Raw genomic sequence first — 72089 nt, forward strand, 5'->3', positions numbered from 1 at the left:
GCCTATAAGTTGACTCAGTTTCTTCATTGCATGGTATGTGTTTCCAGTGGCTGGTACTGGTTGTTCCATGTTTAGTGCTTCCTTTAGGAACCCTTGTAAGGCAGGTCAGGTGGCGACAAAATCTCTCAGCAATTGCTTGTCTGTAAAGGATTTTATTTCTCTTTCACTTATGAAGCTTAGTTTGGCTGGATATGAAATTCTGGATTCAAAGTTCTTTTCTTTAAGTATGTTGAATATTGCCCCCCATTCTCTTCTGGCTTGCACAGTTGCTGCTGAGAGATCTGCTGTGAGTCTGATGGGCTTCCCTTTTTGGTATCCTGACCTTTCTCTCTGCCTGCCCTTAGCATTTTTTCCTTCATTTCCACCCTGCTGAATCTCATGATTATGTGCCTTGGGGTTGCTCTTATTGAGGAGTATCTTTGTGGTGTTCTCTGTATTTCCTGGATTTGAATGTTGGTCTGCCTTGCTAAGTTGGGAATGTTCTCCTGGATAATACCATGAAGAGTGTTTTCCAGCTTCAATTCATTCTCCTCATCGTCTTCAGGTACACCTATCAAACATAGATTAGGTCTTTTCACATAATCCCATATTTCTTGGAGGCTTTGTTCATTTCTTTTCACTCTTTTTTTCTCTAATCTTGCCTTCTCATTTTATTTCATTGAGTTGATCTTCAATCTCTGATATCCTTTCTTCTGCTTGATTGATTTGGCTATTGAAACTTGTGTATGCTTTGCGATATTCTCGTGCTGTGTTTTTCAGCTCCATGAAGTTGTTTATGTTCTACTCTAGGCTGGTTATTCTAGTTAGCGTTTCATCTAACCTTTTTTCAAGGTGTTTAGTTTCTTTGCATTCGGTTAGAACATGTTCCTTTAGCTCAGTGAAGTTTCTTATTACCCATCTTCTAAAGCCTGCTTCTGTCAATTTGTCAAACTCATACTCCATCCAGTTTTGTTCCCTTGCTGGTGAGGAGTTGCATTCCTTTGGAGGAGGAGAGGCGTTCTGGTTTTTGATGATTTCATCCTTTCTGTGTTGGTTTCTTCCCATCTTTGTGGGTTTATCTACCATTGATCTTTGATGTTGGTGATTTTGGATGGGGTCTCTGAGTGGCCATCCATTCTGTTGATGTTGATGTTATTCCTTTTTTGATTTTCAGTTTCCCTTCTAACAGTCAGGCCCCTCTGCTGTAGAACTGCTGGAGGTCCACTCCAGACCTTGCTTGCCTGGGACTCACCTGCTGGAGGTCGGAGCAGTGAGGATTGCTGCCCTGATTGTTTCTCTGGTAGTTTCATCCCAGAAATGTACCTGCCAGGTATCAGCTTGAGCTCTCCTGTATGAGGCATTCTTTTGGTTATTCAAGGGTCAGGGAGCTGCTTGAGGATGCAGTCTGTCCTTGTCTTCCTGCAGAGGTGCTGCTGGACTGCCTCAGACTCAGCTCGGTTGATGTGTAGGCTTCCTCTGGCTTTTGTTTACACAGGTGAGACTAGACTCACCTTCACAATGGTGGATGCCCTTCCCTCCTCTGAGCTCCATTGTCCTGGGTTGAGCTCGGACTGATGTGCTGGCTGCGAAACTCTCAAGTGAGGGAGCTTCAGTTTGCTGGTCTTTGTGGGGGTGGGACTTGCCAACCTGTATCACCTGTCTCTCTGCTTTCCACTCTCCCTCTTCCTGGGGGGTGGATTGATCTGTCCCACAGGCACTCTTGGCGCTAGTCAAAACTTTCACCCAGATCTGTGCCAGCAACTTGTGGTACTTGGCTAGCCGGATCTGTTGCTAATATCAGTATTGGTAACTGATGGTGCTTTTCAGTCTGGTGGTGTTCTCCTGGACTACAGATTGCAATGGCCATGGGAGAAGTGCAGTATCTGAACCAGAGTGCCAAGGTGGTAAAGTCCCTGATTCTCTATCCAGTTGCACTTCCTGGGTGAGGCATCATCCTGCCCTGCCTCAGTTCACCCTCCTTGGGCTATAGTCACTGTCCAACCAGTCCCATTGAAATGAACCTGGTACCTTGGTTGGAAATGCAGAGATCACTTACGTTCTGCATCTCTCACTGGGAACTGCACTCTGGAGCTGTTTCTATTTGGCCATCTTGGCAGAAGTCAGGGTGCTTTATCTTTGATGGCCCTCTTTTTGCATTCTGCTTCTCTAGGCTGAGTAAAAGAGAATGCACACAATGTCATGTGGTGCATATTTAAACATAAAACCAGGCTGTGGAGAATATGCCATATGTTCCTGCTAATGTGGGAAATTAGGTTCATCAGGAAAAAGTCAAGCTGCCCACTGGACATTCAGCACACTAACCAGGTTGTAACCTTTTGTTCCAGTTGATCCAGACAGCTGTGCTGGGAACCAAACAGGAACCTTGGACAAAGTACAGTTAAGCTGCATTATATCGCTAATGATACAGGGCAGAGCTTTGCTAACCTAATGCAATTTTAGTTTGAGCAGGCTTTAGTACTCTAAGCACGAGGGGACAAAGAAAAACTGAATCACTACTTATTAATAAATTACTATAATACAGAGAAAATGTACTATGCTCCTATCAAAACTTAGTCCTATGCCCCAGAACTTAAGGTATATCTATATAAATCCAGCCCCTCCAAATGTGTTCAAGATCCATTTTCTTCACTTCTCAAAGATTTTGCTTTTTAATGATCCCTTCTCTCTCTGTGGCATTAGCAACCTCTCAGTTACTACTGGCTCATTCACATACGTGCACTGATATGCTCTACAAACTTAACAAAATAAGTACATTTGTCTTGGCCCCACTTCCCTCTTCAGCTGCCATTCTATTTATCTGCTTTTTTAATGACAAATTTAACAACAAAATGGTATGTGTGGTCTCCATTTTCTAAGAATCAGTTTGCCTTGTTTTTTGTAATGAAATAATTTAGGTACTCAGAACCTTATAGGGAGTGATATAGCATATATAACTACACATCTGCCCTGCAGCTTATCAAAGCTTAATATTGTACATTTGCTCTAGATCAAACTTTGTCTCATTTTTTAAAGAGACAAAACCTAAGAGGTGGATTTAAAGTCTGCGTATTACTCTCTGATTCTATTCCACCCTTCATTTTAAATAATCAAACAAAAATCAATGATGATTATGGTTTAGTATGCCCATGATTTCTCCCTTATTTTTAATACACATATATGTAGCCATAATGTGTGTGTGGGTATAGGTATATGTACACACACACACACACACACACACATATACATATACACAGGTATATATAGTATATATAGAAATGTGTATATGTAGATATATGTGTATATACATATATGCATTTATTGTGTATGTGTGTGTATATATACACACATACATATATATACACACATACACAATAAATCACCATTTCTTGCATGGTAGGAAAACCTCCATACCTCATTTCCCTGTTTAAAATCATTTTGACATTCTTTTATTATTATCATTACTAATATTGTTTTTCTTTAGTCTTTCAGATAGATTTTAGGATGAGCTTGCAAAGTTTCATCAAAAGTAGGTTGAGATTTAGATTGAAAATACATTGCAATTACTGATTTACTTGGCAATAATTAGCATCATTAGCAACCGGAGTGTTTCTATTCATGACCATGATGAATTACTATACATATTTGCATACCAATTTATGTCTTTTACTGAAGTTTTATAATTTATACTGCAAATAACTTGAATCTTTTAAAGGTATTTGTTCCTAAGTATGTTATTGTTTTTGTTTCAATAGTCAATTGCTCCTTGTAAAAAACTATATTTTATGATAATATTGGCACTCAGAACATAATACTCTAAAGTATAGCACCATGGTATTCTTAAGACTTTGAATTGAAGGAGATTGGAAGGGCCTCAGAAGTAAGGTCTCTCTAACCATCTCCTCTCGGATCTTCTGCCCTCCTGTCTCCTGATCCTTGTTTTTCTTCAAAGCTAGTCATAGGATCCAAAATTTCTCAGCTCATGGAAGGTCTTAGAAACTAGAACTACTCCTCCCTAATGCAAGCCATAAAACCTACAAAGTTGCTCTCTTCTTTAAAGACTCTAGTTGAAGAGAGAGCGTTCTTGCCCCATACTTAGGAGGAACAAATTCTACACAGAGAGGCCAAGAAGAATATAAATAGAAAAGCCTTGCTGGACCTCTCACTCTTCTGTCTGTTACCATTAGATCGTACCCTTTGTCCAATCACATTTCTTCATGGCTGTGTATTCTTCATTTAGCCTAAGGATAAAAATAGACAGTATTCCCTGGGTTTGGGGGTCTTCAATTCTGAAGGCTCCTGTGTCACATAAAACTTTGTTAAATAAATTTGTGATACCTTTCTCTTCTTATCTTGTCTTTTGTTACAGAAATGTCATCAGTGACCATTGTGATGCCTGATAGAAGAGGCATTATGACGGATCCAAGATGGCCGATTAGGAGCAGCTCAGGATTGCAGCTCCCAGTGAAAGTGCAGAGGGTAAGTGGAAGCCGCAATTCTAGACAGATTTTTATTGCCCACAGACTAGGAGATTCCCATGCAGAGGAGCCCCACAGGTTACTAGTGCGGCTGTTTTGGCCAGAAACCCGGTGTGGCGGTTCTCTGTACAATATACACAGGTCCAGGCACTGTTTTAGCTGGTGATTGGAGCTCCGGGAAGACAGAGTCACCCATTCAACTGATAGAAAAGGGGACTGAAACAGGGAGCCAGGCCAGGAGATTTCTAGGCAAAAAAGCACTATGAATAGCAGCGCGGCTGTTTCAGCTGGCACAGTGGGTCGCCACATAGGAAATCACACAGATCCTGGCACCTTTTCAAAAGGGGCCTGACTGGTAGAAGGAAAATTAAGAAACAGAAAGAAATAACTTCATCATCAACAAATTGGATGTCCACTCAGAGACCCAATCTGAAAGCCAACAACTACAAAGACGACAGGTGGATAAATACACAAAGATGGCAAGAAACCAGTGCAAAAAGGATGAAAAAACCCCAAAGCAGAACACCTTTCCTCCTACAAGGGATCACAACTCCTCACCAGCAATGGAACAAGACTGGATGGAGAATGAGTGTGATGAAGTGACAGAATCAGGCTTCAGAAGGTGGGTAATAAGAAACTTCTGTGAACTAAATGAACATGTTCTAACCCAATGCAAAGAAACTAAAAACCTTGAAAAAGAATTTGATGAAATGCTAACGAGAATGGACAACTTAGAGAGGAATATAAGCGCATTGATGGAGCTGAAAAGCAACACGAGAACTTCACGGAGCATACACAAGTTTCAACAGCTGAATTTACCAAGTAGAAGGAAGGATATCAGAGATCGAAGATCAACTCAATGAAATAAAATGAGAAGGCAAGATCAGAGAAAAAAGGGTGAAAAGAAATGAACAAAGTCTACAAGAAATATGGGACTATGTGAAAAGACCTAATCTATGTTTGGTAGGTGTACCTGAATATGACGGAGAGAATGAATCCAAGCTAGAAAATACTCTTCAGGATATAATCCAGGAAAAATTCCCCAACCTAGCAAGGCAGGCCAATATTCAAGTCCAGGAAATACAGAGAACACCACAAAGATATACCTCAAGAAGAGCAGCCCCAAGGCACATACTCATCAGATTCACCAGGGTTGAAATGAAGGAGAAAATGCTAAGGGCAGCCAGAGAGAAAGGTCGGGTTACCCACAAAGGGAAGCCCATCAGACTCACAGCAGCTCTCTCAACAGAAACCCTACAAGCCAGAAGAGAGTGGGGGCCAATATTCAACAACCTTAAAGAAAAGAATTTTCAACCCAGAATTTCATATCCAGCCAAACTAAGCTTCATAAGTGAAGGAAAAATAAAATCCTTTGCAAACAAGCAAGTACCCAGAGATTTCATCACCATGAGGCCTGCTTTACAAGAGCTCCTGAAAGAGGCATAAAAAGGAACATAAACATAAACATAAAAAGGAACAAACAGTACTAGCTACTTCAAAAACATACCAAATAGTAAAGAGCATCAACACATTGAAGAAACTGCATCAACTAACGGGCAAAACAGCCAGCTAGCATCAAAATGGCAGGATCAAATTCACACATAATATTAACCCTAAATGTAAATGGGCTAAATGCTCCAATCAAAAGACACAGATTGGCAAATTGGATAAAAAACAAAAACTCATTGGTGTGCTGTATCCAGGAAACCTATCTCACATACAAGAATACACAAAGACTCAAAATAAAGGGATGGAGGAAAATTGACCCACCAAATAGCAAAAAAAAAAAAAAAAAAAAAAGCAGGAGTTGCAATTCTCATCTCAGATAAAATAGACTTTGAACCAACAAAGATCAAAAGAGACAAAGAAGGACATTACATAATGGTAAAAGGATCAATGCAACAAGAAGAGCTAACGATCCTAAATATATACGCACCCAATACAGGAGCACTCAGATACATAAAGCAAGTTCTTGATGACTTACAAAGAGACTTAGACTCCCACACTATAATAGTGGGAGACTTTAACACCCCATTGTCAATATTAGACAGATCAATGAGACAGACAGAAAATTAACAAGGATATTCAGGACTTGAACTCAGACCTGGACCAAGCAAACCTAATAGACATTTACAGAACTCTCCCCCCCAAATCCACAGAATATACACTTCTCAGCACCATATCACACCTACTCTAAAATTGACCAGATAATTGTAAGTAAATCACTCCTAAGCAAATGCAAAATAATGGAAATCATAACAAACAGTCTCTCAGACCATAGTGCAATCAAGTTAGAACTCAGAATTCAGAAACTAACTCAGAACCACACAGCTTCATGGAAACTGAACAAACTGCTTTTTGAATGTTGACTGGATAAACAATGAAATGAAGGCAGAAATAAAGATGTTCTTCGAAACCAATGAGAATGAAGACACAACATGCCAGAATCTCTGGGATACATTTAAAGCAGTCTCCAGAGGAAAATATATAGCAATAAGTGCCCACATGAGAAGCAAGGAGAGATCTAAAATTGACACCCTATCATCAAAACTGAAAGATCTAGAGGAGCAAGACCAAAAATCTCAAAACCTACAGAAGACAAGAAATAACTAAGATCAGAGCAGAACTGAAGGAGATATAGAAACAAAAAAACCTTCAAAAAATCAATAAATCCAGGAGCTTGTTTTTTGAAAAGATTAACAAAATTGACCACTAGCCAGATTAATAAAAAGAAAAGAGAGAATAACCAAATAGATGCAATAAAAAATGATAAAGGGGATATCACTACAGATTCCACAGAAATACAAACCATCATCAGTATTATTACAAACAACTCTATGCACATAAACTAGTAAACCTGGAAGAAATGGATAAATTCCTGGACACTTGCCTCCTCCCCAGCCTAAACCAGGAAGCCAAAAACCTGAATAGACCAATAACAAGGTCTGGAGTTGAGGCAGCAATTAAGAGCCTACCACACACAAAAAAGCCCAGGTCCAGTTGGATTCACAGCTGAATTCTACCAGACATACAAAGAGCAGCTGGTACCATTCCTTCTGAAACTATTCCAAACAATCCAAAAAGAGGGAATCCTTCCCAAATCATTTTATGAGACCAGCATAATCTTGATACCAAAACCCGGCATAGACTCATCAAGAAAAGAAAACTTCAGGCCAATATCCAGGATGAACATAGATGCAAAAATCTTCAATAAAATACTGGCAAGCTGATTGCAACATCACATCAAAAAGCTTATCCACCATGATCAAGTAGGCTTCATCCTGGGGATGCAAGGCTGGTTCAACATACACAAGTCTATAAACATAATTCACCCCATAAACAGAACCAAAGACGAAATCCACATGATTATCTCAATTGATGCAGAGAAGGCCTTTGACAAAATTCAGCAGCCCTTTATGCTAAAAGCCGTCAATAAACTCGGTATTGATGGAAGGTATCTCAAAATAATAAAAGCTATTTACGACAAACCAACAGCCAGTATCATACTGAATGGGCAAAAACTGGAAGCATTCCCTCGGAAATCTGGCATTAGACAAGGATGCCCTCTCTCACCACTCCTAGTCAATATGGTATTGGAAGTTCTAGCCAGAGCAATCAGGCAAGAAAAAGAAATAAAGGGTATTCAAATAGGAAAGGAGGAAGTCAAATTGTCTCTATTTGCAGATGACATGATTATATATCTAGAAGAACCCATCGTCTCTGCCCCAAATCTCCTGAAACTGATAAGGAACTTCAGCAAAGTCTCAGGATACAAAATCTATGTGAAAAAATCACAAGCATTCCTATACACCAATAACAGACTTAAAGAGACCCACATCAAGAACGAACTGCCATTCACAATTCCTACAAAGAGAATAAAATACCTGGGAATACAAGTGACAAAGTATGTGACGACCTCTTCAAGGAGAACTACAAACCACTGCTCAAGGAAATAAGAGAGGACACAAACAGATGGAGAAACAGTCCATGTTCATGGTTAGGAAGAATCAATATAGTGAAAATGGCTATACTACCCAAAGTAATTACAGATTAAATGCTATCCCCATCAAACTACCAATGACCTTCTTCACAGAACTGGAAAAAAAAACACCTTAAATTTCATATGGAACCAAAAGAAAGCCCGCATAGCCAAGTGAATTCGAAGCAAAACAAAAAAAACACAACAGGAAGCATCACAGTACCGGACTTCAAACTATACTATAGGTCTACAGTAATCAAAACAGCATGGTATTGGTACCAAAACAGAGATATTGACCAATGGAACAGAACAGAGGCCTTGGAGGCAACACCACACATGTACAACCATCCGATCTTTGACAAACCTGACAAAAACAAGAAATGAGGAAAGGAGTCCCTGTTTAATAAATGGTGTTGGGAAAACTGGCTAGCCGTGTGCAGAAAGCAGAAACTGGACCCCTTCCTGACACCTTACACTAAAATATACTCCAGAGGGATTAAAGACTTAAACATAAGACCTAACCCCATAAAAACCCTAGAAGAAAACCTAGGCCAAACCATTCAGGACATAGGTGTAGGCAAGGACTTCATGAACAAAACACCTAAAGCATTGGCAACAAAAGCCAAAATAGACATATGTGACCTAATCAAACTCCATAGCTTCTGCGCAGCAAAAGAAACAGTCATTAGAGTGAATCAGCAACCAACAAAATGGGAAAAAATGTTTGCAATCTACCCAGCTGACAAAGGGCTGATATCCAGAATCTACAAAGAACTCAAACAGATTTACAAGAAAAAAAAAAAAAAAAAAAAACAAGCCCATTCAAAAGTGGGTGAAGGACGTGAACAGACACTTTACAAAAGAAGACATACATGAGGCCAACAAACATATGAAAAAATGCTTACCATCACTGGTCATTAGAGAAATGCAAATCAAAACTACATTGAGATATCACCTCACAACAGTTAGAATGGTGATCATTAAAAAATCTGGAGACAACAGATGCTGGAGAGGATGTGGAGAAAAAGGAACACTTTTACACTGGTGGTGGGAGTGTAAATTACTTCAACCATTGTGGAAGACAGTGTGGCGATTCCTCAAGGCGTTAGAAATAGAAATTCCATTTGACCCAGCAATCCCATTACTGGGTATATATCCAAAGGACTATAAATCATTCTACTATAAGGACACATGCACACGAATGTTCATTGCAGCACTGTTTTCAATAGCAAAGACCTGGAACCAACCCAAATGCCCATCGATGATAGACTGGACACGGAAAATGTGGCATATATACACCATGGAATACTATGCAGCCATCAAAAACGATGAGTTTGTGTCCTTTGTAGGGACATGGATGAAACTGGAGAACATAATTCTCAGCAAACTGACACAAGAACAGAAAATCAAACACTGCATGTTCTCACTCATAGGTGGGTGTTGAACAATGAGAACACATGGACACAGGGAGGGGAGCCTCACACACTGGGGTCTGTCTGGGGGAAATAGGGGAGGGACAGTAGGGGTGGGGAGTTGGAGAGAGATAGCACAGGGAGAAATGCCAGATATAGGTGAAGGGGAGGAAGGCAGCAAATCACACTGCAATGTGTGTACCTATGCAACAATCTTGCATGTTCTTCACATTTGCCCCAAAACTTAAAATGCAATAATAAAGGCATTATGCCCCTTTCACTCCTAAAATTGTTTATTAATGTTATATGGGAATTCATCGACTATTATTTTAAAATAAACTTTATGTTTCGAAAAGTTTTAGTTTTATAGAAAAATCATGACGATAATATGGAGTTCCCATATATCCCACACAGTTTCCCCACTGTTGATATCTTACATTAGAATGGAACATTTGTTATAACTTATAAAACTATATTGATACATTATTCACTAAAGTTCATACTTTATTTAAATCTCATTTATTATTACCTAATATTTTTTTTCCATTTGAGGATCCAATTCAAGATAGCACATTACATTTAGTCACCATATCTCCTTGACCTCCACTTATTTATGACAGCTTCTTATACTTACCTTGTTTTTGATGGCCTCAGTAGCTTTGAGAATTATTGGTCAGGTATTTTGTAGAATGTCTCTGAATTAGGAGATATTAGGTAAAGTTTTTCTTCTGATTAGAGTAGTGTTATGTGTTCTAGAAAGGAAGACCATAAAGGTAAAATGCCATTTGCATCAAATAATATCAAGGGTATTTACTATCAACCTAATTTATCACTGATAATGAGGATGATAATGAACACCTGGCCAAGGCAGTGTTAGGTTTCTGTACTCTAATATTATGTCACCCCTCCCCCCACTTTCCATATTTTACTCTTTGAAAGGAAGTTTCTAAATGCAGATTCTCACTTAAGAAAAGTTATAGCCTATTTTTTTTTAAAGTGGAATAGAACATAAATTATTTGGAATTTTACATATTGTTTCCTCTCCTCATTTATTTCATTTATTTATATCAGTATGAACTCATAGATACTGATTTTATTCCTTGCTATATAATGAACACTACTGTATTTTACTATTTAAAGTTTTCCAGTTTTAACCATTGGAAGCTTTTTCAGCTGGTTCTTGCATTCACTTGAGATACCCCAATCATTTTGGAATATTTTTTATCACTTTGTTACTTCCTTATACTACAACGTGCTTTCAGTTCATGTATTTCTTGACCCAGTCCTAGAATCATCCATTTTTCTAAGGACTCCTGTTTACTTTAATTAAGGAATGGTTTTAGAAAGCAAGATCTGGGCCGGGCATGGTGGCTCACACCTGTAATGCTAGCACTTTGGGAGGCCAAGACAGGCAGACTACCTGAGGTCAGGAGTTCAAGACCAGCCTGGCCAACATAATGAAACCCTGTCTCTACTAAAACAAACAAACAAACAAACAAAACTTAGCCAGGTATGGTGGTGCATGCCTGTAATCCCAGCTACTTGGGAGGTTGAGACAGGAGAATCACTTGAACCTGGGAGGTGGAGGTTGCAGTGAGCTGAGATTATGTCACTACTCTAGCCTCAAGATTCCATCCCAAGATTCCATCTCAAAAGCATAATAAATAGAAAAAAAAGAAATCAAGATCTGGACACTAGGTATGTTTATCACTTCTTGGTTGTTGTTTTTAGGTCCACCTAGCTGGCAGAGCAAGAAAAATATGAATGTATACTAACCCATGTATATACATATATCAATACAGATTTTTAGGTATCACCATCTGTGATATATATATTAAGCTAAACATGAGTTCATACTGATATCTCCAACTCTACTTTATTACCATATGGACCATTCTAGCCTTTTTTAATCTGTGAACTCTCACTCCAATAGTAAATAATTTGGTTCTCAGCATATGCCATTCATTTATTTAGTTATTTCCAGTATACTTGCACAGAGGTATTAAAATTGTTAACCAGCTTTTCCATGGAAAACAACTTCCACTCATTTTCAAAGTTACTTAGGGCATTAGTTGTTGTGAGGCTAATACATTTGAAATACAATAAGATTGTTTTGTCACATCCTGCATTCTTTCTTGGTATCTCCTAGACCTCATAAATAATTTCCAACATTTGTGTACATAAAGGTTGACTCTGTTCTATAAAGCTTAATAAGTTTTGATAAATGTGTAGTGTCATGTGTTGATCATTACAGTATCATGCAGAATAATTTCACTACCTTGAAAAATTACCCAAGCTTTACCTATACAACACTTTTCCACGCCTTCCCTGAACTAGCAACCGCTGTTCTTTTTACTGTCTCTATAATTTTGCCTTTCCCAGTATGTCATACAATTGGAATCATCCAGTTAATATCCCTTTTCAGCTGGTTTCTTTCATGTAGCAATATTCATTTAAGATTCATATATGTCTATTTATGGCTTGATGGCTCATCTCTTTTTATTATTGTGTAACATTACATTATATGTTATATATATTTCCCTGTTCTCTCTTGTATTATTTATGTTCTTCCTCTTTCCATGTGTTTCCTACTAATTTGGAAGTTATACATTCTGTTTCTGATAGTGTTATCAAGGACATCAACTACCTCTAAGTTTCCTCCCAAAAATAAAATATACAACAATAATCTTTCTCTCTTCTTATATGTTATTCTTTAGTACTTTTATCTCTACCTTATTTAATATCTACATATTCGTATCTATTATTTTTCAGATTATTATTTTATATAGGGAATACTTATTTAGATATGTTTATGTATGAAGTTTCTTCTTATATGTCTTCCTTATAAAAAGCTTACACACAGCAAAAGGAATAATCAGCAGAGTAAACGGGCAACACACAGAGTGAGAGAAAGTATTCACAAACTATGCATCCAACAAAGAAATAGTATCCAGAATCTACAAGGAACTCAAATCAACAAGAAAAAATTAAAATAAATCACATTAAAAAGTGGGCAAAGGACACTTTCTGCCTTTCTAAAGTATACATTTTAACAATTTTATTTTTAGCAAGAAATTATTGGTGATAAACCCTTGCAGTCTTATACTGGGATTCTATGTAATTCTTCCACTTGGCTGATAATTTAAATGAGTCTAGAATGATATATTAATATTCATTTATCATTGTCAGCCCCATTACCTTAGTTTTTTTGAAGTCTGTTCAAATTTCACCTTATCAGTGAGACCTTCCCTAACTACTTTATTTAAACAGCATGTTTCCACCACATCCCACAGTGTTTTCCATCTCCTAAACTAGCACTTATTACCATCAGCATCTTTTGGATTTCTTGATTATTTATTGTCTATCTTTTCCCACCAGCGTGTAATATTCATGTAGAACTGTACATTGTTTTGTTCACTCCTACATTCCTAAAAACCAAGAACAATGCTGGGCACATAGTAGGAAATCTATACACAGTTACTGAATGAACAACTGAGTTCTGTTTGTGCTATTGAGAAGTCTACTGTCAGGCCAGCTTTCATTCTTCTTCTTTCTGGTTGCTTTTTAAATCTCTGTCTTTGGTGTTTTGCATTTTAATATATAGCTTTCCTACAGCTCTTTACTTTCCTATAACTTTCCTTTATTTCTTTCTCTTTTTTCAGGACTTTTTGTGACTCCTGAATATGAACATACCTATCTTATTGAATTCTGGAAATATCTCATTAATATTTCTTCTAAATATCATTTTTCTCCATTCTCTTTTTCATTTCTTCTTAAACTCCTATATGATGTATACTGTGTCTAATAATTCAGTTCTTGGTGTCTCTTAATGCCTTTTATTTTTGAGATGGAGTTTCGCTCTTGTTGCCCAGGCTGGAGTGCAATGATGCCTTCTTGGGTTCAAGCGATTCTCCTGCCTCAGCCTCCCAAGTAGCTGGGATTATAGGCATGCACTACCATGCCCAGCTAATTTTGTATTTTTAGTAGAGATGGTGTTTATCCATGTTGGCCAGGCTGGTCTTGAATTCCTGACCTCAGGTGATCCACCTGCCTCAGCTTCCTGAAGTGCTGGGATTACAGGCATGAGCCACCATACTTAGTCACTTAATGCCTTTTTTATACGTTCTATTAATTTATCACTGTAATGAATTTTGGCAATTGAATATAATGTTTTTCATTCCCTAAATTCTCTAATCTGTTGCTCACACAATCTATCTTTATTTGTACTCTGATCATTGTACTTTTTTATTTAAGAAATTTAATTTATTTAGTTTTAAAATGTCCCTCTTTTACATAGTGATATCTTTTTAATTACATTTTTATTTATATTTTCTTAATTCTTTAAAACATAATTTTTTGGAGTTTCTATAATATTGTTCTTGAGAGTCTGATTCTGCTGTTTGTTATATCACATTACTCTTCACCACGATGGATGATTATCTTATTTGTTATATAATTTTTCATTCTAACCTCATATCTAGTAGGTGGTAGTTTTTGTGTGTGATAACCCTTTGTTAAAAGAATTGAGAGTGTGTATCCAGAGTGGTTTTGTTTGTGTGTCTTGCAAGTGTCCTACAGGTATCATGGGGCACAGGTTGTACTAATATTCCAACTTAGGAATTCTTGTGTCATGTATATGGTATATATTTTGACCTCCAAACCACGTGTGTAGACTCATGTTCTCAAACTCAAAGACCAACAAGCTTCCTTGTTCTCTTCTTTTGATATTGAGGGATTTTCCCTATTTCACACTTTTACCAAGGCTATGACCTTTGATATTTACAATCTGAGCCTCCTAAACTTTTTACATCATGTTGTACTTAGAAAATTATAACATTTCTAAGGCATACTAAGATAAGTCCCACTACATTCTGGTTAAGAAGCTCTGTTCTCAGTTCATACAGAGGTCTCTGTTCTAACTGATTACTTTACAAATAAACAAACCCTGGTTTGATGTCACGTGATGCCATTAAAGCCTTCAAACTCTATTGATATTGTAATGAGCATTCCTTCTCCCCACCCTCACCATCCCAAGGTGGCTGCAGTGTTACTTATATGCTTAGAATTCTTATTATCAATTCATTTTGTTGTTGGCATTGTTATTGTTGTTCCTTGGTCCTTTCTGTTTTCTTTAAACTCAACCATGTATGTAAAAGAAGAATTTATTTGGCATTTCCATGTATTTGCAATGGGAAAGTTTGGGGCTAATCTTATTTAAAATTGATGCTATAATAAAGTATTCCTTCTTCTTCAACCTGTTCTAATCTTGTCCTATCAATATCACTCCATTATAACTGCTTTTACAAAGTGTAACAATTGGGTAGATAGGTTATGCTTCAGTAGCAAACAATTCTGAAATTTTAGGGCTTGCCTACAAAAAACATGTATATATATTTTTTTGCACATTATATGTTGGTTACATTATAGCTGAGATTCTGCATCGTGTCCTCTTCATGCCAAGAATTAAGCTAAGGGAAACACCTCTCTGGAATACTGTTATTCTTATGGTAGAAGAAAAGGAGGCAGTATATGCTTTTGCTCACATCCATAATGTGAGAATATTTAATTCCCCATGCCATAGGGAGGAGACATAGAAAGTACTGTAATGAAAAACAGCTAGTATTTTGACCAACTTAATATCCCACTGTCTAAAACACTGGATTATAAATGACCCTATTGTTAGTTCCCATAGATATATGTTAGACCTCCTTTTTCTCAATTTATCACCACTATTTGATACAGAGCATGGCTCCCTATGTCTTAAAGCAGTCTTAAAGCATGACTTTGCTCAGGACCTACTTTTCTGATTTTACTCTAGTAAGCAAAGTATATATGATACATGATATAACTTGTAGGCTCTAACACTTTAAAGATGACCACACTTGAAAATTCTTTCATATTAAATAAAACATAGACTTATCTTCATCATTCTAAAAATAAACATACTCAAGTGTCTCTTTTAATGTTTGATCAATGAATTGAAAATAAGCATGCTGTCATGTTAATATCATTCTCACTAATGCCTAACTTTTTAAAGATGCATTTATTTTAGAGACTAACTTTTACGATGGGAACTCAAACTTTTCAAAGTGCTTAGCCCTAGGTTAAAAGTGGTAGGAATCATCTCAATCCATCTGATTTATCCTTTTAATCTAATAACAGGCCTTATATTAACAGCATATTTGGAACCATCACTTAAAATGCTTGTTTGCTTCTGCTTTTCCAGTAAGCATAAGCTCAAGGTGAGATAAACCATTTTGTAACTGTAGATTAGATATGGTATTTGTCCCCAGCAAATTTCATCTTGAAGTTTGACCCCCAGTGTGGTGCTTTGAAAAAGTCAAATAGATACAGCTTTGAAAAAGTCAAAAGCGCCAGGTGCCAAGTCTGTTCCACAGACTCTGGCCAAGTGATGGATGAATGGAGTTTTCAGACATAGTTATTTTTGCTTGTGAGTGTGGCTAAGGGACCACATGGCTTAGCCTGCCTACAAGAAAATGAAGCCCCAATAAGCTGGAGACACTGGCATTTATTTAGTACAGATTTAATGACAAAGGCCTAGAGCAAACATTTGTGGGAAATTAACATTGTTGACTCCTGGGTAGAAAGCAGTCCTACATGCAGATGATCAAAGTTTGGTTTCCAGAGAAATAGGTAAACAAACCTATCCAGATAAACTCTTTTCGCACTCCCTTGTTGTCTGCCCTCTGTCATTAGCTCAAGGTAAGAGGATTAGGCTGCCTTCAGCCATAACGCTTTCCCGAAGCTTTTACAAAACCTCCCGGCCTTCCATGAGGGTTTGTGTCTTTCCTATAATTTTTCTCTCCACCCTGACCAATCTCCTAAAACTAGGTATACAACATAGTTCTTTCAAAATGCATTTGTGTAAAATCATGCATTCAGGGTTTACAAGATTTATAGAATAGTATAATTTGGTATAATTTAATCACATTATTACACATTGTCTTGGTCCATTTTATGTTGTTATAAAGGAATACTTGGGGCTGGGTAACAAATAAAGAGGTTTATTTAGCTCTCAGTTCTATAGGTTGTACAAAAAGCATGGTGCCCACATCTGCTTGGCTTCTGGTAAGAGCCTTTATGCTGTATAAAACATGGCAGAAAAGGTCAAAGGAGAAGCAGGCACATGTGAAGAGGACCCAAACCCAAAAGTGTCCTGGCTTTATAACGACTCACTCTCAAGGGAACTAGTCCTTTCCCATAAGAACCAATCTTGTCTTGTGAGAGCAAAAACTCGGTTACTACCAAGAGAATGGCACCAAACCATTTACATGGGATTCACCTACACTACCCTAATACCTCCCACTTATCACTGCTTTTTAACAGCACCACACTGGGGGTCAAACTTCAAGATGAAATTTGCTGGGGACAAATACCATAGCATAACATTAATTTTTTAAATGATGTTTTGTTAAATGAATATTGATTGCTGAAGATTCTGACATCTCAGAGAACTTCTCTGGAATATCAACAACCATATACTGGTTGATATTTTAAGGCTAAAAACATTACTTCTCAGAAATATATGGGATAGATAGCCTTGAAATCAGATTATCACCATTACCAATTAGAACAAGTTTTATTCTCTTTCTTCTCTGTGTTCCATGTCCCCAGAATAAAGGAGTTGAATTAGATGATCTCCAAAGCCTTTTCTAGAAGCTTCTGCTTTTACTTGCTATAAATGTCCAATGACACTTATCATTACTTTGGGAAGCTAAGTCATAGTTGCTTATGAATGGAGTCATTGTCTTTCCCAAATGATTTGTCTAAGATTTCCTTTCTTTCAGTCACTCCCTGGTGGTCAAACTCCATGGTAACAGTATGATCATTGTAGTCTGAAAATTCTTTTCAATTGCCTAATTTACAACCAGTAACTTGGCTGCAGACAAGAAAGCACTCTTATCCAAAAGATGCTAGTTTTATACATTTTAAAAACTTAAGACATAATACATATAAAAGATAGAATAGTATCATCAGTTGGGTACTAAACTGAATGTCAGGGAACCTAGTTCTAGTTCTGCCACTGAACTATGTAACTCAGTCAAGGCTATAACTGCTATTAAATTGGTGGGTTACATTATTTGAGAAGTCCTTATTTAGTTCTAAAATTTTACAAAAAATATGTCACAATCTGCTTTCATCTTTATGCAGGCAAAGTCAAGAAAAAAAGAAAGATTAAATTTAATGAAAGCTTTGGACACTTTTAGACTTCTATGGCACTCACATTTCCAGCCTTTGGGATTTTTGAGACCCTATGTTTCACACGTTTATCTCACTGAACCCCTCTGGCACTTTCAAACATTTTATATATTCACTAGGAAAGACTTTTCATTTCATTTTAGAGTTTATGGTTGATTCACATTCACTTAGATCTTCTTTTATTTTTGTTTAGATTCTATGATAAACTGTTTAGATTGCTTTTGATTGCTATAATCCATAAATTTTATCTGAATCTGGTAAGCAAGTTTAGACCAGCTGCAAACTGATTAGCTTTTAACATTTTTAACATTCTGCTTCTCTCACAGCTGCCTGTGATAGGGGCACAGCAGTAATTATGAGTAGGGATAAGGTGAAGATGGAGAATTATTAGGGAAATTTCAGACATCGTGAGGATGCCGGATAGAGCTATTTCTTGCTGAAGCTTGAAAATAAGAAATGTCAAGAAATGTAGTGATGAACAAATTAAGATATTATATATATGTATATATTACATATAACAGCACTTTTAAGACCCAGATCATACTAATACACTCACATTGGATGAGAAATTACATATTCATAGAGCAACACCTCTGCTTGGTGCAACTTCCAGGAAAGCTATTTTTGAAATTGATCTACTCTAGATGATTACTAGTGGACATCATTGTTCTTATTGGCAGTGAAGTTGTTAATACTATCATTCCTGTCTACATTTAAATTCCAGGAGGCTAAATTTTAGCTGGCATTTGTCAAATTATTATTTTCTTACTTCCAACTATTCTTAAGCTATGCAAGGCTTCTTTCTTTCAGTATTTGCCATGTGCTCATATAAAAAAAGCTACAGAGATAGAGTATATAGCTATGTAAACTAATTGGTTTGGCGTCTTGCTACAAGAAAATAGTTATTTGAATGTTCATAATCATTTCACTTTTTTTTTTGAGATGGAGTCTTGCTATGTCACCCAGGCTGGAATGTAGTGGCATGGTCTCAGCTCACTGCAACCTCCGCCTCCCAGGTTCAAGCAATTCTGCCTCAGCTTCCTGAGTAGTTGTGACTATAGGCACCAACCACCATGTCTGGCTAATTTTTGTATTTTTAGTAAAGATGGGGTTTCACCATATTGGCCAGGCTGGTCTCAAACTCCTGACCTTGTGATCTGCCTGCTTCAGCCTTCCAAGTTGCTGGGATTACAGGCATGAGTCACTGCACCCAAATAACTGCTTCCCTTTTCAATAAAGTTAGGAGACAGTAGTGTATAGTAACAACTAGCTCTGATGTTGAAATACTTAGGTTCTAATCTTAGTTTCATTATATATATATTGGCTATGTGACCTTTACAAATTGCCTATTTTTTTCCTATTATCAGTTTTCCATTCTGTAAAATGAACACACTAATGTAACACATAACTACTAGGATCACTGGAAATAAATGAGTAAATGAGGCAAGATGGCAGAAAGGAAGGCTCTACCAATCACCCCCACGAGGAAACCAATTTAACAACTATTGATACAAAAAGGCACCTTCATAAGAACAAAAATCTCACCCTAGAATCTGAGGGTGGAAATTAAGAGCTTGAAAATCATATAGTCCAAATATTCATATGACATCTGAGTCTGTTCTGTGTCATAACTGTCAAAAAGATTTGCCTGTGCAAATCACTCTAGTGATTGAGAAGTCACTATTGACCCTGTCTATTCAGAGGCTTTAGAATCATACTAAAGACAGGTGAACACTCACAGTACTTGTTTTTAACTTAATAACACTAAAAGTGACATGGAAGAGGTAGCAAAAAAAAGTATTGAATCACAGATGCTACTCCTCCCCTATGCCCTGGCAGCAATAGTGTGGTACAGAAAGTGTTTTTGTGTGCTGGGTAGAGGAAGATCACAGCATTTGTGAGGCGTTGAGCTCAGTGCTGCCCTAGTATAATAAAAAACAGAACCAGATCAAACCCAGCTGATGCCTGCCTACAGAGGGAGCATTTAAACCAGTCCTAGCTAGAAGTAAATCAGTGATCCCAGCAGTTCAAACTTAGTTTTCACAAGCCTTGACACTGAGGGCTAAAGAGCTCTGGGACATAAAATACACCTGAAAGGCAGTCTAGATGAGAAGGATTGCAACTCCTAGGTGAGTTCTAGTGCTGAACTGAGTCCAGAGACAGTGGACTAGAGGCGGGAGTCACGTAGCCAATTGGGACACTAGCTTGGGTGGTTAAGGGAGTCCTGGTGTGACCTCTTCCCTAATCCCAAGCTTCACAGCTCATGGCTCAAAAAGAGCTCCCTTCCCTCTCTTTGAGACAAGAGGAAAGAGTGGGGAGGACTTTGTCTTATGTCTTGGATGCCACTCAGCCACAGCAAAATAGGGCACCAGTCAGAGTTATAAGGCCCTGTTTCCAGGTTCTAGCTCCAAAATAATGTTTCTAGACACTCTTGGGTCAGAAAGGAACCCACGGCCTTGAAGAAAAGAATCTGGTCCTAGCAATATTCATCACCTGGTAACTGAAGAGACCTTGGGCCATGAATAACCAGCAGCAATACCCAGATATTCAGCGATTTGGGTGAGACTCTGAGACTTGCTGGCTTCAGGTGAGACTCAGCACATTCCCAGCTGTGATAGCTAGGGGATGATACTCCTACTTGAGAAACTTGGAGGGAAAAGCAAAAAAGGTTTTGTCTTGCATGTTAGGTACCAGCTTGGCCACAGAGGGGTATAATGCCAAGCGGGCTCTTGTGACCCTTAATTCCATAATTTGGACAGCATTTCTGGACCTTCCCTGGGCCAGAGGAAAGCCCACTGCTCTGAAGCGTAGGTCCCAGGCCAGGTAGCATTCACCACAATATGACTGAAGAGCCTTGGACCTTAAAGGAATATCAGTGATGGTCTGGCAGTATTCTTCATGGACCTCTGGTGGTGATGGCCATGGCGTGAGGCACCTCTACCTCTGAAAAAGGGAGAGAAGAGCAAGAAATACTCTGTATTTTTTTGATATGAGTGCCAGCTAAGCTGCAGTACAAAAGAATACAAGGTAGACTTCTAAGGATTTTTTACTCTAGTCCATGGCTCTGGACAGCCCCTCTGGACATGCCCAAAGCCTAGGGGAACTCACTATGCTGAAGAGAAAGACATAGGCCTGGCTGACTTTGCTATCTGCTGTTTGTAGAGCCCCAAGATTTGAGAGAACATAAGCCATAGCCAGGGAATGGTTACAGCGGGCCTTGGGAGACACGCAGTGCTATGCTAGCTTCAGGCCTGACCCAGTACATTACTGGTGGTAGTGGCCACAGGGGTGCTTGTGTCACACAACTTTCAGCTCCAGGTAGCTCAGAATAGAGAGACAGAGAGACTGTTCACTTGGAAGAAAGTGAAAAAGAGAACAAGAGTTTCTGCCTGGCAATTCAGAGAATTCTTCTGGATCTTGTCTAAAACCATCAAGGTGGTACCACTGTGAAACTGCAAGAATCACATGATTACTGAGCTTAGGGTACCTTGTAAAGCAGATAGGTCTTAGATCACTAGGCCCAATATTTTGAATATCTGGAAAATCTTCCCAAGCTGGATGAGTAACAACAAACCCAGACTGAAAAGGCTCCAATAAATACCTAACTCTTCAATGCTTAGTGTCAACGAGGATTGACAACCATAAAGACAATCAGGAAACATGACCACACCTAATGAACAAATTAAAGCACCAGAGACTACTCATGGAGAAACAGAGATATGTGGCCTTTCAGACAGAGAACTCAAAATAACTGTATTGAGAAAACTCAAAGAAATTCAAGAGAACACAGAAGGAATTCAGAATTCTATCAGATAAATTTAACAAAGAGATTGAATTAACTGAAAGAAATAAAGTAGACATTCCAGAGATGAAAATGCAATTGGCATATTGAAGAATGCATCAGAGTTCTTTAATAGCAGAATTGATCAAGAAGAAGAAAAAACTTAGTGATGTTGAGGGCAGGCTCCTTGAAAATACATAGTCAGAGGAGATAAAAGAAAAAAGAGTAAAAAACAATAAAGCATGCTTACAGGGTCTAGAAGATAGCCTCAAAAGGGCATATCTAAGAGTTACTGCCCTTAAAAAAGAGGTAGAGAAAAAGATAGGAGAAGAAAGTTTAGTGGAAGAGATAACAGAGAACTTCCCCAAACTAGATAAAGATATTAATATGCAAGTACAAAAAGGTTATTGAACATCATGCACATTTAATCCAAAGAAGACTACCAAAAGGCATTTAACAATGCAACTCACAAAGGTCAAGGATACAGAAGGGATTCTAAAAGCAGCAAGAGAATAGAAACAAATAATACACAATGGAGTTCCAATATGTCTGGCAGCAGAGATTTCAGTGGAGAAATTAAAGGCAGGAAAGAGTGGCATGACATATTTAAAGGGTTGAAGGAAAAATCTTTTTACCCTAAAATAGTATATTCAGTGAAAATATCCTTCAAACATGAAAGAGAAATGAAGACATTCCCAGACAAACAAAATCCGAGGAATTTCATTCACACCTGTCCCGTTCTACAAGAAATGCTAAAGGGAGTACATTAATCAGAAAGAAAAGATTGTTATTGAGCGAGAAGAAATTATTAGAAGGTACAAATCTCACTGGGAAGTAAACAGAAAAATACAGAGTGTTATAACACTGTAACCATGCTATATAAACTACTCTGATCTTAAGTAGAAAGACTAAATGATGGACCAATCAAAAATAATAACTACAACATTTCAAGACATAGACAACACTAAAAGATATAAAAAAAAACAACAGACAGCTAAAAAGTGATTGGATGAAGATAAGGCATAGTCTTTTGAATTTTTTTGTGTGCAAACATTGGTAAGTTATTTTCAGCATAAAATAATAGGTTAAAAGATAGTATTTTTAAGCCTCATGGTAACCTAAAACAAAAACATATACAACTGATACACAAGAAATAATTTTAAAAACTAAATCATATCACCAGGGAAAATCAACATCACCAAAAGGAAGACAGGAAGGAAAGAACAAAGGAAGAGAAAACTATAAACAGCCAGAAAACAAATAAGAAAATGGAAAGAGTAAGTCCTTACTTAACAATAATAACATTGAAAGTAAATGGACTAAATTCTCCAAACAAAAGACATAGGCTAAATGGATATGAAAATAAGACCCAATAATCTGTTGCCTAGAAGAAACACATTTCATCTATAAAGACACATAGTCCCAAAGTAAAAAAATAGAAAAAGATATTTCTTGTCAATGAAAACCAAAAAACAGCAGGATTAACTATACTTAGACAAAATACATTTCAAGGTAAGAACTGTAAGAAGGGACAAAGAAGGTAACTGTATAATGATAAAGGGGTCAGTTCAGCAAGAGAATATAACAATTGTAGACATATATGGACCCAATTCTGATGCATACAGATATATAAATCAAATATCATTAGAGTTATATATAGAGAGAGATAGACCTCAATAAAATAATAGCTGGAGACTTCAACACCCCACTTTCAGCATCAGACATATCTTCCAGACAGAAAAATCAACAAAGAAACATCAGACTAAATCTGAGTTATAGATCAAAGAGATATAATGGATATTTGAAGAACATCCAAGCACTGTAGAACACACATTATTTTCCTCAGCATATGGATGGTTCTTAGAGATAGACCAACTGTTAGGTCACAACATTAACCTCGAAACATTCAAAAAATTGCAATAATATCAAGCATCTTCTCTGACCACAATGGAATAAAACTAGAAATCAATAACAAGAGAAATTGTGCAAATGATACAAACATATAAAAATTAAACAATATGCTCCTGAATGACCATTGAGTCAATGAAGAAATTCAGAAGAAAGTTGAAAAATTCCTCAAAACAAATTATAATGGAAACACAACATATGAAAACCTGTGGGACACAGAGAAAGATATACTAGGGGGAAAGTTTATAGTAACAAGCATCTACATCAAAAAAAGTAGAACAACTCTAAATAAATAACATAATGAATCATTTTAAAGAACTAGAAAAGCAAGAGCAAATGAAACCCAAAATTAGTACAAGAAAAGCAATAATAATGATCAGAGCAGAAATAAATAAAATTGAAATGAAGAAAACAATAAAAAATATCAATGACACAAAAAATTGGTTTTTTGAAAAGTTAAATATAATTGATAAACTTCTAGCTGAACTAAGAAAAAAAGAGAGAAGATACAAATAAATAAAATCAGAAACGAAAAAGAAGTCATTACAATGGATATCACAGAAATTCAAAGGATAATAAATTTGTGGCTACTATGAGTAATTGCATTGCAGTAAATTGGAAAAAGTGGAAGAAATGGAGAAATTGCTGGACACAACCTACAAAGATGCACGAATTTCTAGACACATACAACTGTGTAGGTTGTATGTGTCTAGTTTTAATTTTCCAAAACTATAAAACACTGATGAAAGAAATTGAAAAGGACACCAGAAAAATGAAGAAAAGAAAAGATACTCCACGTTCATGAACTGAAAGAATCAATATCCATACTATCTAAAGCAATCTACAGATTCAATGCAATCTGTATCAAAATACCAATGACATTATTCACAAAAGTAAAAAAAAAATTTTTTAATTCATATGGAACCATCAAAGACCCAGAATAGTCAATGCTATCCTAAGCAAGAAGAACAAAACTGGAGGAATCACATTACCTGACTTCCAATTATACCACAGAGCTATAATAGCCATAAGAGCATGGTACTGGCATTAAAAACAGACACATAGGCCAATGGAGCAGAATAGAGAACCCAGAAATAATTTATACATCCACAGTTGAGGGATCTGTGGGGATCACTCCTGTGTGAGGCCCCTAGGAAATGGGCCTCGCCATATGGTGAGCTTGAGCCTGGACACAGATCCCTGGTTGGGGGAGTCGAGATGAGGGAAAGCAGGAACCGAGAGAGGGACTATGCTATTCAAAATAATTAACAGACATTACTTTATGGATATGAGGACTTGGGAGGAATTGTGTCCACTTTTGGTTCCTTTTGGTTTATTGCTTGATTGTGTTCATTTTGGACCCTTGTTACCTTCATTGTAAAATATTAACTTAAGTATTTACACTTGGTAACTTACTTACCGTAACTTACTGGGTGTAACTGTAACTTACTTACCATAACTTACTGGGTGTAACTGTAACTTGCTTACAATTGTTAAGTACTTACTGGGCGTAACTTACTTGCTGGGCTTAACTTACTTACTGGGTGTAACTTACTTACTGGGTGTAACTTACTGGGCGTAACTTGCTTACTGTAAATTAAGTATGTTGATCTGGCATAAACAACATTAACTTCAGAAAATATATAATGGAACATATTGCAAAAATAAAATTGCTGCTTGGACATAGCCTAAGCCAGCCCTCCAGACTTCGCTTTACTATTTTCTTTCACTTCCGCGGACTCTCTCCCTCAGGTGGAATGAGACATCTATGTTGGTGGTCTTGGGGACTCCCGCAGGTTGGTAGCCCCCCAGCAGACATGCCAGACCCCAACATCTGGCGCCTGGGACAGGGACCTGAGTACGAGAGGTACAGTGACACACCTCAAATTAGAGGAGACAAGGTAAAGCTGCGGTTCTTGTAGTTCTGGACTCAAAATTAATCTGGAATAAAGATGGAGTAATATGAGTCCAGAAATCAGTCTGGGTTTGTAATGTTGATGCATCAAATGTTAAGAAATAGAGGTGCTGATGTAAAAATGAAACACGTTTCTAAGTTTTTAGAGATTGTCTATGTATTGTGTTAGTGGGTCCCTGAGGAGGGATCGTTAGATGAATCTACGTGGAGTAAAATAGGAACTAAGATTGAGGAATATGCCGCCACTCATCAATATTCCCCACAGGCAGAACTGTTACTTTTGGTTTGGCTGCAGCTGCGCCATGCCGTCTGCCTGCCTTTCTGCAATGCCGCAAGCACTGGCACTCACAGCTCCCTTGCTGCTTCTCTTGCTTCTAATCCCTCTTCCTCTTACAAATCTAGCCCTGATGATGGAGGGGGCGGCTGTAATTTACCACCTTGTGATCCTCGAAATGAGCCCGATTCCACCCTTGGAGTAGGACCTGGAGCCGGAAATGGAAGAGCTCGGGATGAAAGGATTGGAACCGAAGTAAAAAACAGCGCTTTGGAAAACACGCAGGTCTTTTCTGGCAAAAGGGAATCGTAGAGTGGCTCCATTTGTCTGCCTGTCAGCCGAGCTCTCAAGTGATTTCACCAGACTCCCTTCTCCTGAGAATCCGACGTCTATGCCTACAGAGGACGACATCCCGCTGTGCCCATCACCCGCGGCACCAGCCTATGCCTCCTCAAGAAGTTCCAATCCCAATCTGGATCCAGACGCGACGCCTAGTGGCTGAGGTGTCACACATTGTTCGTCAGCAAGGACATTCCCTTAACCCAATCTCTATTCCTTCGGCATCATAAAGGTTTCCTTGGTATTCTCATTGCTAGCATTATTGCTGTTTCAGTTGTGGCCACTGCTGCTACCGTGGCTGTTAGTCTTGCTCACAGTGTCCAAACTGATTCTTATGTTAATCACCTTGCAAAGAATATTTCTATTATGATGGGAACTCAAATGGATATTGATAAGATAATTGATGAAAAGCTTAACCCCTTGGAACAAACTGTTACTATTCTTGGTGATAAACTTTATAATATTCAAAACCGCCTGGCCCTTCATTGCCATACTGATTATAAATATATTTGTGTTACTAATAATGACACTAAATGGCAGTGGCCTCTTGTTAAAGCCCATTTACAAGGAATTTCGACTCATGACAATTTATCTCTAGATGTTTTCAAGCTTCAGCAGGAAATTCATGCCATTGATTTTTCTTGTCCAAACCTGCCTGAGGATGACACAATCGCTTGTGAGATTGTGGACACCTTTTCTTCCTGAGTACGTGGAGTTCATCTCCCGTTCTTTCCTCTTTAATTGGTATTGGAGTGGTTTTACTCCTTCTTATAGTCCTCCCGGTACTCTTTTTCTTTTTTTTCTTATTTTTTTATTGCATTTTAGGTTTTGGGGTACATGTGCAGCGCATGCAATACAGTTGCATAGGTACACACATGGCAGTGTGTTCTGTTTGCTTTCACCCCTTCACCCACATTTGGCGTTTCTCCCCAGGCTATCCCCTCACACCTCCCCCTCCCAATGGCCCTCCCCTTTCCCCCCAATAGACCCCAGTGTTTAGTACTCCCCTCTCTGTGTCCAAGTGTTCTCATTTTTCATCACCCGCCTATGAGTGAGAATATGCGGTGTTTCATTTTCTGTTCTTGTGTCAGTTTGCTGAGAATGATGTTCTCCAGATTCATCCATGTCCCTACAAAAGACACGAACTCATCATTTCTGATTGCTGCATAATATTCCATGGTGTATATGTGCCACATTTTCCCAATCCAGTCTATCATCAATGGGCATTTGGGTTGATTCCAGGTCTTTGCTATTGTAAACAGTGCTGCAATGAACATTCGTGTGCATGTGTCCTTATAGTAGAATGATTTATGGTCCTTTGGGTATATACCCAGTAATGGGATTGCTGGGTCAATTGGAATTTCTATTTCTAAGGCCTTGAGGAATCGCCACACTGTCTTCCACAATGGTTGGACTAATTTACACTCCCACCAACAGTGTAAAAGTGTTCCTTTTTCTCCACATCCTCTCCAGCATCTGTTGTCTCCAGATTTTTTAATGATCGCCATTCTAACTGGCGTGAGATAGTATCTCAAAGTGGTTTTGATTTGCATCTCTCTGATGACCAGTGACGATGAGCACTTTTTCATATGATTGTTGGCCTCATATATGTCTTCTTTCGTAAAGTGTCGGTTCATATCCTTTGCCCACTTTTGAATGGGCTTGTTTGTTTTTTTCCTGTAAATCTGTTTGAGTTCTTTGTAAATTCTGGATATCAGCCCTTTGTCAGATGGGTACACTGCAAAAATTTTTTCCCATTCTGTTGGTTGCCGATTCACTCTAGTGACTGTTTCTTTTGCCGTGCAGAAGCTGTAAAGTTTGATTAGGTCCCATTTGTCTATTTTGGCTTTTGTTGCCAATGCTTTTGGTGTTTTGTTCATGAAGTCCTTGCCTACTCCTATGTCCTGGATAGTTTTGCCTAGATTTCCTTCTAGGGTTTTTATCGTGCCAGGTCTTATGTTTAAGTCTTTAATCCATCTGGAGTTAATTTTAGTGTAAGGTGTCAGGAAGGGGTCCAGTTTCTGCTTTCTGCACATGGCTAGCCAGTTTTTCCAACACCATTTGTTAAATAGGGAATCCTTTCCCCATTGCTTGTTTTTGTCAGGTTTATCAAAGACTGTATAGTTGTAGATATGTTGTGTTGCCTCCGGTGCCCCTGTTTTGTTCCATAGGGTTATATCTCTGTTTTGGTACAAGTACCATGCTGTTTTGATTACTGTAGCCTTGTAGTATAGTTTGAAATCCGGCAGTGTGATGCCTCCCGCTGTGTTCTTTTTGCTTAGAATTGATTTGGCTATGCGGGCTCTCTTTTGGTTCCAAATGAAGTTCATGGTGGTTTTTTCCAGTTCTGTGAAGAAAGTCAATGGTAGCTTGATGGGGATAGCATTGATTCTGTAAATTAGTTTGGGCAGTATAGCCATTTTCACAATATTAATTCTTCCTAACCATGAACATGGAATGTTTCTCCATCTGTTTGTGTCCTCTCTGATTTTGTTGAGCAGTGGCTTGTAGTTCTCCTTGAAGAGGTCTCTTACGTTCCTTGTGAGTTGTATTCCAAGGCATTTTATTCTTTTTGTAGCAATTGTGAATGGCAGTTCATTCTTGATTTGGCTATCTTTAAGTCTGTTATTGGTGTAGACGAATGCTTGTGATTTTTGCACATTGATTTTATATCCTGAGACTTTGCTGAAGTTGCTTATCAGTTTCAAGAGTTTTTGGGCTGAGGCGATGGGGTCTTCTAGGTATACTATCATGTCGTCTGCAAATAGGGACAATTTGGCTTCCACATTTCCTATTTGAATACCCTTTATTTCTTCTTCTTGCCTGATTGCTCTGGCTAGAACTTCCAGTACTATATTGAATAGGAGTGGTGAGAGAGGGCATCCTTGTCTAGTGCCAGATTTTAAAGGGAATGCTTCCAGTTTTTGCCCATTCAGTATGATATTGGCTGTTGGTTTGTCATAAATAGCTTTTATTACTTTGAGATACGTTCCATCGATACCGAGTTTATTGAGGGTTTTTAGCATAAAGGGCTGTTGTATTTTGTCAAATGCCTTCTCTGCGTCAATTGAGATAATCATGTGGTTTTTGTTTTTGGTTCTGTTTATGTGGTGAATTACGTTGATAGACTTGCGTATGTTGAACCAGCCTTGCATCCCCAGGATGAATCCTACTTGATCATGATGAATAAGTTTTTTGATTTGCTGTTGCAATCGGCTTGCCAATATTTTATTGAAGATTTTTGCATCTATGTTCATCATGGATATTGGCCTGAAGTTTTCTTTCTCGTTGGGTCTCTGCCGGGTTTTGTTATCAGGATGATGTTGGTCTCATAAAATGATTTGGGAAGGATTCCCTCTTTTTGGATTGTTTGGAATAGTTTTAGAAGGAATGGTACCAGCTCCTCCTTGTGTGTCTGGTAGAATTCGGCTGTGAACCCGTCTCGACCTGGGCTTTTTTTGTGTGGTAGGCTCTTAATTGCTGCCTCGACTTCTGACCTTGTTATTGGTCTATTCATAGTTTCAGCTTCCTCCTGGTTTAGGCTTGGGAGGACACAGGAGTCCAGGAATTTATCCATTTCTTCCAGGTTTACTAGTTTATGTGCATAGAGTTGTTTGTAATATTCTCTGATGATGGTTTGAATTTCTGTGGAATCTGTGGTGATTTCCCCTTTATCATTTTTTATTGCATCTATTTGGTTGTTCTCTCTTTTATTTTTAATCAATCTGGCTAGTGGTCTGTCTATTTTGTTGATCTTTTCAAAAAACCAGCTCTTGGATTTATTGATTTTTTGAAGGGTTTTTCATGTCTCAATCTCCTTCAGTTCAGCTCTGATCTTAGTTATTTCTTGTCTTCTGCTGGGTTTTGAGTTTTTTTGATCTTGCTCCTCTAGCTCTTTCAATGTTGATGATAGGGTGTCAATTTTGGATCTCTCCATTCTCCTTATATGGGCACTTATTGCTATATACTTTCCTCTAGAGACTGCTTTAAATGTGTCCCCAGAGATTCTGGCATGTTGTGTCTTCGTTCTCATTGGTTTCGAAGAACTTCTTTATTTCTGCCTTCATTTCATTGTTTATCCAGTCAACATTCAAGAGCCAGTTGTTCAGTTTTCATGAAGCTGTGCAGTTCTGGGTTGGTTTCTGAATTCTGAGTTCGAACTTGATTGCACTATGGTCTGAGAGGCTGTTTGTTATGATTTCAGTTGTTTTGCATTTGCTGAGCAGTGCTTTACTTCCAATTATGTGGTCAATTTTAGAGTAGGTGTGATGTGGTGTTGAGAAGAATGTATATTCTGTGGATTTGGGGTGGAGAGTTCTGTAAATGTCTATCAGGTTTGCTTGCTCCAGGTCTGAGTTCAAGCCCTGACAGTGGAGTGTTAAAGTCTCCCACTATTATTGTGTGGGAGTCTAAGTCTCTTTGTAAGTCATTAAGAACTTGCCTTATGTATCTGGGTGCTCCTGTATTGGGTCCATATATGTTTAGGATCGTTAGCTCTTCTTGTTGTATTGATCCTTTTAACATTATGTAATGGCCTTCTTTGTCTCTTTTGATCTTTGTTGCTTTAAAGTCTATTTCATCAGAGATGAGAATTGCAACTCCTGCTTTTTTTTGCTCTCCATTAGCTTGGTAAATCTTCCTTCATCCCTTTATTTTTAGCCTTTGTGTATCCTTACATGTGAGCTGGGTTTCCTGAAAACAGCACACTGATGGGTTTTAGATTTTTATTCAATTTGCCAGTCTGTGTCTTTTGATTGGTGCATTTAGTCCATTTACATTTAGGGTTAATATTGTTATGTGTGAATTTGATACTGCCATTTTGATGCTAAGTGGCTGTTTTGCCTGTTAGTTGTTGTAGATTCTTCATTATGTTGATGCTCTTTAACATTCAGTGTGATTTTGGAATGGCTGGTACTGGTTGTTCCTTTCTATGTGTAGTGCCTCTTTCAGGAGCTCTTTTAAAGCAAGCCTGGTGGTGACAAAATCTCTGAGTACTTGCTTGTTTGCAAAGGATTTTATTTTTCCTTCACTTCTGAAGCTCAGTTTGGCTGGATATGAAATTCTGGGTTGAAAGTTCTTTTCTTTAAGGATGTTGAATATTGGCCCCCACTCTCTTCTGGCTTGTAGTGTTTCTGCCAAGAGATCTGCTGTGAGTCTGATGGGCTTCCCTTTGTGGGTGACCCGACCTTTCTCTCTGGCTGCCCTTAGTGTTTTCTCCTTCATTTCAACCTTGTTGAATCTGACAATTATGTGCCTTGGGGTTGCTCTTCTTGTGGAATATCTTTGTGGTGTTCTCTGTATTTCCTGCAATAGAGTGTTTACCTGTCTTGCTAGGTGGGGGAAATTTTCCTGGATGATATCCTGAAGAGTATTTTCCAGCTTGGATTCATTCTCTTCATCCCCTTCTGGTACACCTATCAAACGTAGGTTAGGTCTTTTCACATAGTCCCACATTTTTTGGAGACTTTGTTCATTCCTTTTTGTGCTTTTTTTATGATCTTGGTTTCTCGTTTTATTTCCTTGAGTTGATCTTTGACTTCAGATATTCTTTCTTCTGCTTGTTCAATTCGGCTATTCAAACTTGTGCATGCTTCGCGAAGTTCTCGTATTGTGTTTTTCAGCTCCTTTAGTTCATTCATATTCCTCTCTAAGTTATCCATTCTTGTCATCATTTCCTCAAATCTTTTTTCAAGGTTCTTAGTTTCTTTGCATTGATTTAGAACATGTTCTTTTAGCTCATGGAAGTTTCTCATTATCCATCTTCTGAAGTCTAATTCCGTCATTTCATCACAGTCATTCTCCGTCCAGCTTTGTTCCCTTGCTGGTGAGGAGTTTTGGTCCTTTCTAGGAGGCAAGGTGTTCTGGTTTCAGATGTTTTCCTCCTTTTTGTGCTGGTTTCTTCCCATCTTTGTGGATTTATCCACTTGTTGTCTGCTTAGTTGCTGACTTTTTGATTGGGTCTCTTAGTGGACACCCAGATTGTTGGTGATGAAGTATTTCTGTTACTTGGTTTTTCTTCTACCAGTCTAGCCCCTTTGCTGTACGACTGCTGAGGTCCACTCCAGGCCATGCTTGTCTGGGTTACACCTATAGCAGCTGCGGAACAGTGAGGGATGCTACCAGTTTCTTTTTCTGCTATCTTTGTCCCAGGATCATGCCTGCCAAATGTCAGTCTTTTGGATATAGAGGGGTCAGGGAGCTGCTTGAGGAGACAGTCTGTACTTTATAGGAGCTCAATTGCTGAGCTGTGAGCTTTGTTGTTCATTCAGGGCTGTTAGGCTGCTATGTTTGATTCTGCTGCAACAGAGCTCATTAAAAAACTCCTTTTTTTCTCAAATGCTCTGTCTTGGGGGGTTGGGGCTTTGTTTTTGGATGTCTGTGATGTGTCCTGCCCAGCTAGGAGGCAGTCTAATCACCATTTGATTGCCGAGGCTCCGCCCTGCTGTTGTGAGGCTCTCCCTGTTGCTGCAGGCTCTTGCTGTTCTGCTGCATTCTCCACCATGGGCTACGCCCTGCACCGGAGTCTCTCTGTTGTAGCGGGTTGCCTTGGCATAGGCAGGCTGCGTCAGTAGTGGGCGTGTGTCTCAGTCAGGGTGGGTTGCCTCGGTAATGGTGGACGCCTTTCCTCCATGGAGCGCCTCAGCGATGGTCTCCATGGCGAGCGTTTGGGATCGCTGTTTTGTCTGTCCCACTGCGCTATCCCACACGCTGTGTCTCTGCAATCCCCTGGGCTGGCCCACTGCCCAAGTCCCTTTCACTCTCGAGTTCAGCCCTCTCAAGTCTCAGGTTGCCATTTCAACAGGGCACCTGGACAAGTGCACCCTGTGGGGATTGCTGGGTAGGGCCGGCCACCACCACCCCGGCTGCCGGCTTCTTCAGGCAGAGCCTCTGCCTGGTGTCCTGCGTCTCCTTTATACTTGGGAATTTCCCCATTCTGTGGGCAACAAAGATCAGTCTGAAAATGCAGCTTTGACTCACCTCTCCGCGGATTAACTGAGAGCTTAATTCCTGGACTGTTGTCACAGCGCCATCTTGAGTTCCTTCCTCCCAGTATTCTTTCGCCTTGTGTTCTCCTCTGTTCAACAATTGCGGCTCAAGCATCTAAAAACAAAAGGGAGAACTGAGGGATCTGTGGGGATCACTCTTGTGTGAGGCCCCTAGGAAATGGGCCTCGCCATACGGTGAGCTTGAGCCTGGACACAGATCCCTGGTTGGGGGAGTTGAGCTGAGGGAAAGTAGGAACTGAGAGAGGGACTATGCTATTCAAAATAATTAACAGACATTACTTTATGGATATGAGGACTTGGGAGGAATTGTGTCCACTTTTGGTTCCTTATGGTTTATTGCTTGATTGTGTTCATTTTGGACCCTTGTTACCTTCATTGTAAAATATTAACTTGGTATTTACACTTGGTAACTTACTTACCGTTACTTACTGCGTGTAACTGTAACTTACTTACCATAACTTACTGGGTGTAACTGTAACTTGCTTACAATTGTTAAGTACTTACTGGGCGTAACTTACTTACTGGGCGTAACTGACTTACTGGGCTTAACTTACATACTGGGCATAACTTAGTGGGTGTAACTTGCTTACTGTAAATTAAGTATGTTGATCTGGTGTAAACAACATTAACTTCAGAAAAGTATATAATGGAACATATTGCAAAAATAAAATTGCTGCTTGGACATAGGCTAAGCCAGCCTTCCAGACACCGCTTTTCTTTTTTCTTTCACTTCCATGCATTCTCTCCCTCAGGTTGAATGAGACATCTACGTTGGTGGTCTCGGGGACTCCTGCAGGTCGGTAGCCCCCAGGCAGATGTGCCAGACCCCAACACACAGTGAACTAGTTTTCTATAAAAGTGCCAAGAACACAAACTGGGGAAAAGACAATCTCTTTAATAAATGATGCTGGGAAAACTGGATATCCATATGCAGAGGAATGAAACTAGACCCCTATCTCTTTCCATATAAAAGCTAAAATAAAAATGGATTAAAGACTAAAATTTAAGACCTCAAAATATGAAAGTACTGCAAGAAAAATTCACGGAAACTCTCCAGGACATTGTTCTAAGTAAAGATTTTTTAAGCAATACCTCATAAGCAACCAATGTAAACATGGACAAATGGGACCACATCAAGTCAAAAGCTTGCACAGCAAAGGAAACAATCAACAAAGTGAAGACACAACCCACAGAATGGAAGAAAATATTATAAATTTCCCATCTGATAAGAGATTCATAACCAGAATATATGAGGAGGTCAAACTCTATGGGAAAAAAATCTAATAATCTGATCAAAAAAGGATGAAAGATTTGAATAGATATTGCTTAAAAATACATACGAGTGATAAACAGTCATATGAAAACTTGCTCAACATCAGTGAGGTTGCTCGACATCATTGATTATCCATATGCAAATCAAAACTACACTGAGATATCTACTCACTTCAGTTCAAATGGCTTATATCTGAAAGATAGGCAATAACAAGTGCTGAAGTGGGTGTGGAGAAAAGGGAACTCTTGCACACTGTTAATGGAAATGGAAATTAATACAACCACTATAGAGAACAGTTTGGAGGTTCCTCAAAAAACTAAAAATTGAGCTACCATATGATCTGGCTCTCCCTCCTACTGATAACCACTTTTAGCCTCATACCCTTTAGTTATTTTCATATCCCAACTTTCAGTCTCCATGAAACCCAAAGCAAGGTGCTGCTATCAAGAGGTTCTGGAGAGACTGGACTTAGAAAATTCTGGGTATTTATCTAAAAGATAGAAAATCAGTATATTGAAGAGATGATCTGCACTCCCATGCTTGTTGCAGCACTACTCACAATAGCCAAGGTTAGGAAGCAATCTAAGTGCCCATCAACATATGAATGGATAAAGAAAATGTGGTACTTATACACAATGTAGTATTCAGCCATAAAAATGATGAGATCCTTTCATTGGCAACAATATGAATGGAACTGGAGGTCATTATGCTAAGTGAAGTAAGCCAGACACAGAAAGATATACATTACATGTCTCACTAATTTGTGGAATCTATAAATCAAAACCATGAAACTCATGGAGATAGAGAGTAGAAGGATGGCTGTCAGAAGCTGGGAGGTGTAGTGGGAGTGGAAGGAGGATTGGAGATGGTTAATGGGTAAAAAACATACTCAGAAAGAATAAATAAGACCAAGTATTCGACAGCCTAGCAGGTACCATAGTCAATAATAATTTAATTTTGCATTTAAAAATAACTATATTTGGATTGTTTGTAACAAACAATTATAACATAGTGGATAAATTATTGAGAGGAGGGATACTCCATTTTCCATGAGTTTATTATTATGTAATGCATGCCTGTTTAAAAACATCTCTAGTACCCCATAAATATATCCACCTAGTATTTACCCACAAAAATTAAAAAAGAAAGCACTATCAAAAATGACTCTTCAGAATTTATCTTATTTAGCCATATGAATGCAGTGTAATTTTCTGAGACTGAGAACACTTGGAGAGATGGCTTTCAGCAGAAAGTTCATGATTTGGTTTGGGAGATATTTTTATTTTGAGATGTCTTGGAGACATCCAAGTAGAAATGTCAAGTAGACAGTTAGACGTGTGTGTGTTGGAACTCAGAGCACAGAATGGGGCTGGCAGATTCAAATTTGTGAGTCATCGTCTCTTCAGTGATGAAAGTTAAGTGTGTGGGTGAAAAACCCTAGGGAAAGATGTAGAGTGAAAAGAAGATGGCCCAGGAGGAAAACTGAAGATTCAACATCTATTCCAACCCCACTCTTGCATTCCTGCTTTCCAAGCAAACTTCAGATTGTGGAGTGATATGACTATAGTGAGAACACACATCCTGAGGATAACAGGTATATCTGATGTCTTCGTTCCCGTGCCAGCCTTTGCACAAAATAGATTCAGAAGGTTTTCCTGATAATAATGTAAATTCACATGTACAAGTGCACATGAAGAGAAAGTATGCAGATTTTGTGAATGAGACAGTTATATTTTGTGTTTTAAATGAATAGATTGATATTGTCACTGTTTCACTTTCATGAATATCAGATATGGTAAGTCAGTCTCTCAGAACCACACAGGAGAGTCTCAGAATCTTTTCCAGTTTCTGAGGGTCACATCCAGCCTGGCTCTCCCTCCCACTGATACCACTTTTAGCCTTCATACATTTTAATTATTTTATATCCCAACTTTCAATCTCCATGAAACCCAAAGCAAGGTCCTGCTGTCAAGAAATTCTGGAGAGACTGGACTTTGAAAAGGATAGAAATGATCAGAACTAGGCATTATGAGACACTCTAGGAAATCAATATGGTGATATGGTTTGGCTCTGTGTCCCCACCGAAATCTCATCTCAAATAGTAATACCAATAATACCCATGTGTCAAAGGCAGGACCTGGTGGGAGGTGACCGAATCGTGGGGTAGTTCCTCCATGCTGTTCTCATGATAATGAGTGAGTTTTATTGAGATCTGTTGGTTTTATGTGTTTGAGAGTTCATCCTACGCACACTTTCTTCTCTCCTGCTGTCACATAAAGAAGGTTCTTGCTTCCCCTTCATCTTCTACCATGATTGTAAGTTTCCTGAGGCCTCAAAGCCATGTGGAACTGTGAATTAATTAAACCTCATTCCTGTATAAATTACTCAGTCTCAGGTAGTATCTTTACAGCAGTGTGAGAACAGACTAATGCACATGGTATGAGTTAATACTTGCCTGGCAATAAAGACACAATTTAAGGTAGACATTCTGAATTTGTAGAAAACATGAACTGCACTATTACATGACTTTCTTCCTCAAAACCAGTCAAGCCTTAATGTCTTATACTTTCTAGATACTCTCTTTTTTAGAGAAAAGTAGTTTGTAATTAAACACCTAACAGTGATTAATGTTTACAGTAAGAAAGCATACAGATAAAAATCTATCATATTTTGGTTCATATTTTTATTATCAAAGCCATTCAAAATCAGTCAACCCTTAATGTCTTATGCTTTCTAGATACTCTTTTAGAGAAAAGCAGTTCATAGTTAAACACTTAATAGTGATTAATGTTTGCAGTAGGAAAGCATAAAGAAAAAATCTATTATATTTTGGTTCATACTTTTATTATCAAAGTGATTTTGTTTAAAAAGCTTCTTTCTTAATTTTGGTTGCTAGTAAATGAACATGTGTTCACATTTCCATAATTATGTTTATATTTGACACATTTTGCTTTTCAAATCTTTTGTTTTGCTGTCATGTAACCAAATCATGTCTTACAAATAAAAGCACGAATAAAAGCAAAAATTAAATGAGTTAATGTTTTAAAAGAACTTAGATATTATTGTGTTATGATGGGACTTGGGCCACAGCACTCCAAAATATGGCTGTAGTACACCAGAATATACCACACCAAAATACACTTTTTTGGTATATTTTAAGTTGGCTATTTTGAGAAACTGCAGACACAGGAGTAGCTCTAAATAGCCGCCCTTATATTAGAAAATTTACATCTATAAAAGACATTTTCATTAGTAAAAAGTGCCTTTATCAGGAACAGAACTGCTTCAGACAACTTTCAATAACTGAGAAACACTTATCTACATAACAAGGCAAACTTTATTAACCACATGTTTTCTCCCCTCACTCTCCCATAATTTGTTTCTACTGCCTTCCAGAAACCCTAAATCCTTATTCCTTTTTGTAGCTCAGGATGATATATAAGCTTCAATCATCTGGTTCTTTTTTGAGTCTCTTCATAGTTTTTGGAGCTCTCATGTGTAGGCATGTAATTAAAATGGTTTTACTTCTGTTAATCTTTCTTATGTCAATTTAATTTGTAGCCCAGTCAAAGAACCTAGGAAGGTTGAGGGAAGCTCTTTTCCCCTCCCCTATAGTTATGACAGACTTGGACCCATTGTTACCATTCTTTTTAGAACAAAATATTTTACAAGGCAGTACTACTCTTCTGCTTATTGATACATTATTTAATGCCAAAAAATTCTAGTAAGAAAAATAATGTAGGCAGATATTACAAACAATCACTCTTGTTAATATTGTTGGGGCTCATAAAATGATACTCCAAAGTATGGTTCTTTGAAATGCTCAGTACTTTGAACTAAAGCAGCAGCCTCAAAACAAAGGTCTCTCTCTGACCTTGCCCCCACCATCTTGTGCCACTCTTGTTCCCCCAAATAACTCAGAGGGGCTTTCTCTGAAGTTCCCTTATCAGACTAAGAAAATCTCCTTCAAAAGGAATGCAATCGCTCTCCCAACCCATTCATCTACTTTAAAAACTCCTTACTCTTGCTTTAAAATTGCATATATCCACCACTTCGTTTTTCCTATAAAGAGGCTATTTAGGCTTCAGTCATCTTGCTCTTCTTGAGCAACTCTGGTGTACTTGAATGTTAATAAACTTGTATGCTTTTTCTTCTGTTAATCTATTTTCCTTTTGTTTTATAGACTTAGGTTATTGAACTTTAAGGGGGTCGAAGAAAACTTCCTTACACTGCTACAATATCAAGTAAATACTTCTGTGACTCCAAATAAAAATACAAGGCTTTACTGCAGCCTTATTATCTTTTTGATTGAAATGGTTTGACATTAGGTTACTTTTAAAATTAGTAATAGATAACCTCCTTCTGGTTACAGGGTGGGAGCAGGCAGATTTGAAAGTTGAGCTCTTAATACAAAAGAGGTAAAGGGAGACCCTGAAGTAATACTCAGAGGAGGAGCAGGTGAGGAAGGATGAATAAGTGTGAAGGGAAATATTTAGGAAAATAACAATTTGGATTTTAAAAATTTCTAAGAGGAAATCCAGTCTTGAGTTTTTTCCACAGTCATTCAAAAAGCAATCCTAATAGTATTCAGATTGTGGGAATTAAAGTTTTGTGGGTATAGACAAAGCTAGTTAATACAAAGTTTAAACCACCACAACTTGAAATTATTTTATAATACATGAGATAAATATGTCTGGTTTATATTGATTGGCAGAGAATCCTTTCACATGTGTGCATGTTCTAAAAGCACTTAGGTTAAACATTATGTATTGTACAAATAGCAGCTCTGGCAGATAAGAGCAAAGATTTTAAATTGTGGCATTAAGGTGACAATGGGAAAATGCCTCCTCTTGGTTGTTTTCATTTTTAGTTTGTGGAGCAAATAGATGTGATATTACCCCTTGATAACATTAAACAACAACGTTGTACCATAAAATTCCTAAATATATGTAGATATATAATAGCCCCAGATAGTAGAGACAGAGTAACCTTATTCTAATTCAATTTACATTTTTAAATGATGATTATTATAGAAGTTTGATGTTTCTGGATTTTAAACTCGTAAACTCATGTTGCTAGTGTAGTGTTTTAAAGAAAATAAATTTATGTTACATACATGCACATGCAATTACTAGTTCTTAAAGTATACAAGTATATGGAGAAGTAATATATTATGTGCATTTTTGAAAATGAATAGCTGATAATCTTATACATGCATTAATTTACTGCATGTATTTTGAAAAACTGAATGGTAGTCTAGAATTTATTTGTAATTTATTTTTATGAAATAACAGTTAAAAATGGCTTTTCTCAGAGAGCATGTCTACTAAATTATTTTATTAGTGAAGCCATACCACCACTTTTCTCCCTAGTCCCAAATATTCACCAGTAGTTGGCAATTGGATTATTTAGATTACAACTTTTAGACATATTTCCACATTCCATCTGCCACAAGGTGTTATTTGGGAAATGATTATTTCAAGTGTGTATTGTGTGTCTCTTGTCTATATAAATTTTGCACATTAGCAGGTTGACCATAATTTGTCATCAGTTCAGTCAATATGTTTTTGTTGGACAATCTCTGTGCTTTCAAAAATGTACTTGGTTGCAGATTGTGGAAGAAAAAGTAGGGAAAGAAAAATAAATATCTGGTTTGGTCTTTGCTCTTAAAAATACTACAATCAAAATGCAAATATATGTAATGCCAAGTGTGGTAGAAAGAATTCTAAAATGGTCCTCATGAGTTACTACCCCCCGTGTGACTCCCATGATTATGTAACATGGCACAAGAGATCTTGTAGTTTTAATTAAAGTTACTAATCGACTGACTATAAAGTAAATATATTATTGAGGTGAGTTTAACATGAGTCCTAATAACACAAATCCTTTAAAAGCAGAACATTTTCTCTGAACAGCAGCAAAAAATTGTCAGAAATTTAAAGCACAGTGGAAATAAAGGCACTATGGTTCACTTGCAGATGGAAAGATTTAGGTGGAGAAGACCTGAGAGCAGGCTCTAGTTGCTAATTGACAGCCAGAAATAAAAGAGGCACCTTACTCCACAACCACAAGGAATTATGACAACCCCTTGAATGATCTTGGAAGAGGACCTTGAGCCAAATATGAGAATGCAGCCCCAACTAATGCTTAGATTTCTGCCATGTAAAACCCTAAGCTAATAATACTGCCAAAAATAAAGCTACTGTAGCTACAGTATGGTGGGCAAGAACAGAAAACTGGACAGAACTATGCAGAGACATGTAGACCATGGTAAATCAAAGAAGGTTGTTTGAGTTTTGTTGTTGTTTTTATTGTTTTTGAAAGCAAGGGAGTGACATCATCAAATTTACATTGTGAAATGGTGACTGAGTTTGCTGAATAGAATATGGATTGGTTGTGAGTGAGGGATGGTGAGTGGAAAAAGAGAAATTACTTTGGAGCTATAGCAGCACACCAGGCAGATGGTGATAGTGGCTTAGACCAGGGTAAGGATAATATTAGACACCCATGGAAATTGTAAGATAATAAGTGTGTATTGTTTTAAGCAGCTAAGTCATAAAATATTCCTAGCGATAAAAGTGTAAATAATGATATGTTAGATATTGTATTCTTTAAAGGTTTTAAGAGACAGGCTTTACATAGAGAGTTACATTTGAAGCGGACTTGCAAGAATTTGGACTTGATTTTAACAAGTAGACATTTGGGGAAATAATACCAGGCCAGCAGTTCTCAAATTTGGCAGCATATTAGATTACAGGTATGCTTTAGAAATACTCATGGAAGAGTTTTTATTTAATTGGCCTGGGTGCTACATAGACATTGAGATTTTAAAAAATATCTCTAAGTATTTTTGTTGTGTAAGTAGGGTTGAGAATCACTGCTTCAGGCAGAAGGAACAGTATGAACAAAGGCATGGAATAGAATGAGTTTACTGAAGAGTGAGTAATTCCATCTGGTTAAAACAGAGCAAATATGAGAAATTGGCAGATATAAGATTGTAAAGCAGGGGTTTCAAATTAGCATCAAATAGGCACATTGCAGCTGTAGGCATATTTTTGTCCAGAAACATAGGGTGTTTAATAATGCAAAAGATTTATGTGATCTGAAGAGAAACTAGAGTATGAGTAGGGTTTTTAAAAAAATGATTACCCATTTGAGCTTTTTTGTTCATTTAATTTGAATACATTCAGGCAAGCCCTCACTGTCCACTTTGTCACAGGTCTCTCCACTCCTTATTGTTTCATATATGACATGGCTTAATTCATGAGGTGAAAGAAATATTTGGTTATTGTTCACGTAAAGTACCTGGGAAAGGACCTGAAAGGCTTGAAGCAGCAATTGGTATATAACATTCAATCAGGTTCAAGAGCAAATATTTGTTAAACATCTGTATGTGCCAGACACTGTGCTAGACTCTAAAAAATCAATGGCAAAATGATTTTTCATTTCATCTCATCTTGTCCTGTTAGAGCCTAGGCTCTAAAATGTTATATATTTACATATATATACATATATAATTAACAAATATATAAAGATATGATTACAAGGTGAGATTTTTGAAATATATGATAAAAACCACAGGGTGATATGGGAGAAAATAATGGAGGAAATCTGATGTACAGAGATAAAAGAAATACCTCTGTCAAGAAATAACATTTGAGACCTCATGAAAGAGTGAACCACGTGCAGAGTGGGGGAAGTAGTGTTATAAGGAGGAGAAAAAGCAGCTTTTACGATTACTCTGAGACAAAGAAGGCCTTGCCTAAAATATGGCTATCATTCATATCGAAGAGAGGACAAGGAGGAGAGTGGTGAGAGAGAAAACCGGGTAGGATCATGCAGGGAACATATTTATAAAAATTGCATTCATATTACATTGGTAAGCTAAATAAGGTTGTTTATTTATTTGCTTTTAAAAACAGGGTAGTGGCTGGGTGCAGTGACTCACTCCTGTAATCCCAGCACTTTTGAGGACTGAGGTTAGTGGATCACCTAAGGTCAGGAGTTCGAGACCAGCCTGACCAACCATGGTGAAACCCTGTCTCTACTAAAAATACAAAATTTAGCTGGGTGTGGTGGCATGTGCCTATAATCCCACCTACCCAGGAGGCTGAGGCAGGAGAATCACTGGAACCCAGGAGGCAGAGGCTGCAGTGAGCTGAGATTGCACCACTGTACGCCAGCCTAGGCGACAGAGCAAGACTCTGTCTCAAAAATTAAAAAATAAAAATAAGTAAAAACAGGGTAGTTACATGATCAAACTTGCATTTTAAAATTGTAATTCCAGTTGCTGGGTAGAGAATAAATTGAATACGGGTGATGGGTAGAGAATGGAAAGAAAAATTAGTTCAGTAGTTAAGGCAGGAGATAACAATGACATTGATCAGGGTGCTAGTATTAAAGAAGTGAAATTTGCACAAGTTTGAGATATATTTTCATAGCGGATGGTATAGGAATTGAAAACAGATTGAGTGAGAGAAATGAGGGAGAGAAAAGATTCAAGGATGATTTCCAGGACAATGGCTTAAACTGAGAGGAAGCCATTTATTGCAATGGAAAAGCATGGAGGAAGCCTAACACTCTGGAGGACTGGATAATAAATTTAGCTTTGAACATATTAATGTTGAGGTTTCTGTTAATATTAAAGTGGTGTTATTGAGCAAATAATTTGCTGAATGGGTCTGGGTGTCAGAAGATATTTTGTTTTAAATTGATAAGAAATTTTCTTTCTTTTATCATAAACTGTCCAAGTTCCCTCCAACAACCTCTGTCCTAGTGTTCTGGATTCTCACTCCCTGTAATGTTTAACTCTGAACTGCTGTCTTCTGGAAACTTCTTTAGCCTCAATATTGAAGCTACTTCTCCTCTTGTTTCTCTTTTTGTTTTTTCTTTATTCTTTTAGTTAAAACAATTTTTATTTTTAAAAATAAAATGTTTTAAAACACTGTGAAAGTACGTAGAATAAAAAGTACAAATCACCTTTGTATACCTCTCAAATTCTTCTAAACTTGTCAGAAGGCATATACTTCCAGAAATTTTTATGTATTTATAAAAATACAGATTAACAAGTGTAACAGAATTTTAAGACTTTTTTTTAATCTCAGTTTGTCTGAGACTCTAAAGTAGACAACAACAGATGCCATGTACCTCTACATTCTAAAGTGCAGTATCATACCATTTATGCAAGACTAGCAAAATGATCTCTTCACTTACTTTAAGATTTTACAGCTGGGGTGGTGGCTCATGTCTATAACTAGAGCACTTTGGGAGGCCGAAGTAAGAGGATGACCTAAGCACAGAAATTCAAGACCAGCTTACGCAATAGAGCAAGACCCTCTCTCTACAAAGGAATTAAAAATTTGTCAGGTGTGATGAGGTGCACCTATGATCTCAGCTACCTGAAAGGCTCAAATGAGAGAATTGTTTGAGCATTGGAGGTTGAGGCTGCAGTGAACTGTAATCACATCACTGTATTCCAGCCTAGGTGAACAGACCAAGACTGTCGCAGAAAAAAAGGCTACATAAAACAAGATTAAGTATTAATTAGTTAAAGCAGTTGATTGAGAAGATTTTGTTCAAGAGTTGCAGTGCTGAGGCACTTTTCTCCTCAAGTGAAAGAGAGCTTCAAGAGATCCACTCTGAGAGGAATCTTCTATAATTCTGGGAATACAGGAACTTGAACTTGATTCACTACTAAGAATCCTAAAGGCAAGTGGCTAAAGTGGCCTATCCTCAGCAAGGCAAATTACAAAGGATATGATGGCAGTGAACTGCATTTTTTTTCCCAGTGGTTGAATTTTTTGCTAGATGTGATCTCTGCAAGAGACTTTGCTCAAGAGTGGTCAAATTATGCACTATATTACAAACCTTTCTCTATATGGTCACCTGATTAATGATTAATGTGGTCACCTCATTAGTCAGGTGACCACATAAAAAAAGGTTTGTGGAGACCAACTCAAGATGGCACGGTGAGAACAACCCAGGACTGAAGCTCTCGGTGAACACACAGAGGGTGAGTCAGGGCTGCATTTCCAGACGGATCTTTGTTGCCCACAGAACGGGGAAATTCCCAGGTATAAAAGAGACGTGGGATGCCAGTGCAGCGGTATTGGCTGGTGCAGCCAGCAGCCGGTGCAGCTGGCAGCCGGCAGTACAGCGCAGCGGCACTCCACAGAGCTCCGCACAAAGTGCACTGCTCCGGGTGCCCTGTTTAACTGGCAATCTGAGTCTTGAGAGGGCAGACGGGCATATCCATCTGATTGAACGGGACTTGGACAGTGAGCCAGGCCAGGAGATTTCAGGGAAACGGCATTTGGGCCAGCGTAGTGGGACAAAAAAAACAGCGATTCCAAACACTCCAGGCGGAGAGTTTCACTGCAGGCACAGCTGAACCCAGGACAGTGCAGCTTGGTGGGGGAGGGGCGTTTGCCATTACCAAGGCAATCCGCCCCTACTGAGGTTACACTCCCATTGCTGATGCAGCCTGCTGTTGCCAAGGCCACCCGCCACAACAGAGAGACTCTGCCACAGGGCATAGCCTGTGGCAGCAGGGCAGAGACTGCAGCAGCAGGGCAGAGCCTGCAGCAACAGAGCGGACCTCACACCAGCAGGGCGGAGCCTGGGCAGGCAAATAATGACGAGACTGCCTCCTAGCTGGGCAGGACAGTACAATGGACACTCATAAAGAAAGCCCCAACCCCCCGAGACAGAGCATCTGAGAAAAAAAGATTTTTTTTTTAATGAGTTCTGCTGCAGCAGAATTAAACGTAGCAGCATAACAGCCCTGAATGAACAACAGAGCTCACAGCTCAGCACTTGAGCTCCCATAAAGTAAAGAATGTCTCCTCAAGCAGCTCCCTGACCCCTCTATATCCAGAAGACTGACATTTGGCAGGCATCATTCTGGGACAAAGATAGCAGAAAAAGAAACTGGTAGCATCCCTCACTGTTCCGCAGCTGCTATAGGTGCACCCCAGACAAGCAGGGCCTGGAGTGAACCTCAGCAGTCGTACAGTGGAGGGGCTAGACTGGTAGAAGGAAAACCAAGTAACAGAAATACTTCATCATCAACAATCTGGGCGTCCACTCAGAGACCTAATCGAAAAGTCAGCAACTACTCAGACGACAAGTGATGGGAAGAAACCAGCGCAAAAAGGAGATAAACACATGAAACCAGAACACCTCGTCTCCTAGAAAGGACCAAAACTCCTCACCAGCAAGGGAACAAAGCTAGACGGAGAATGACTGTGATGAAATGACAAAATTAGACTTCAGAAGGTGGATAATGAGAAATTTCTGTGAGCTAAAAGAACATGTTTTAAATCAATGCAAAAAACCTAAGAACCTTTAAAAAAGATTTAAGGAAACAATAACAAAATGGATAACTTAGAGACGAATATGAATGAATTGAAGGAGCTGAAAAACACAATACGAGAACTTCGCGAAGCATGCACAAGTTTCAACAGCCGAATTGACCACGCAGAAGAAAGAATATCAGAAGTCGAAGATCAACTCAATGAAATAAAACGAGAACCAAGATTAGAGAAAAAAGTGCAAAAAGGAATGAACAAAGTCTCCAAGAAATGTGGGACTATGTGAAGAGACCTAATCTACGTTTGATAGGTGTACCAGAATGTGACAAAGAGAATGAATCCAAGCTGGAAAATACATTTCAGGATATTATCCAGGAATATTTCCCCCAAGTAGCAAGACAGGCCAACACTCAAATGCAGGAAATACAGAGAACACCACAAAGATATTCCGCAAGAAGAGCAACCCCAAGGCACATAATCGTCAGATTCACCAGGGTTGAAATAAAGGAGAAAATACTAAGGGCAGCCAGAGAGAAAGGTCGGATCACCCAAAAGGGAAGCCCATCAGACTCACAGCAGATCTCTTGCCAGAAACTCTACAAGCCAGAAGAGAGTGGGGGCCAATATTCAACATCCTTAAAGAAAAGAACTTTCAACCCAGAATTTCATATCCAGCCAAACTGAGCTTCAGAAGTGAAGGAAAAATAAAATTCTTTGTAAACAAGCAAGTACTCAGAGATTTTGTCACCACCAGGCCTGCTTTATGAGGGCTCCTGAAAGACGCACTAGACATAGAAAGGAACAACCAGTACCAGCCATTCCAAAATCACACTAAATGTTAAAGAGCATCAACATAATGAAAAATCTACATCAACTAACGGACAAAACAGCCAGCTAGCATCAAAATGGCAGTATCAAATTCACACATAACAATATTAACCCTAAATGTAAATGGACTAAATGCACCAATCAAAAGACACAGACTGGCAAATTGAATAAAAATCCAAAACCTATCAGTGTGCTGCATCCAGGAAACACATCTCACATGTAAGGATACACAAAGGCTAAAAATAAAGGGATGGAGGAAGATTTACCAAGCAAATGAAGAGCAAAAAAAAAAGCAGGAGTTGCAAGTCTCATCTCTGATAAAATAGACTTTAAAGCAACAAAGATCAAAAGAGACAAAGAAGGCCATTACATAATGTTAAAAGGATCAATACAACAAGAAGAGCTAACGATCCTAAACATATATGGACCCAATACAGGAGCACCCAGATACATAAGGCAAGTTCTTAATGACTTACAAAGAGACTTAGACTCCCACACAATAATAGTGGGAGACTTTAACACTCCACGGTCAATATTAGACAGAACAACCAGAAAGAAAATCAACAAGGATATCCAGGGCTTGAACTCAGACCTGGAACAAGCAAACCTGATAGACATTTACAGAACTCTCCACCCCAAATCCACAGAATATACATTCTTCTCAGCACCACATCACACCTACTCTAAAATTGACCACATAATTGGAAGTAAAGCACTTCTCAGCAAATGCAAAACAATGGAAATCATAACAAACAGTCTCTCAGACCATAGTGCAATCAACTTAGAATGCAGAATTCAGAAACCAACCCAGAACCGCACAGCTTCATGGAAACTGAACAATTGGCTCTTGAATGTTGACTGGATAAACAATGAAATGAAGGCAGAAATAAAGAAGTTCTTCGAAACCAATGAGAACGAAGACACAACATGCCAGAATCTCTGGGGACACATTTAAAGCAGTCTCTAGAGGAAAGTATATAGCAATAAGTGCCCATATGAAGAGAATGGAGAGATCCAAAATTGACACCCTATCATCAAAATTGAAAGAGCTAGAGGAGCAAGATCAAAAAACTCAAAACCCAGCAGAAGACAAGAAATAACTAAGATCAGAGCCGAACTGAAGGAGACAGAGACACAAAAAACCCTTCAAAAAATCAATGAATCCAAGAGCTGGTTTTTTGAAAAGATGAACAAAATAGACAAAGCACTAGCCAGATTAATAAAAAAGAAAAGAGAGAACAACCAAATAGATGCAACAAGAAATGACAAAGGGGAAATCACCACAGATTCCACAGAAATACAAACCGTCATCAGAGAATATTAGAAACAACTCTATGCACATAAACTAGTAAACCTGGAAGAAATGGATAAATTCCTGGACTCCTGTGTCCTCCCAAGCCTAAACCAGGAGGAAGCTGAAACTATGAATAGACCAATAACAAGGTCAGAAGTCGAGGCAGCAATTAAGAGCCTACCACACAACAAAAGCCCAGGTCCAGATGGGTTCACAGCCAAATTCTACCAGACACACAAAGAGGAGCTAATACCATTCCTTCTGAAACTATTCCAAATAATCCAAAAAGAGGGAATACTTCCCAAATCATTTTATGAGACCAACATCATCCTGATACCACAACCCGGCAGAGACTCAACAATAAAAGCAAACTTCAGGCCAATATCCATGATGAACACAGATGCAAAAATCTTCAATAAAATATTGGCAAGCTGATAAAGCATATTCACATAGGAAAGGTGGAAGCCAAATTGTCTCTATTTGCAGACGACATGATAGTATACCTAGAAGACCCCATCGCCTCAGCCCAAAAACTCCTGAAACTGATAAGCAACTTTAGCAAAGTCTCGGGATATAAAATCAATGTGCAAAAATCACAAGCATTCCTCTACACCAATAACAGACTTAAAGAAAGCCAAATCAAGAACGAACTGCCATTCACAATTGCTACAAAAAGAATAAAATACCTTGGAATACAACTCACAAGGAACGTAAGAGACCTCTTCAAGGAAAACTACAAACCACTGCTCAACAAAATAAGAGAGGACACAGACAGACGGAGAAACATTCCATGTTCATGGTTAGGAAGAATCAATATTGTGAAAATGGCTATACTGCCCAAAGTAATTTACAGAATCAATGCTATCCCCATCAAGCTACCATTGACTTTCTTCACAGAACTGGAAAAAACCACCATGAACTTCATATGGAACCAAAAGAGAGCCCGCATAGCCAAGTCAATTCTAAGCAAAAAGAACACAGCAGAGGGCATCACACTACCGGATTTCAAACTATACTACAAGGCTACAGTAATCAAAACAGCATGGTACTGGTACCAAAACAGAGATACAGACCAAAGGAACAAAACAGAGGCATCGGAGGCAACACAACATATCTACAACCATACAATCTTTGATAAACCTGACAAAAACAAGCAATGGGGAAAGGATTCCCTGTTTAATAAATGGTGTTGGGAAAACTGGCTAGCAATGTGCAGAAAGCAGAAACTGGACCCCTTCCTGACACCTTACACTAAAATTAACACCAGATGGATTAAAGACTTAAACATAAGACCTGGCACCATAAAAACCCCAGAAGAAAATCTAGGCAAAACCATCCAGGACATAGGAGTAGGCAAGGACTTCATGACCAAAACACCAAAAGCATTGGCAACAAAAGCTAAAATAGACAAATTGGACCTAATGAAACTCCACAGCTTCTGCACAGCAAAAGAAACAGTCACTAGAGTGAATCGGCAACCAATAGAATGGGAAAAAATTTTTGCAGTGTACCCATCTGACAAAGGGCTGATATCCAGAATTTACAAAGAACTCAAACAGATTTACAGGAAAAAAACAAACAAGCCCATTCAAAAATGGGCAAAGGATATGAACAGCCACTTTACAAAAGAAGACATATATGAGGCCAACAATCATATGAAAAAATGCTCATCATCACTGTTCATTAGAGAGATGCAAATCAAAACCACATTGAGATACCATCTCACGCCAGTTAGAATGGCGATCATTAAAAAATCTGGAGACAACAGATGCTGGAGAGGCTGTGGAGAAAAAAGAACACTTTTACACTGTTGGTGGGAGTGTAAATTAGTTCAACCATTGTGGAAGACAGTGTGGTGATTCCTCAGGGCCTTAGAAATTGAAATTCCGTTTGACCCAGCAATCCCATTACTGGGTATATATCCAAAGGACTATAAGTCATTCTACTATAAGGACACATGCACACGAATGTTCATTGCAGCACTGTTTACAATAGCAAAGACCTGGAACCAACCCAAATGCCCATTGATGATAGACTGGACTTGGAAAATGTGGCACATATACACCATGGAATATTATGCAGCAATCAGAAATGATGAGTTCGTGTCTTTTGTAGGGACATGGATGAATCTGGAGAACATCATTCTCAGCAAACTGACACAAGAACAGAAAATGAAATACCACATATTCTCACTCATAGGCAGGTGATGAAATATGAGAACACATGGACACAGGGAGGGGAGTACTAAACACTGGGGTATATTGGGGGGAAAAGGGGAGGGCCAGCAGCGGAGGGGGAGGTGTGGAGGGATAGCCTGGGGAGAAATGCTAAATGTGGGTGAAGGGGAGAAAGGAAGCAAAACACACTGCCATGTGTATACCTATGCAACTGTCTTGCATGTTCTGCACATGTACCCCAAAACCTAAAATGCAATAAAAAATTTTAAAAAAATTTAAACAATGAAGAAATATAGGATGTAAAAAGTGAACAAAAAAAGAGAAAGGTTTGTAATATAATGTTGGAAGTCACAGATTGAGAGGGACTATTGAATCAAAAACAATCCAGACAAGGAAGGCATTCATTGCCTATATCAGCAAACAGCAGTGAGAGGTGGGGATCACCATAAATCCTATACACATACACATGTGAGAGCATACTGGTATATTAATATTCAACTCAACCAGGGTACCCATGCTAGGTTATAACTGTATGAATCAAGTAAGAATTTCTCGGCTCCCAGAGGGATCCGAGCCTGCTGAGGAAGCCGATGAGAAGGTAAGCACAGAGGAAAACAGAGGAAACTTGTGATGTGGTTTAGCTGTGTCCCCACCCAAATCTCATCTTGAATTGTAGCTCCAACAATTCCCACATATTTTGCCAGGAACCTAGTGGGAGGTAACTGAAACATGGGATGGGTCTTTCCCATACTGTTCTAATGATAGCGAATATGTCTCGCGGCATCTGTTTTTATAAAGGGGAGTTTCCCTGTACAAACTCTCTTCTTTCATATGCCTCCATGTGAGAAATGCCTTTCACCTTCCACCATGTTTGTGAGACCTCCCTAGCCATGTGGAACTGTGCATACATTATACCTCTTTCTTTTGTACATTGCCTAGTCTTGAGTATTTCTTTATCAGCAGCATGAGAACAGACTAACACAACTTCTCCAATGCATAGATCCAGCTTTACTAGTTTCCTATTACTGCCATATTACCACAAACTTAATGGCGTAAAATAACACACATTTATTATATCATACTTCTGTAGGTCTAAAGTCCAGGAACAGCAACTAAGCTGGTTGCTCTGCTTAGAAACTAACAACTGGAAACAAAGATGTTGGCTAAGCAGCTTTCTTCTCTGGAAGCTTGAGGGGAAGAAGCCACTAGTCTCATTCAAGTTGATGGCCAAATTCAATTTTATATGACTGTGGAAGTAAAGTCCTCATTTTCTTTATGTTTGTGGGAAGACATTCTCAGCTTTTGGAGGTCCCTGACATTTCCTGACTATTTGTCTCTTTCAATACCAGTAAAATTATATTGCCACTCTCTCATGCTTGACACATCTCTGACTCTGTATCATCCCTTCCAGTGCTTCTCTTCTCCTGAATCTTCCTTTCATCTCTGCTTAAAAAGGATCCTTTGATTACATTGGGCCCACCTGGATAATTTAGAATACTCTCTCTGTCTTAAGGTCAATTGGTTAGCAACCTTAATTCCATCTGTAAATCCCCCTCATAGAAGAAAAGTAGTGTTTAAATGAGTAACCAAGGGAAAGGAATGTTGTGGGAGTATCATAAGAATTCTATCTATCCTAACAGCCTAAGAGACAGAACAGACCACAATGAGGACAGGAAATTTATATTCAATGGGAGTAGCAGCTTTAAATACTGAAAAATGAAATTATTCATTGATAATTCAAGCGCATTGATAGACAATCTCTAACATTTGAGAGCTATTTCATTACAAATCAACAAAGACAAATAAAGTGGGCATTTTCTTAGCTTTTGTCCTGGCTGTCTCCTCAGAGAAGTTACTTGCCTTCGTAGTTTCAAAAATTATCTCTATGTGAATTACCTATGTAATAGATACCTTTTTGTGTGTGTTGAAGTATCCAAGTGTAAACAATACTTGAAAGTTAAAATGTTTGGGGCCTTATAATTTAGATAGGGCCTAAAAAAGTTTTGTAACCTTTTCTGTCTCCCGAAACTTGCCAGTTTAAACTAGACTTTATAGGGAAGTTTTATGTTAACATAAAAAGCACTAGACATGAGTTGCATACTCACTTTGTTATAAATCACTGTATGGTTTGGATAGGTCATTTAAATTCTCTACATAATGAGAGTAATACTTTATTTGCGTATTTCATGGCAATATTTAAACGTTCAAATGAGATTGTATATGGAAGGACTTTGAAAAATATACAAATATTTTCAAATAAAAAAACACTTATTTTTATCTCAACCAATCATAACTTACCAGTTGCAAAATATTTTAACTAAAATTGTCATTAATGCAGAAAAGTCCAAACAAATTACATTATTGTTTTATGTACATGAAAATGCATTTTTGAAATTAAGCGCTATTGATGATATCATTTGCATTTGTGGTAACGAATTAATTTGCTTTGGGTAATTTTTATTTTATTTTAGGAACCTATTTCTTTACAATGCATTTTCTCAACATCATATATATTTGAAATTTGAACAAAAAATCATTTTCCTAGTTATATATCCAACAGTAATTCAAGAAATTTTTGAATTATGCAAAATTAATCTTGGTCAATTTTCCAATATTTTCAGGTCAGCAAACTACAATCTTTATCCAATAAAACAGGAGATGTTAACTATACCTATCTAATTCATTTGTCTTTCACACATCAAATCAATAGACTGTGTAAGGTTAAAAAAAAATAATAATGGGCTTTATTGCCCAAAACCTCTCCTAAATTCTTTTCACAAAAATAACATAGCACAAGTCACGAATAAAAGCTTTTAAAAATTATTAGTAAATAATCAAACAGAGCAGGATGGCTCACTAGGACCATCCAAAGTTTGTCCTCCATGCAGAAACACCAAATTGCATAACTGTCTGCACAAACAAAGCACCTTCATAAGAATAAAAAATTAGGTGAGCAATTACTGTACCTGGTTTTAACATCATATCAAGGAAAGAGGCAATCAAGAGAGTAGGAAAGACAGTCTTGATTTGCCAACAACACCCCTCCTTCCTCCTCCAGCAGCAGCAGCAGCTGCCACATGGCACTGAGACAGAATCTGTGTCCTAGAAAGAGGGAAAGCTTAGTGGTTGTGGGACTTTACATTGGAACACAATACTGCCCTATCACAGTGGAAAGCAACACATGACAGAATTCAGCCAGTGCCCACAGAGGGAGCATTTAGACTAGCCTTAGCCAGAGAGGAATTTCTCATCCCAGCAGTCAGAACCTGAGTTCCAGCTAGCCCCATCATCATGGACTAAAGTGCTCTGGGGTCTTAAAAACTTTAAAGGCAGGTAAGCCTCAGGACTGCCATTTCTGGGAAAGTCCTGGTTCTGTGCTAGGCTTGGAAAAACAGACATGGAGTGCACATAACCTAGTGAAACACCAGCTGGGCAGCCAAGGTAGTGCTTGTATCACCCTTCTCCTAACTCAAGGCAGTGCAGCTCACAGCTCTGGGAGAGACTCCTTCCTTCGTCTTGAAGACAGCAAAGAATGAAGAGGACTTTATCTTGCAATTTGGACATCAACTCAGCCACAGTAGAATAGGGCACCAGGCAGAGTCCTAAGGCCCCCATTCCAGGTCTTAGCTCCCAAATGACATTTTTTTAGACCTACCCTGGGCCAGAAAGGGACTCATTGCCTTGAAGAGAAGGATTCAATCCTGGCAATATTCCTCGCTTGCTGACCAAAGAGCCCTTGGGCCTGAATAAAAATCACTTATAACCAGGCAGCACTGCTGTGGACCTTAGGTATAACCCAAGGCTATGTTGGCTTCAGGTGTGACCCAACAGATTCCTAGCTATGGTGGCCACAGGGAGAGACTTCTTCTGCTTGAGGAAAGGAGAGGGAATAGTAAAGAGGATTTTGTGTTGCAGCTTGGCCATGGTGGGGTAGAGCAGCAAGTGGGTATCTGGGGTTCCCAATTCCAGGCCTTGGCTCATAGACAGCATCTCTGGACACTTCTTGAGAGAGAGGAGATCCCACTGCCTTGAAGGGAGAGACCCAGTTCTGGCAGCATTCACCAAATGGTGACTCAAGAGCACTTGGGCCTTGAGTGAATATCTGCAGTAGCCTGTCAGTACTTGTTATGGGGCCTGAGGCAGTGGTAGCCATGGGAAGAGACTCATTCAGCTTAAGGAAAGGAGAGAGAAGACTGGGAAGAACTCTGTCTTGAAGCTTGGGTGCCAGTTCGGCTGCCGAATGATAGAACACTAAGTAGACTCCTAAGGCTCCTATCCCTGGCTCCTGGACAGCATTTCTGAACCACCTGGGCCAGGGTGGGAGCTTGCTACCCTGAAGGAAAGGACAAAATCCTGCCTGCATTCACAACCTGCCGATTAAAGCGCCCTTGTGCCTTGAATAAACATTGGTGGTAGCTAGGTAGTGGTTGCTGGAGGCTTTGGGCAAGATCTAGCACTGTGCTGGATTTGGGTCTTAGCCAGCACTGTCTCAGTGGTGGTAGTCACAGGGGTGCTTGTGTCATCCCTCCCCCAATTCCAGGCATCCCAGCACAGAAAGACTCCATTTCTTTGAGAAAATGTAAAAAGAGATGATAAGAGTCTGGGCCTGGCAATTCGGGGAGTTCCCAAGAATACCAAGGCATTGCCCATATGAGTCTTCAAGAGTCACAGTATTACTGGACTTGGGGTCCCTCTTAATGCAGATATAATTGCAGTGACCAAAGACTTAGATCACAAAATTCAATTCCCTTTGAATACATAGAAAGATTTTCCAAGAAGGATGGGTACAAAAAACACCAGATTGTAAAGACTATAATGAATACCTAACTTTTCAATGCCCAAGCATCAAAACCATTAGGAAAAACATGACTTTACTGTGGAATACACATTCTTCTTCTCAACACATGAATCATTCTCAAGAATAGACCACATGTTAGGCCCAAAAAACAAGTCTAAAAAATTCAGACAATTGAAGTAACATCAAGTATCTTCTCTGACCATCATGGAATAAAATGAAAAATCAATAAAAAGAGAAATTTTGGAAACTATACAAACATATACATTTAAAATATGCTCCTGAATGACCACTGGGTCAATGAAGGAATTAAGAAGGAAAATGAAAAATTGTTTATAACAACTGATAATGGAAACACAGCATACCAAAACCTGTAGGATATACTGAAAGAAATACTAAAGGGAAAGTAGGTAACAAGTGCCAACATCAAAAAAGTAGAAAAATTTCAAATAGACAACCTTGTCATACATTTTAAAGAAATAGGAAAGCAAGAGCAAACCAAATCCAAAATTAGTAGAAGAAAAGGAATAATAAAGACAAGAACAAAAATAAGTGAAATTGAAATTTTAAAAAAGCAATACAAATATCAGCAAAACAAAAGCTTAGTTTTTTGAAAACATAAACAAAATTGGCAAACGTTTGGCTAGACTGGAAAAAAAGAGAGAAGACTCAAATAAATAAAATCAGAAATGAAAAAGAGTCATTATAACTGATACCACAGAAATTAAAAAAATAATTAGAGAGTACTATGAGCAACTATATTCCAATAAATTGAAAATCTAGAGGAAATAGATAAATTCCTAATCACATACTACCTACTAAGACTGAACCAGGAAGTAATCCAAAAACCTGAATAGACCAATAGCAAGTAATTACCTCAAAGCTAAAATAAAAATTCTCCCAGCAAAGAAAAGCCCAGGACCTGATGACTTCTTTGCTAAATTTTACCAAACATTTAAAAAAGAACTAATATCATTCCTACTCCATACATAGTCTATGAGGTCAATACTATCCTGATATCAAAAACAGACAAAGGCACATCAACAAAACAAAACAAAGCAAAACTACAGGTCAGTATTCCTCAGGATAATTGATGCATAAATCCTCAATGAAATTCTAACAAACTGAATTCAACAAAACATGAAAAATATTATTCATCATGACCAAGTGGGATTTATTTGTGAGATGCAAAGACAATTTAACATATGAAGACTAGTCAATGTGATACATTATATCAACAAAATGAAGGATAAAAACCACATGATTATTTTAATTGATGTTGAAAAAGCATTTGATAAAATTCAACATCCCTCCATGATAAAGAAAAAAACTTTAAAAAATGGGGATAGAAAAACACACTGCAACATAATAAAAGTCATATGTGACAGACCCACAGCTAGTATCATACTGAATGGGGAAAAACTGAAAGTCTTTCCCCTAAGGTCTGAAATATGACAAGGATGCATACTGTCATGTTATTCAAAACAGTCCTGGAGGTCCTACTTAGAGCAATCAGATAAGAGAAAGATATAAATGGCATCCAAATTGGAAAGGAGGAAGTCCAGTTATCCTCGATGGCAGATAAGGTCTTATATTTAGAAAAACCTAAAAACCCCACCAAAAAACTATCAGAAATGATAAACAAATTCAGTAAAGTTGCAGTATACAAAATTAATATACAAAAATCGGTAGCATTTCTATATACCGAGTGAACAATTTGAAAAACAAATAAAAAGAGTAATCTCATCTACAATAGCTACAAAAAACTAAATACATAAGAATTGACCAAAGAAGTAAAAATCTCTATAATAAAAACTGTAAAACACTGATCAAAGAAATTGAAGAGGACACCAGAAAATGGAAAATATTTCATGCTCATGAACTGGAAGAATTAATATTGTTAAAATATCCATACTACCCAAAGCAATCTACAGATTCAATGCAATCCCTTTGAAAATATAAATGACATCCTTCACAGGAATAGAAAAAACAATCCTAAAATTTATGTGAAACCACAAAAGGCCCAGAATAGCCAAAGCTATCCTAAGCAAAAAGAACAAAACTGGAGGAATTATATTACCTGACTTCAAATCACCGTACAGAGCTATAGTAACCAAAACACCATGGTTCTGGCACAAAAAGATACACATACATCGATGGAACAGAATAGAGAACTCAGAAGCAAATCCACTCACTTACAGTGTGGACACCTACATTTTTACAAAGGTGCCAAGAAGATGCACTGGGGGAAGGGACAGTCTCTTCAATAAGAGACTGGAGAAACGGAATATCCTTGGCAAAGGAATGACCCTAGACCCTTTTCCCTCACCATATTTAAAAATCAAATCAAATAGGTTAAATGCTTAAATCTAAAACCCCAAACTATGAAACTACTACAAGAAAACATTGGGAAAAATCTCCAGGATATTACATTTGGTAAAAATTTCTTAAGCAATACCCCACAAGCCAGACAACTAAAGCAAACATGAACAAATGAGATCACATACATCAAATTAAAAACCTTCTGCACAGCAAAGGGTACAATCAAAACAGTGAAGAGACATCCTACAGAATGGGAGAAAATATTTGAAAACTATCTGCCTGACAAGGGATTAACAATTAGAATATATAAGGATCTCAAACAACTCTATAGGACAAACATTTAATAATCTGATTTTAAAAATCGCCAAAATATTTGAATAGACATTGCTCAAAAGAGGACAAACAAATAGCAAAGAGGCATATGAAGACTTACTCAACACTATTGATCACAAGAAACATGCAAATGAAAACTATAATGAGATATCATCTCACCCCAGTTAAAAATGGCTTATATCCAAAAGACAGGAAACAACAAATGCTGGGTGAGGATGTGGAGAGAAAGCAACCCTCTTATACTGTTGTTGGGAATGTAAATGAGTACAGCCACTATGGAGAACAGTTTGGAGGTTCCTCAAAAAAACCTAAAAATAGAGCCAACATAGGATCCAGCAACCTCACTCCTCGGTATATACTGAAAACAAATCAGGATATTGAGATATCTTCACTCTCATGTTTACTGTAGCACTATTCACAATAGCTGAGAATTATAAGAAACGTAAGTGTTTATCAACAGATGAATTGATACAGATAATGTGGTACATATACTCTATAGAGCACTATTTAGCCACACAAAAAAGTGAAATCCCTTCATTTACAACAATGTGGATGGAACTGGAGGACATTATGTTGAGTGAAATAAGCCACACACAGAAAGACAAACTTCACATGTTCTCACTCATTTGTTGGAGCTAAAAATTAAAACAGTTGAACTCATGGAGATAGACAGTAACATTACTGGAGGCTGGGAAAGGTAGCGGAGGGGTGTGGAAAGTGGAAATGGTTAATGTATAAAAATATAGTTAGAGAACATGAATAACAGCTACCATTTGATATCACAACAGGGTAATTACAGTCAACAATAATTTATTATACATTAAAAAATAACTAAAAGGGTATAATTAGAATGTTTGTAACACATAGAAATGATAAATGCTTGAGGTGGTGGATATTCTATTTACCCTGATGTGATTATTCTGCATTGTAGGCCTGTATCAAAATATCTCATGTGCCCCATAAATATATGAATCTACAAAATATACATACCCACATAAATTGAAAATTTTAAAAATCACTAGTAAACCTCTAAAAATAATAATTTCAGTTCTCTTGTCATTTTTACATATTATTTTTAGAACATGTTTATGTATATGCATGGCTTTTAGCAGAGGCATTGAAAACTTTTTTCTGTAGTAGGCTAAATAGTGGTTCCCAATGATGTTCAGTTTATAATCATTGGAATCTACATATATTAATCTATATGATTGACTCTTTGCAGGTAATTAAGTTAAGGACTTAGATGGGAAAATTATTCTAAAGTATCTTAGAGGATTGTAAGTGCAATCATAAGTGTCCTTATAAGAAGAAAGCAGAAGGAAACTTGACAATTGCTATAAGAAAAGGCAAGATAACCACTGAGACAGAAATTGGAGTGATAATACTACTACAAGCCAAGAAATGCCAGCAGCCACCAGACTTTGAAAGAAACAAATAATTAATTTTTCCCTACAGTCTCTAGAGATTGTAGCCCTGCCAACACATGACTTTAAACCAATGAAGGTGATTTCTGATTTCTAGCCTCCAGAACAGTAAGAGAATAAATTTGTGTTGTTTTAAACCACCTAGTTTGTCACAACTTGTACAGCAGCAATAGGAAAAAATAAAAATTCACATAACACTGAATGGATTATTTATAATGTATATGATGTTCAGCATATTTGCAGAATTGTGCATTAATCACCACCACCGATATATACACATATACATTTTAGAGCAGTTTTAGGTTCACAGCAAAATTGAGTGGAAGGCACAGAGATTTCCCATATATTCCATGCCCTTATATACAAACAGCCTCCCATCCTATCAGAATCCTGTACCATAATAGTACATTCATTACCATTGATGAACCTACATTGACATATTATTATCACCCAAATTTCATACTTTTTACGGTTATATTTCTATGAATTTGGATAAATTTATAATGACATATTCACCATTATAGTATCAGACAGAGTATTTTCCCTGCCCTATATGTCCTCTGTGATCAGCCTGTTCACCCCTCCCTCTGCACTAATCCCTGAAAACCACTGATCCTTTTACTGTCTCCATAATGTTGCCCTTTTCAGGGTGTCATACAGTTGAAATAATACATAGGGTACATATCCTTTTCAGATTGTCTACTTTCATTAGTAATATGCATATAAGGCTTCTCTATGTCTTTTTATTGGTTAACAACTCATTTCTTTTTAGCACTGAATAATATTCCATTGTCTGAATTCACTTAAAAAAAGGACATCTTCTTGGCCTCAAAGTTTGGGCAACTATGAGTCAAGCTACAGTCAATGTCTATGTGCAGGTTTTGTGTAGCTATAAGTTTTCAGTTTCTTTGAGTAGATACCAAGGAGCACAATTGCTGGAACAAATGTTAAGAGTATGTTTAGTTTTGTAAGAAACTGTCAAACTATCTTGTGAAGTTGTTGTACCATTTTGCATTCCTACTAACAATGAATGAGATTTTCTTTTGCTCCACAAGCCCACCAGCATTTGGTGTTGTCAGTATTCTGGATTTTGGCCATTCTAATAAGTGTAGTGGTATCTCATTGTTAATTTGCAGTTCTCTAATAACATGTGAGCATCTTTTAATATGCTTGTTTGCCTTCTGTATATCTTCTTTGATGAAATGTCTGCTCACGTATTTGCCCATTTTTTAAATCAGGTTGTTCATTTTCATATTGTTAAGATTTAAGAATTTTTTGTATATTTTGGATAATTGTCCGTCACCTGTTATGTCTTTTGCATATAATGTCCAGCAATCTGTGGCTTGTCTTCTTTTTCTTTGGCAGTGTTATTCACAGAGTAAAAGTTTTTAATTTAATAAAACCTAGTTTGTCCATTTTTTCTTTTATGAATTGTGACTTTGGGTTTATGTCTAAAAAGTCGTTATACCCGAGGTCATTTAGGATTTCTCCATCTTTATCTTCTAGGAATTTTGTATATTATGTTTCATGTTTAGGACATTGATCTATTTTGAGTTAATTTTTTGTGAAGGGTTTAAAGTCTGTGTCTAGATTCACTTTTTTATATGTGGGCAATCCCACTTCTTTGGATATATTCGAAGAAAATTGAGTTAATATATGAAAAAGATAATCTGCACCCCCATGTTCATTGCAGCATTATTCACAATAGCTAAGATGTAAAGACAACTTATATGTCCTTCAATGAATAAATTGGGTAAAGACGATGTGATATATATATACACTATTATCTCCTTTTTATAGGAAAGGCAACAGGGTTTAAGGAAGTTAAGAGACTTGCTTAAAGCAACAAATCTAGTAAGAAGCAGAGCTCATATGCAAACGAATGTGATTTATATCCACAAACTCATGCTTTCAATCAACATGAAGTACTGATACATGCAACAACTTGAATGGATCTCCACAAAATTATGTTGAGTGAAAATTAAATCAACCTCAAAAGTTTACAAACTGCATGATTCTGTTCATATAACAGTTTTGAAATCACAAAATTGTAAACATGAAGAACAGATTAGTTGATGCTTGAGGTTAAGGAAAAGGGTTAGGGAGAGATGAGTGTGGTTATAAAATGAAAACATATGGAATTACTATCATAGTTATGAAATTGATCTTTGTCTTGACTTTGGTGGTAGAAACATGAACCAACAAATGTGATAAAATTGTATAGAAACAGACACACACAAATGAGTATAAGTAAAATAAGATACCTGCACATGGCTGTTGGATTGTATAAATGAAAATATTCTGGTTGATATTATACTACAGTTTTCCAAACTATTACTATGGAAACAACATAAAGAATACATGGAATTTTTCTGTGAAATTTCATAAAACTACATGTGAAACTGCAATATCTCTATAATAATTTAATTGAAAAATATAAAAAAATGGATATAAAAATATACTTGAATCAAACTTCTAGAGAAAAAAGTACCATGCCTCAGAGCAAAAGTATATGGCAGATAATACATAGCAAAATAAAAGATTAGTGAGTTGAAGACATACTAATAGAAACTATCCCCTCAAGTTTCCAAAGATAAAGAGTATATAAACAGATAAAAAATATGTGATTATAAACCCATAGATTCAAAACTTCAAGGGAAAGAAAATACATCTGATTAGATTCACTCAAAGAGGAGACTACGTAAAAATATTTGAAAACATAATGACTAAAATTTTGAGGAATGGATAAAACCTATAAACCTACAGATCCAAGCAACTTCACACATCTCAAGAAGTCATGAAAAAACCACACTAAAGCATAAAGCTACATTATAATCAAATTGTTTAAATCAGTCAATGATGAGAAAATCTTAAAAGCAGCACAAGAAAAAACACAGTATGTTTAGAGGAACAAAGACGATGCCAAAGTCAGATTTATTTTCAGAAAACATTCAAGTGAGAAGACATAGAAACAACATCATAAAGGTCCTAAATGGAAAAACTGCCAACTAAGTAACGTATACCTGGCAAAAGTATTATTCAAACATGAAGGGAAATAAAGACTTTTCAGAAATATGAAAGCTGAAAAATTTATAACTAACAAATCTACACTATGAGAAATGTCATAGTAACTCCTCCAGCCTGCAGAAAAATGATACTAGATGGATATATGGACCTACATAAAGGATTAAACCATATTAGAAATGATAATTACATGAACAAACACATGATTTTTTATTGTTTATTACATTATTGAATATTTCAACAAACACAATAAAAATGAACTGTGGAGAATCTCTTGCAGAATAGTGGTGTGGGAATCTCTGTGAACCCTCTACCCAGTGAAACAACTGTAATTGTCAAAAAAATGAAATACAAAAAAAAATGCTGCAGACATTTTCCTAAGGGCATATAGCAAATGGAGAAACATTTATTAAAAGAAATCTACTAAACCTCAGTAACAAGTGTAGGAATATATGATGCTTGAGCCATTCCCCTTGGAGCTCAGTGTGATGGAAACTCTACTATAGGCAGGTGCTAGTAAGAAGATCAAGCTCCCTCCCTTCTTCTTTCCAATCTAGCACAATGATTTCTCCCCAGGAAAAGTAGGATACTGACATTTCTCATCTTCCCAGATTCATATAGCTGAAGCTCTATTTCAGGAAAGAATAGGTGAGAGATATGGGGCTCCCTTCCTCCACCAACCCTCACTCTTACGATAGAAACTCTATTCTGTTAGCAGCAAGGTAAGAATACTGGACTTCAGTTACTTCTGCCAAAGATGGCTCATAGAACAAAGACTTTATGCTGGGAGAGGCTATATGACAAGACCAAGGGCTACCATCCCCACATATTTCCCTACTTACAGAGTGAAAGAATAACTCTCAGAGAAGTTGGTCACTGTCCCTGACTCTGGCTTTGAGCATTGGAACAGAGATTTTGCCAGAGAAAAAGGCAGGCCATAAGAGCAGACACCTCCATTCAAACAACCCCATCAAAAAGTGGGCAAAGGATATGAACAGATACTTCTCAAAAGAAGACATTCATGCAGCCAACAAACACACGAAAAAAAGCTCATCATCACTGGTCACTAGAGAAATGCAAATCAAAATCACAATTAGATACCATCTCACACCAGTTAGAACAGTGATCATTAAAAAGTCAGGAGACAACAGATGTTGGAGAGGATGTGGAGAATTAGGAACACTTTTACACTGTTGGTGGGAATGTAAATTAGTTCAAACATCGTGGAAGAGAGTGTGGTGATTCCTCAAGGATCTAGAACTAGAAATACCATTTGACCCAGCAATCCCATTACCGGGTATATACCCAAAGGATTATAAATCATTCTATTATAAAGACACATGCACACATATGTTCACTGTGGCACTGTTTACGACAGCAAAGACTTGGAACCAAACCAAATGCCCATCAATGATAGATTGACTAAAGAAAATGTGGCTTATATACACCATGGAATACTATGCAGCCATAAAAACGGATGAGTTCATGTCCTTTGCAGGGACGTGGATGAAGCTGGAAACCATCATTCTCAGCAAACTGACACAAAAACAGAAAATCAAACACCACATGTTCTCACTCATAAGCGGGTGTTGAACAATGAGAACAAATGGACACAGGAAGGGAAACACCACACACCAGGGCCTGTCAGGGGGTGGGGGGCTAGGGGAGGGATAGCAGGGAGTGGGGGGATTGGGGAGGGATAGCATTAGGAGAAATAATGTAGATGGCAGGGTGAGGGATGCAGCATACCACCATGACACATATGTTACATATACCTATGTAACAAACCTGCATGTTCTGCACTTGTACCCCAGAACTTGAGGTATAATAATTTTTTATTTTTATTGATGTAGATGTCTTTCCATTAGTTCTACTTGGATTTATTGTACTCTTAGAATGTGTAGATTAAAGTTTTCCATCACATTTGGGAAATTTTTAGCAATTATTTCTTTGAATATTTTCTGCTACTTTCTCTTCTTCTCTCTTGCTTCTCTCTTGTAGACACTCCCATTATGCATATGTTGGTGCCCTTAATAGTGTCCGGCATTTCTCAGAGGCTCTGGGAGGTGTCTGAGCAGATACCTCATGGATATTTCTAATGAAACTGATTTTATTTGAAACAGAGCATGAGAAATTCAAGCCTACATATCAGCAAAAGAGATTTTCATGGTAGGCAAGTAAAAGACTTCGGCAGCTCCATGATAGCCACAAATGAAATGTTAGTCTAGCTGGTAATGTATGAAACAGAACAAGTGCAAGAGTCATCTAAGAAGTGCTCTTGTGTGTTTAGATCAAGACACAAAAACTGACATCAAAGACTACCGCTGCAAAGAGACCTGATTTTATTTTGATCAGACTATGAAGCCATGAATGACCCAGGGAATTGTTTTAAAATAATAAAGCAATCAGCCAGTAGTCAGTGGAGGCTAGTACCTGAGTGTAATATAAATAGAGGTGGACTAGCAGAAGATGAAGAGGGAATTCAGGGAAATGGAGAAACAGAGACCAGTTAAAACCAAGACTCTGTTCATACCCTACACCTGTGTTCAGATGAGTGAAAACAGAAGTTAAACACTGAGGGGGAAATCGACTTCATTGATATTGTCTATCTATGTTGCTAAACAAATAAGAAACAAGTGAAACTGAAAAAAAAAAGACAAAATAACAATAAGCTTCATGTTGGTGGAGTAAGCAGCATAAAAAGATGGGGAATCAGTATCCAAAGTTGCTAAAATATACTAGCTAAATGTCCAGTTTTCAATAACCACAACAACAAATGAGACAGAAAAAGAAACAGGTGAATATGACCTCTACACTGGAGAAAAGTAAAAGCAGGTACTAGAACTTGCCTTTTAGGAACTCAAATGGTGAACTTAGCAGACAAAGTCTTCAAGGCTGCTATTTATAAATATGTTCCAAGAACTAAATGAGATCATGCTTTAAAAATTAAAGGAAGGCATATGACAATGCTTCATCAAGTAGAGAACTCCAATATGAAGATAGCAATTGCTAAAACAAGCCTAGTGGAAATTCTGGAGTTGAACACCTGGAGTTAAAAATACAATAACTGAGATGAAAAATTATCTACATGGACTCAGCAGAAGATTTGAGTTGTCAGAAGAAAAAAAAATAGCAAACCTCAGCATAGCTCAATAGAGATTATGCAATATGAGGAACAAAGAGAGAGAGAAAAAATGAACAGAGACCCTGAGAAATGCCGGACCCTATTAAGGGCATTAACATATGCATAATGGGAGTGGCTACAAGGGAGAAGAAGAGAAAGTAGCAGAATGTATTCAAAGAAATAATTGCTAAAAATTTCCCAAATTTGATGGAAAACTTTAAACTACACATTCGAAGAGTGCAATAAAGCCAAGTAGAACTAATCGAGAGACATCTACATCAAGAGGTAAAATAGTCAAAATGTTAAAGAAAGCTATAAAACCAGCAAGAGAAAAATTATTTTTCATATACAGGGGAATCCTAGTAAGATTAACAGCTGAATTCTCATTAACAAAACAAGAAAACCAGGGGAAGTGGGATGATATATTAAAATTGCAGGAAGAAAAAAAAGGCAAACAAAAACATAATTAACCAAACTGTTTTTTCTTTTTTCTTTTTTTTTTGAGACGGAGTCTTGCTCTGTCACCAGGCTGGAGTGCAGTAGCGCAATCTCGGCTCACTGCCTCCTGGGTTAAAGCGATCCTTCTGCCTCAGCCTCTGGACTAGCTGGGACCACAGGTGCATGCCACCATGCTCAGCTAATTTTTTTGTATTTTTAGTAGAGACCGGGTTTCATCTCGTTGGCCAGGATGGTCTTGATTTCTTGACCTCGTGATCTGCCCACCTTGGCCTCCCAAAGCGCTGGGCCTAACTATTTTTCAAAAATGACAGCACATTAAAGACATTACTAGGTAACAAAATATAAAAGACTTTTATTAAAGCCAACCTACCTTACTAGAAATACTCTAGGAAGTTCTCTAGGCTGAGACCAACTGAAACAAGACAAAATTAGAGCCCACACACACAAAAAGACAAAGACTACCAGTAATGTTAATTATTAGGTCAATATGAAAGATAGTTTAATTATATATTTCTTCTCCTTTTATTTCTTAACTTATTTTAAAATAGATACATACAACAATATGTGCATAAATGCATTTTGGGCGTATATATAGAGAGAAATATGTTTGACAATGATGGCACAAAGAGAGGAACAGATAATTCAGAAAGAACAGTTCATATGTCTCACTACCAAATTTATAGTAATTACTATAACAACAAGACAGAATACCAAAAAGAATATATAAGACTCACACAGCACTCAAAACAACTATAGTTAAAGGCATCTATAGAACATTCCCTGCAACAAGAACAGGATACTCATTCTTCTCAAGTGCACCAGAAACATTCTCCAGACAAGATCATATAATATCTAATAAATAAAGCACCTCAATGCATTTAAAAGAATTGGAAGAACACAAGTATGTGTCTGATTACAATCGAATGAAATTAGAAATAGAAAAAAAATTTTTAATTACAAATATGAGGAACTTAAACAGCACACTACTAAATAACCAATGTTTCAAAGAAAAAATAACAAGGAAAATTAGAAAATACTTTGTGATGAATGAAAAAATATCAAAACTCTGGGATACTGTGAAAGCCATGTTTATAGGGAAATTTATAGCAGTATCCTATATTAAAGAAAAAAAAAAGCAGCTCAAATGCATAACCTAACCTTCCATCTTCAGAAACTAAAAAAATGAGAAACAAACAAAACCTGAAATAAGCAGGAAAAAGACTAAGAACAGATAACAAATAAATGAAATAAAGAATAGAAAAACAATAGAAAGATCAACAAAACCAAAAGTTGTTTCCTCGCAAATAGCAATGAAATTACAAAGATTTAGGGAATCTTATTGAGAAAAGATGAGAGAAGACTCAAATTACTGAAATCAAGAATTTTAAAAAGGACATGACTACTGACTATTCCCCCACACCAAAAAAAATATATAAAAGAATACTAAGCCAGCAAGTTAGATGAAATGGACAAAATCCATAGGAATAAACAAACTGCCAAACTGACTTAAGAAGAAATAAAAAATCTGAATAGATTAATAAAGGGAAAAAAAGAGATTGAATTAGTAATCTTAAAACTTTTCACTAATAAAAGCTTACACCTACATGTCTTTACTGGTGAATTCTAACTATTTTTTCATTAATACTTATTACTCACAAACCCTTCCAAAAATAGAAGGGAAAATATTGCCACTCATTTCATGAATCCAGTATTATTCATCAATCAAAACCAGAAAAACACTAGAAAACAACAGACGAATATCCCTTGTGAATATAGACACAGTATTCTTCGACAAAAGACTAGCAAACCAAATTGGGCAGCATTACAATTGTTATACTCAATGACTAAGTGGGATTTGTGCAAGGAATATATGGATGGTCCCACACACAAAAACCAGTCAATGATTGATTAATATTAACCATAAAAATAAAGGACAAAAATCACACGATCATCCTAACAGATGCATAAAAAAGCATTTCACAATACAACACTGCATTATAATAAAAATCTCTCAATAAACTAGGAGTAGATGGGAACTTCTTCAATCTGATAAAGAGCATCTAGAAAAACCCACAACCAGCACCATATCTACTGGTGAATAACTGAAATTTTTCCCCTAAGATCACAAAGAAGATGAGATTTGCACTCAACATTTATTTCCAATATTGTTTTGGATATTCTAGCAAGTAGTATTAAACAAGAAAATGAAATGAAAGGACTCCAGATAGAAAAAAATTTAAAACTATCTCTATTTGTAGATCATATACTCTTGTATGTTAAAATTCCCAATTAATCATAATCCTTATTAGAATAAATGAGTTCAGAAAGATAAAATAATATGGCATTAATATACAAAAATCAAATTTATTTTTATACACAAGAAATGAAAATTCAAAATGAAATTAAAACAATTTATAATAGCATCAAAAAGAACAAAAGACTTATCAATAAATTTAGCAAAAGAAATGCAAAATAAGTATTCTGTTCATTATAAGACATTGTTGAAAGAAATTAAAGAAGATGTAAAGAAATGGAAACACATCTAATGGTCATTAATTAGAAGTCTTAACCTTGTTAAAATGCATTATTTTCTAAATTGCTTTACAATGCCAATGCCACCTCTTTCAAAATCCATTGCCATTTTTTTCCTTAAATTGACAATGCAACTGTCCCAGAATAATAAAAACAATTTTTTAGAAGAACTAAACTGGAGGTTACTTCCTGATTTCAAAACTTACTACAAAGCTAAAATAACAAAGACAATGTGATACTGGCTTAAGAATCTACATATAGATTAATGTAATACTATATTAATGTAGCAATGAACTTATATTTATGGCCAATTTCTTTTCAACAAGAATGCCAAGACAATTCAATGGAAGAATGAATAAGGTTTTCAACAGATGCTGTTGGACAATCAGATATCCAAATGCAAAATAATGAAGTTGGAACCATCCTAAACAACTTGCCCAAAGGGTAACTCAAAATGGTTAATATATCCAAATGTAGGAGCTAAAATTTTAAAATTCTTATGAGTAGCACATCTTCTTGGCCTTGTTTATGCAAAGGCTTCATAGATATAAAAACAAAAGCACAAGTGACAAAAGAAAACAATGGATTTTTAGACTTCTTCAAAATTAAAACATGTTGTGTTGCTAACAATAATATCAAGAAACTTAAAAATGATCCAGAAATTGGAGAAAATATTTCCAAATCACACATATAGTATGGGACTTATATCCAGAAAAAAAACCATAAAGAGCTGTTACTATTCAAAAAGTAAAAGAAAAAAAAAATAAAGGCTGGGTAAGGTGGCTAATGCCTGTAATCCTAGCACTTTGAGAGGCTGAGGCAGGTGGATTACAAGGTCAGGAGATCAAGACCATCCTAGACAACATGGTGAAACCCCATCTCTACTAAAAAAAACTACAAAAAAATTAGCTGAGTGTGGTGGCATGTGCCTGTAATCCCAGCTACTCGGGAGGCTGAGAAACAAGAATCACTTGAAACCAGAAGGCAGAGGTTGCAGTGAACCAAGATCCTGCCACTGGACTCCAGCCTACTGGCGACAGAGCAAGACTCTGTCTCAAAAAACAAAAACAAAAACAAAATAAATTTTAAAAACCCCACAATTTTATAAATGGGCAAAGGGTCTGAGTAAATATTTTTCAATTTAAGGTATACTAATGGTCAATAAGCACATTAAAAATATTCAACATCAGTAGGCATTAGGAAAATGCAAGCCCAAGTCATAATGAAATACCACTTCACGCTCACTAGAATATTTTTTTTAAGAGACAATAACAAGTTTTGTATACCATGCAGAGAAACTGAAATCCTCATGCACTGCTAGTGGGAATGCAAATGTTGTACTCTCTTTAAAAGCAGTATTCCCAATCTTGAAAATGTTAAACACAGAATTATCATATTCAACTCTTAGATACATACCACAGAGAAATAAAAATACGTGTTCACACGATAAATTGTACATGAATGTTCATAGCAGCTTTATCACAATAGCCAAAAAGTACAAACAAAAATGTTCATCAATAGATGAATAGACAAACAAAATGTGGAATATCCACACTGCAAAGTAGTATGAAATATTGGGCTTTGTTACTGATTTCTGACACACTACTCTTAAATCTGTTGGAATTTTCTGGATTATAATAGCATGTTTTGTTCCAATGAAGTGACTCTTGGTGGACTTCGGAATAGGGGCTGGTCAATAGGATGACCAAATCATGATTAGAAATTGGTAACTTTCAGGTCCCTCTTCCATTCTCTGAGATGAGGAGAGGATCTGGTGATTGAGTTAGTAATCCATCATGCCTACTTGATGAAACTTCCATAAAAAAGGGTTTCGAGAGCTTCTAGGTTGGTGATCACATCCAAGTACTGGGAGGAGGGTCCTCCCATCTCTACAGGGACAGAAGCTTTTTCATTTGGTGTTAGAGAAGTAGAATTCTTTAATTGCTTTACAATGGCTTGTGAAAAGAAGTGGTTTGAGAAGAGAAAGGATGAAAACGTGGGAGATGAGAAAGCTTCGATCCCTAGATTGCTACTTAGTTACCCATGGTATGAAACTACAGCTGTGTTGCCATTAGATACCAGAGGTAAATGTTACCAGTGGAATTTAGAAATGGTGGTATACCCAGCTCCTAAGGAGTTGGTTCACTGGATACAAAAGAAAATGCAAAATAAAAAGCCTGCTAAATATATGGTCCCTTGGTTATAGATATCTGTAATAAGTAAAGGGAACAAAAGTTGTAGCTTAGAACTTGATGCTCATTTTGGACAGGTTGGAGATTTAGTCACTAGCCTTAAAGCCACACTGAAAGGTAAACATCGTGCCAGGAAAATAGAGTGTATCTTTAAACCTCTTGTTACCAAGAAGCTAGTGAATATTGGGGGAGGACAAAACCAAGAAACTACTGAAGCCAGGAGGTATAGTGTGAAGGAGTTGTCTCATTTAATAGACTGGTATCCTCAGCTCCCTGAAGAACCTTTACTAAAAATTGATTGTGAGAGGGACTAATTTGGGGGCAATATTTTGGCTTTGTGCGGCAGAATAGAAGAGCATGTCTGGTATAATACAGGACCTGTAGCTCACTATGAAAAAACAACCACAGGTGGCGGTACATGATGAATAAAATGGTCACTGATGGGGTTAAAACGAAGGTTTTTTTTTTTTTAATTTTTTATTGGATTATAGGTTTTGGGGTACATGAGCAGAGCATGCAAGACAGTTGCGTAGGTACACACATGGCAGTGTGCTTTGCTTTTCTTCTCCCCTTCACCCACATTTGGCATTTCTCCCCAGGCTATCCCTCCCCACCTCCCCCTCCCACTGGCCCTCCCCTTTTCCCCCCAATAGACCCCAGTGTTTAGTACTCCCCTTTCTGTGTCCATGTGTTCTCATTTTTCATCACCCACCTATGAGTGAGAATATGCGGTGTTTCATTTTCTGCGCTTGTGTCAGTTTGCTGAGGATGATGTTTTCCAGATTCATCCATGTCCCTACAAACGACACGAACTCATCATTTCTGATTGCTGCATAATATTCCATGGTGTATATGTGCCACATTTTTCCAATCCAGTCTATTATCAATGGGCATTTTGGTTGATTCCAGGTCTTTGCTATTGTAAACAGTGCTGCAATGAACATTCGTGTACATGTGTCCTTATAGTAGAACGATTTATAGTCCTTTGGATATATCAGCAAAGGATGGGCAGGTCAAAGGGATCTCCTAGTGGTCCCCCAACATTAAAGTGTTCCAAATTTAAGTTTGCTCTATTTAACCTAGTTTGAAGAAATGTTTAAAAGTCAGAGAGCACAGATTACAGTAAGAAACCTGATCAGCCATGGTTTGGGCAGTGGTTAGGCAGACTATGATAAGGATTGCAAAAGAGTCAGGGTCTCTTGGCTTAATCCTGTGCTGGGGACTCAAAGCCTTTGCATAAGAGTGATTAAAGTGGTCATGGGGTGAAGAAGTTCATGAGACAACTTAATACCAGGAATCCCATGCACTCTGGTATCAGTGGTAAAGCACTGATGCAGGCTACATTTTCTTATTTTATTTCAATCGTTTTTGGGAACAGGTGGTTTTTGGTTACATGGATAAGTTCTTTAGTGGTTATTCCTGAGATATTGATGTACCCATCACCTGAGCAGTATATGCTGTCTCCAGTGTGTAGTGTTTTATCCCTTACCCCACTCCCACCCTTCCCCCTTGAGTACCTAGAGTCCATTATATTATTCTTATGCCTTTGCATCCTCACAGCTTAGCTCCCACTTATAAGTGAGAATATACAATATTTGGCTTTCCAATTTTGAGTTACTTCACGTAGAATAATGTTTTCAAACTCCATCCAGGTTGCTGCAAATGTCATTATTTTATTCTTTTTCATAGCTGAGTAGTACTCCATGATGTA

Source organism: Callithrix jacchus, chromosome X (genome assembly GCF_049354715.1).
Source record: "Callithrix jacchus isolate 240 chromosome X, calJac240_pri, whole genome shotgun sequence".
Lineage (NCBI taxonomy): Eukaryota > Metazoa > Chordata > Mammalia > Primates > Cebidae > Callithrix > Callithrix jacchus.